At 39.7% G+C, this 58021-nt stretch overlaps 1 protein-coding gene across 1 annotated transcript; it reads right to left on the reverse strand.

The window, feature by feature from the left end:
* Positions 1 to 4581: 4581 nt before the first annotated feature.
* Positions 4582 to 35390, reverse strand: si:ch1073-358c10.1 (mitochondrial peptide methionine sulfoxide reductase). Its single transcript, XM_036593568.1, has 6 exons — positions 35221 to 35390; positions 22761 to 22829; positions 22029 to 22148; positions 19819 to 19923; positions 11250 to 11356; positions 4582 to 4833 (listed from the first exon to the last, which is right to left on the reverse strand). Exons 1-6 carry the CDS (start codon positions 35375 to 35377, stop codon positions 4660 to 4662), a joined length of 732 nt encoding a protein of 243 aa, XP_036449461.1. The 5' UTR covers positions 35378 to 35390; the 3' UTR covers positions 4582 to 4659.
* Positions 35391 to 58021: the final 22631 nt, after the last annotated feature.

The raw sequence follows: 58021 nt of genomic DNA on the forward strand, positions 1-58021 counted from the left end.
CTCTGCCGGTCAGTAGTGTGTCTGTGTAAACAGTGCTGACTGTTTCCCGAATGTGTCCCTCATTCACTCCACTGTGTGTCATAATAACACACAGACTCATCTGACCGTTCAGTTTTACCCTCTAACACACTCTAACAGTGTCTACTGACACCTAGTGGTGTGCACACACACACACACACACAATCACACACACAAAAACACACAAGACACAACGAAGAATACCTTTAGAAATAAGCATTCCTTAAAATGAATTCCATAAAATGAACACCCATATTTGTAAACACATACAAAAACACATACACACTTATGTACACACCCTTATATACATGCATATACACACAACCACATGCACATACATATACAGCCATATACACACACACACTTAAATACACATACACACACATACTTACATAAACACACATACTTATATACACACACTTTTATATAAACATACCTATATGCATGCACACACACTTAAATACACAGTCATACACACAATCTTATATATACACACACATTTATATACACATCCATACATAGTCTTCTATACACACTTTTTTACATACACACACTTTAATGCACACACACATTCACAGTGTGCACAGGGAGTATAAAGTAGGTGTTGGTGATAAAGTGAAGTGTATGTTGAAAATGGACACAAAATCAAAGGCATTCTGATGTTACTGAAAGAAATAATTTATTGACTGTATTCTTAAAGACACACATATAAAAATCATATAGAACGTTTCTGTTCAGAAGCTTCTTTTCCATTAAAAGATGAGGGTCCATTTAAACAGTTGAGGTTAACATACGTGGTTGATCAAGTTAACAACAGATCACCTATCAATCACCAACATAACCAAGCCATCAGCCAAATCAATGTAGTCATACCAAATCATCAACCTGAATCTTCACTATTAAGGCTTATTAAAGACTAAATACCAAGAACGTACTCTGATGAACATGCAGCTCTGCATATTAACACACAGTAGTGCCTAAAAGTTTGTGAACCCTGCAGCACTATGTGAATTTCTATATTAATGTGGCCAGAAATATGATCAGTTCTTCATTTAATTCATAAACATAGATAAAGAGAACCCAATAAAACAAATAACACAAGCAATCATAAAGTTTTTCATTCATTTATTGAATAAACTGGTCCAAAATGAAACGTCTTTGTTGGCAAAAGTGTGTGAACCTCAGCTTTCATGAACTGGTGTGACCCTTTGAGCAGCAACGACTTCAACCAAAAGGTTCCTGTAACTGTTGGTCAGCCCTACAGATGGAGAACTCTGGGATCTGGACTTTGATTCCAAAATGCAACCTTTCTTCTGCTTCAGTGATTCTTTGTTGACTAACGTGTTTTTAGGGTTGTTGTTTTTCTGAAGCACCCACCTTCTGCTGAGGTTCAGTTCAAGGATGGATGCTCTAACGTTCTCCTGTAGGATTTCTTGAAACAATCCAGAATTCATAGCTCCATCAAATGATGGCAAACTGTCCTGGTTCAATAGCAGCAAAACAGCTCCAAACTGTGATACTGCCACCACCATGTTTTACAGCTGGGAAGTTTCTCATGCTGGAATGCAGCGTTTGATTTTTCTCATTACTTGTATAAGGCAATTTTTTTTTGGCCTTATTCATCCACATAACATTAATTTAGTAGCCTTCAGCATCATCCAGGTGGTCTCTAGAAAACTTTAAACAGAGGCAGCAGCGTTCCTCCTGGAGAGTAGTGGCTTTTCTCCATGCTATCATTCCATATGCACTATTCTTGTTCAGTGTTTGCCTAATGGTGGACTCATGACCACTGATATTAGCCAGTGTAGGAGAGGCCAGGAGATCTTTAGACGTTACCCTGGGGTTCTTTGTGATCTCCCAGAATATTATATCCTTACTCTTGGGCTCAATCCTATTTTGTAATGTTTACTCCTATCCCTTGTTTTTGAGTGTCCCCTTGGATCTGAGTTACAGGGTAGTGGCTGAAATCTTACCCTCTACGAAATGGGACCCTCAAATAAAAAGAGCATCACTTCATTAACAGGCTATTAGCGCTGCTCTGTAGGCGACCCTGCCAGTCTGCAGTGATAGCAGAGGAGGGTAAAGTTCAGCTCCTCACTGCTGGGACTTTAGTTACATTTAGAGCATCACATGCCTTCAAAGAGGGGCAATTATTCATTATCACCCACCCCTAATTCTTCAGTGATATGAAGCTGAAGTAGCATATTCGCCAGCTTCTCATTCAAATTTCCCGTTCCACCTTAAACGGTGCAGCAGTTCTGGTGCCTGAGGTGCCAGAATGTAAGGTGGAGTAGGAAGTGTAGCTAGCTAGCTACCAAGACATTCGTGTTCTACTAGTTATTTTAATGCTTGTTATGAAGAAAAGGACCATAATACATTGCAATGACATTAAACTAAGATAATAAAATGGATATCATATTTTTTAACAGAGAAAATTCTCACATTTGTGGGTTTCTTTGGTCGCTTGTTCAGCCATCTTGCCAGTTTTTTTTTCTTATATCACTCTGTTTGGAGTGAGTCTCTGAAAAACCTCTGTTTGGAGGGCCATGTAGCCCAACACTTCGCACTACCCCTCTATCTCAACAAGAACTTGGATACCCTACCCCTAGACGTGAACGTGCAAAACAGAATGGTAGGGCTAGATTGCAGGGGCAAGGGTGAAATGGGATTGGGCCATTAAGTTGTTTTTGTTGGATGGTTGGTTGGAACACTTTTGGGAAGGGACACAATAAGAATAATAATAATAATAATTTTATTTCTAGACCACTTACATGCCAGTAGCAGCTCAAAGTGCTTTACAGAGAGGCAATAAAGCTTAACAGTGAAAGAAGAAACTACGAATATTAATTTAAAATCATATAAGACAACAATACAGATCAAATTAAAAAGACAAATACCAAGAGATGTGGTAAAGTCCACATTTTTCCAGGCTAATGAGCATCGGCAACTGCTTTTCTGAGGTCCTCAGAATGTCATTTGAATGAGACACGGCACACACTAACAAATATTACTGCATTAACAATATCAGACTTTGATACTGAAGACTCAGATTGATGTTTTTAAACAGTGTAGGGTCAACCACTCTTACATCTGACTGTCATTTCATTGACTGAACCTCCTGACCCTCATTATCTCCAATACCGAAACTGATCATTCTAGAGGTTTACATACTTTTGCCAACCAAATGACATGATGTTGGATCACTCTGTTCAATAAATGAATTAAAAACTATGCAACCGTTCATGTTATTTGTTTTATGGGGTTCTCTTTATCTGTTGTAATGACCTGAAAGAAGATCTGATCTCATTTTGAGTCCCACTATGCAGAAACTCACATAATGCTAAGGGGGTCCCAAACTTTCAAGCAGCACCGTATGTGAGCATATGCACATTTATGAAGATACATATACATAAAAAAATTACATTTCACCAAAAGTGTTCCAAAACTTTTGACAGGCAGAGTATTACATATGAAAAATACAAATGATATGAGGAATGAGCAGAAGTGTCTTCATTCATGTCCAACAGCTAAATTTATATTATAAGGAATATAAATGCCACAGATCTTATTCTGAGTGGATCTAAAGTGATGTACTGTTGTGTAGTTATGCATGTATTATGAATTCAGCTCTTCATACAGGCTTTCACTTACAAGAGTTTACATAATTTCCATAGAAAAGCACCGACCAATAGAATGTGACACTGTGGAGCAGCCGCACATGGAGCCTAAGGTCACCATGCTCAATGCCAAGCGTGGGCTAGAGGGGTATAAAGTGCCCCAGCATTGGGCTGTGGAGCAGTGGAACTGGGTTCTCTGGAATGATGGAGCTCCATCCAGCACCTTTGGGATGAGCTGGAGTGATCCAGAACTGATCATCCAACATCAGTACCTGACCTCACTAATGCTCAATAAAATCCTCACAGCAATGTTCAACATCTAGTGTAAAGCCTTCCCAGAAGAGTAGAGGCTTTTACTACAGCAAAGGAGGACAAACTCACTAAAAAATGATGTTTTTCAAAATTATTATCTGCATAATTCAGTGGTCAAGAGTGATTCAGAGTGGTTTGGTGTGAAATGGTTCAGATGTCTTTACAGTGGTGGTGATAGGAACCAGGGGTCACCATGACTACAACACAAATATAGACATTTTATCTACTATCCAAAACCACCAGTGAACCTACACGTGTCTTCTGAGTTTATATGGAAAGTTGATGATGGGAAAAAAGTGGAAAATCTGAAAGTTTTCTTTGAGGACTATTTTACCTCACAGCACCCTGCATATTATGTATCCCTCCACCATGAATGGATTTTAAGGCCAAAATCTTCTCAAAACTATCATAACACAGTGTCTCAGACATCAAGCAGTGAATTCATAACCATTTCATGTTATAACTTTCTGTGAGGGAGCTTTTAGAGGTGGACGTCTGGTTCCTATCACCACCACCACCTATCAAGTCAGAACAATTCTGACTCAGCAGGTTTATTAGAATGTGTTTGCCACTATGAATGACTCTGTTTACATCTTTAACCAGTTAATTAAGCTGAATATCCCCTTTAATACTCTTGATTTCAAAAGAAAAGCTTTATTCACAATCAAATTAATGTCCTGTATTATTAAACACTTATCTGTTAACCCCGGGGTCAAAGTTCATCCCTGTCTGAGCCGAGAGGGCAGGTGACCCCGGTGCCCTTTAACCCGCAGTAACCTTTTGGCACCTTGTGCAGGTACTGCTGATGATAATCCTCCGCATAATAGAACACGGAGTGCTCACGGATCTCTGTAGTGATCTCACCCAGACCCTTCAGCTTCAGAGCCTACAGAGAGAGAGAGAGAGAGAGAGAGAGAGAGAATAGAGATAAAGAGAGATGAGGATAGGAAGAGCAGAGAGAGGAGAGAGAGAGAGAGAAGAGAGAGAGAGAGAGAGAGAGAGAGAGAGAGAGAGAGAGGGAGAGAGAGATACAGAGAGAGATAAAAAGAAAAGAGAGATACAGAGAGAGACATATAGTAAGAGAGACAGAAGAGAGAAAAACATTATGATTTATTTCTTAATTACATTATTATTATATTATATATATTATATTATTATATATTATAATATATATTATTATTATCTTCTTTGTTTTTCTATTTGCAGTGTTTAATGTATACTTAACAGTTCTTACCTAAACACTTTTTAACAGATTCTAAATTATCACTGTTCAGTTATTATTATTATTCTTACACATTAATGTAAAACCAGCTCTTTTATCTTAACAAATGAAGCAAATCTAAAATGTTATTATACTGTACAAACATAACTGACAACACTAAACAATACATATAAAAACTGATATGCACGTGTAAGCACAAAAATGGCCTAACGCTAACTGCTAACAGTCACAGTTATTGTTTTAATTTGCAAACAATAAAAAAATTGCAAACGTACACATCAGCTGATCAACTTACAGTGTAGGACTCGTCATCACTCACTATTCCCTTAACTTAAATGTTGCACTCGTTCGTGTAAGTCAGGGGTCACAACCTAAATCAAAATGAACAGTGCCAAGCGTCGGCTGGTAAAGCACTCTGGAAGAGTGGAAATGTATTCTGTGGAGGGATGAATCAGCTTCTCTACCTGTCAGTCTGATGGATGAGTCTGCGTTTGGTGAATGCCAGGAGAACGTTACCTGCCTGACTGCACTGTGCCAGCTGTAAAGTTTGGTGGAGGAGGGATAAAGCTGTGGGGTCATTTTTCAGTGGTTGGCCTAGAACCCTTAGTTTGAATAAGGGAAATCTTAATGCTTCAGCAGACCAAGACATTTGGACAATTCTACGCTTCCAACTTTGTGGGAACAGCCCTGAACAGACATCGCAAGCCAGGCCCTCTTGGCCAACATCAGTGTCTGACTTCACAAATTCTCTTCTGGATAAATACACAAATTCTCACAGACTCACTCCAAAATCTTGTAGAACGCTTCCCAGAAGACTGGAAGCTGTTATAGCTGCAAAGGGGGAGCAACTCCATATTAATGTCTATGGATTTAGAAAGGGATTCATAAAAGCTCCTGTAGGTGTAATGTGTAGGCGTCCAAATACTTTTGTCCATATATTGTATCTACCCATGCCTTTTTGAGGTTCCACCCAAAGTTCTTGACTGACAGTTGTGAAATGCATTATCCATCCAATGCCACTGCAAAAACCATGGCTGGAAACCAAGGGGAGTGAAATCAGGAAGGGGTGTGAGACTGGGCACCACACCGGTGTATCACCCACTACTAGCTGGGCTCAAAGTGCCACTCTGCACTCTGAACCCTAAAAGCTGAAAGCGTGTTGGCTCCCTCTAGAGGCCACATCAAACACTGTCCAGTGGGAGCGCTTAGTATGCAACTTCAAACACTCCGCACAGCTTTGAAAACCAGCATTCACACTTTACACACACTTTACAGAGTGTTTCAGCTTATAAGCACAGCAGGCCCAGAGGAGAGCACACAGACAGAGAAACAGGAGGAAAAGGGATCAGATTAAAGTAAGAGCCACATAAAATTGAACACACCTGAGTGAATGTAATTCCATAACAGACTACAATAAAGAGAACATAGTGTTTATATATCAGTTAAAGCATCATGTCTTCGTTATTTTCTGCGCTTAGTTGTGGCATGCCAGTTAAGACAAAACCTGGAAGGTAAACCTGAAACAGTACGTAATATATTTACTGTCCTAAATCATAAATTACCATGATATGTCATCAGAGATTAAGGAAACAAGTTGAAATTCTTTACAGCAAAAAATAAAGACAGGGACTGTATAACACAGAGAGGTGTAGTTCTGGGATTTGGCCACTGGATGGCAGTGTGGTATACACAGAGTTACTACACATGAACTGTATCTCATATGGCTCCCTACTCCCTATATAGTGCACTATGTAGCAGTTCAAATTCTGGCTCCTGCATCAAAACTGTGCGTAATTTATCGAATAAATATTCACTTGGGATATAGCCTGAGTCTGTATAGCATCCATACTGGACAAACAGTGCACCAGGATCCTTTCTCTCCTTCTTTGTCTTTCTCTCTGCCATCTCTCCGTTTCTCACTCTCTTGTTTTTCAGTTTTTCAGTTTTTGACATTTGACGTCGCCTGTTGTCCTTTACATTGTGTGTAAATTTCAAGAAGAATTGACCAAAATGACTTGGAAAAAGTCTGGTTCCAATGACTTACATTAAAAGTAAAGTTTGCTTTTTCCTTCTCCTGTAAAATTCTTATTTTGGAGACACAAGGTTTTGTTCCAACAGCAGTTATATATATATATATAAAACCATACGTTTATATGGGTGTGTCTGTGTACTTGTCTTGCTACCATTGTGAAGATCATCTCCTTGCAATGATAAGACAACACAAGATTTTGTATGATTGAGGACCTTTTTGCTGGTCCTCACTTGAGCATGTGCTGTAAAAAATAAATAAATAGGAAAAAATTAAAGAGCAAAGTGAAGAGCAATATGGTGATGTTTTATTATCATAATTTATTTCCCAATTTCTGAGCATATCGTGGATATCGTCAGTGCTTGAAGAACTAACTGTCCTGTAACTTACTGTAATCAACTATTCTGTTTCATTAAAAAGTGAGCATAATTGGGCCTGTTAAATTGGATCCATAAAACATTGAATAAAAATCATAAACATATGAGTGTTTGTGTGTGTGTGTGCATGGGTGCATGTGTGTCCATAGGTATAAATCTGTAAATGTGCGTGTGTATATTTGTACGTGTGTGTTTAGATGTATGTAAGTGTGTGTGTGTTTTTGTATGTATATATATATATATATATATATATATATATATATATATATATATATGGGTGTGTGCGTCTACATGTATATGTATATGAGTGTGATCTGATTGCCTCTAAAACACAGCTGCTTCCCCGAGAGCACAACCTCTGACCTTTGCTCCGCCCAAGGCCAAGGCCATGAGGCACATCCGTCACTACAGCAACCTAAACCCCGCCCCCCCATTACCTTCTGACACATTTGAGCCCCACAGAGTGTAACCTATGACCTTGGGATCTTGAGTTACTATAGCGATCGGAGAATCGTTTTGTCGCCACACCTCTGAACACAAAGGAGGAGAGAGCGTTAGCTAGCACTGGTTAGCGCATCGGTTAAAGACGTTACGGGCGAGAGTTCATTTATGATTTTAAGAGGGGGCACAAAAGGGACAGTGCTGTACCCCAGAAAACTGATTACAGTCTTTACAGAACATCTGTTTGGGGGTCTGGGGTCCCCATCCTCTCTTATTATCATGTGGATGAGGTGAAATCCATCCGTGTGATCTAACCAAAACAGACACTCGCACATTACGCACATTACTGTCTTAAGCCGTACTGGAGCTGGATTAGTTTAACCAGAGGAGGTGCGATAATGTAATTTGTGTGATTTGACTGGATGATTTGTATGGAATAAAGGATCTGTGTAATTTCCCCAAATTAGTCCAAATAGCCCAGATCCAAACATTATCACGCAGACGTTTACATCAGCAATATGTGACAGGCGCCACTCTTCTGACCAATAACAACACGTTGTGGGGCTAAGTGGCAAATAGGCCAACATTAGGCTAGTAAAGTGAGCTCATTCAACTTAGCAAATGCCCAACAAGACGGAAAACAAACTGCCTTGCAAGAGGTGTTTTCAAGTTCATTTTCCTTCTCCTTAGAATTTGGCCATCGCCAAAAGTGAGACAAACTGTGCTCCATTTTAGCCGTTAGCCTCGCCTCCACGTCACAAAAAAGAAAACAAAGGGAGATGCTGTTTTCTATCAAGCTGAAGTTAGTTTCCTATTCGCCAGCTTCTTGTTAGAATTTTCCCTGTTCTACCTTAAATGGTGCAGCAGTTACTGCTGCATCATTTAAGGTGGAACAGCAAAATCTGAACGAGAAGCTGGCGAATCGGAAGTCGACTTCAGGCTCATGCGTTTTTTACTACCCAGTTGTGTTAATACATTACTGAGATGTTTATTCATTCTGGAATTTTTACTTTGCAGACTAAAATATAAAGATATTGCAAATTCATACTGGATTAAAATCATCATCAATATTCACTCAAATTACAGCACGTCCCCATGTAATACTAAACCAGCTGCAACAGGGCTTTACAGACATCTAATGTTGTGTCGTCATTCTGTAGCCATATAAGCAAATCCAGGCCTACAGAAGTATATCAGTCTCAAAATTAAAATGAAAACGTACTATGCAAAATGGCAATGTATTTGTATATTTGCATTTGAATTTCCGCAGCACTGGAAAAATGTCATTACATTACCAACACAAGCCGTTACAAGCCTAATTAGACCTTCACTGCGCTGGGATTGATTGCTGCATGCTGGAGACGAGTAACTTAACCATTAGGCTAAACAACCAATTACAAAACACAGAAAGAAGCTAAAACTCTCGAACCATCCAGAACTACACATCTGTAAAACCACATCAAAACCACATCTGTTCTCACACCAAGTACTGTGTTTTAAGTGTGCAAGGCATTAAAAGCTACTATCACATCAAATATGTTTATAATAATAATTATAATGTTTAATAACTAAGCAAACATAAAAAAACCCATTAAAGCCGTTGAGGTAATTCTGACTGTTTCTCAGCCTTTCAGTGCACAAAAAATGTGCTCTCAGTACTGATGTAAGCAGCTGTTAGTACTTCATTTCATTTTATTTTGCATGTTGCTTTTATAATTTTGTATTTTGCAGTTTGAATAAGGAGAGGTAAGAGTTTTATTTACACATCCAAAATGAAAATGTCTGCACTTGTGTCACATCCAGTCAGAGGCATGTTATTTTAATAATAATTTATTGCTTCCCATATCATTACTGAGATATCCAACAGCTTATCCAACATCACATTTTATGTTGATATCATATAGTCCTAATAATCACCTCCCATCGCTGTATTGAGGACTAACGATACCTTTCGGATTGTTTATGTAAATAATGGACGTTGTGTTCGCCGGACTAAATAAGAACAAGAAAGGCCAGATTGTTACCAGTAAGTTCTACAGCCAGGGTGTGTCTTGGTATTTAGAGGTATATTAGTGAGTAACTACATCTGTGAAGGCACTGTTACTGCTGCAAGACATATACACATATTGCTGCCGTCTAGACACCTTTTTTTACTGACATCCATGCTTATTTTAGCTTATGTTCATTCTTCAGGCCAAAGAAAAAAGCACCTTCCAGATTGTTACCAGCATAAAGTTCAAAATCCAGGGTCTGTCATGGCATGGGGGGGTATTAGTGGGTAACCGTAAGGGCACCATTAATGCTGAAAGATATATACACATTATGCTGCCTTCTAGACAACGTCTTTTTCGGCAAAGGTCCCACGCAGCTGAAAACAGCTTTCGAAACCAGAATGGATTGTGGTTTAGTCCCTAAATGATTATTATGTAAAGGAAAAGTGATGGTGAACATGCGCCTGTCCCAACTTGCTTTGGAACTTGTTGCTGGCAGAAAATTTGGAATGAGTGCCATTTCCAAACAAAGCAAAAAAGTTCAAATACTGTGGTGTTGTTCTCAATGTAATAGATGACAAACCGTATTTACTAATCACAGCTTTCTGTTTTATTAACATTTTACCAGAGGTGGGTAGAGCAGCCTAAATACATACTCAAGTAAAAGTATTTCTACTTGGGTAAACCGATGACACACGTCAAAGTACCTTAAAAATCTACTTAAGCAGTAGTACAAAAGTATCAGGTCAGAAAGTACTGAGTAACTCACAGAACTGCAGTGTAACTGAGTACATCTAGCATCTATCAGGGTATAGGAAGTTTTATTCTTCTGCTTTTTTGGATTCTTTTTGTCAAATGGCAAATATGTAGCTGTGTAAAAAGTAGATTTTTATACTTATACACTTACGTAGACGTAAAAGTGTTATGATTTGAAAATTCTCTGAAAATGCTCTGAAAATAGGAGAATAGAAGTCCATCAATATTTTGATTAACCCTTAAAATCACAGGCTTATCACATACTAAGCGTGTTATTCAGTTACTATAGGGGCTTCATTGCAAACTGGCTGAGCCATTTTTAGGTCATTGACGTGTGTAATAAAGTTTTGGGTCTGCTGATGGTCTCTGGACATTTAAAGGGTTAAACCTCTGTGCTGTAATAAATGTAACTACTTACTCCCCACCTCAGCATTTCACATTCTGTTCTAACGTTTTGGAATGGAGGTCCGTAGGTGGTATGTGTACCTGCTGGTAGGTCTCTTTGCTCCTCATGGCGAGCTCCTGCTGCTCTGGAGAGTATGTGTAGATAACAGAGCGGTACTGCGTCCCTTTATCGTTCCCCTGAGACATTCCTGTACACATTACAGAGAGACAACACACATCATCAGACAGGCAGAACTCAAAAACTACACCATCTCACAGACAGGTCACTTTTTTTCTGACTGATATACGTGTTTTTATTTTGTCTTTCGTCTTCTCTTGTTCCTTTTACTCTCTTATCTCTCGTTTTTATTTTTCATTATTGCTCATTTTTGTTCTTATCTGTCCTTTTTGTTTCTCTCTTTCACTCACTCCTTTTTATTCTTTTCTCTCTTGTATTTTTCTCTCTCCCTATTCTATATCTCCGTTTTGGTCTTTTCTCTCCTCCTCTCCTATCTCTCTCTCTCTCTCTGCAGTCTTGGACAGTGTCCATCTTGCCTCCAGCTCCTTCTGTAACTCCGTTTATCAAAGGCCACTATGCTGCGCTCTGATTGGCTGATTCCCAGAGCGATGGCCTCTGACCTTCCTCATCTGACCCTGAGGCCATCGCGGTCGGCACGGTGACCGAATGCATCATACTGACCAACAAACACAGCACAAACACAGTCTTCTGACACTGAAAATAACCAGCAGAGCTCTTCAGGTAACACAGACACACACCGACTCACAGAGAGAGGGAGAGAGGGAGAGAGAGAGATAGAGAAAGAGATGATCATGATTATGGTGATGGTAGTAATGGTGATAGTGATGACGGTTAGAGTGCATATGTAGTTATAGTGATATAATGATGGTGATGACTAGGATGGGAATCTCTAGGCACCTCACGATTCGATTACGATTCAGAGGCTGCGATGCGATTATAAATCGATTATCGATGCATCTTTTTTTTCTATATAGCATTTATATTTTCTCACTGTGTGAGCTCAAGTTTCAAGTTCAAGTTTCAAGTTTATTTGTCATTTGCACAACATGTCAGGACATTTCTGCATTGAATTGCTTGTGGTGAGGCTCAGCTAATCACTCTACAGAAAGTAAATAAGTGAAAATAAAAATACAAGAAAAACCAACTGAAATGTATTAAATATACACAGAATATACACAGAATATAGAGACAATATACATTTTAAAGTGACTAAGTGACTCGGTGTTGTTATTTAAAGTGACTTGGTACTTTTAAAGCAAAGTATTTGTAATGATCCATAATGAATTTACTTCCAATATCTTTTATTAATAAAACAGATGGAAATGAACTAGAAGGCTCTCATTCAGTGCTCTTGTTTGGAGCACGAGAAGCTGCTGCCACTCATCTGTGATAAAATGCGCAGTTACGGTGAAATAAGATCCAGTGTCAGTGGATCTCCACGCAGCACATGTTACAGCTATTCTACCCGTTTTCTTTAGTGATTTTATAACTTCGGTTTTGGTCTCGCTGTAGAGACGGGGCGGATCGCTGTGTCAGTAAAGTATCTTTGAGACGGGGCGTGAGCAACATAGCGCGAAAGCCCTGTTTCGCAACGACTGAGAACCGCCGTGCAGACTGCAGGTCACATAGCAACGATGCGTTATTCACATTTATAAGCAGCGCAGTTGGTTTCCTGGTACGTTAAATCTGCAACGAGAGACTGTCACACACTAAAAAGTGGCGAAGCTGAAGTCGCTTCTCTTTCGAATTCTCCCGTTCCACCTTAAATAGTGCCGCATTTACATTCGGCGCCTCAGTTAGAAGCGTTATAGTGATGGTAATGATGGTGATGATTATGGTGATCGTAGTGATGGTCATGATGTTTAGGGTAATTATGTGGTTATGCTGATGGTAATGATTGCAATAGTGATGATGATTATGGTGACTGTAATTATGGTGATTATTATGGTGATGGTAGCAATGGTGATAGTCATGATGGTTAGGGTGATTATTTGGTTATAGTGATGGTAATGATGGTGATGATTATGGTGACAGTGATGGTGATGATTATGGTGATGGTAGTGATGGTCATGATGGTTATGACGGTAATGATTGTGATAGTGATGATGATTATGGTGATAGTAATGATGATAATGATAATGGTGATAGTAATGATGGTAAAAAGATGGTGATTATGGTCTTGCTCAATGTTTGCACGGGATTTTTCAGCCTCCATCAAAGATCTGTTATTATTTATGAGAAGCAGCCTGTACAGACTGAATAATTCACACACTTTCTTTCTTCTGGAAACACACACACCCTCCCAAACAGGCTGAGAGAGGATACTACCGTGTTCACTCCTCACATAGAAACACTCCCTTTTCACTATGTGCACAGAAATACTCTGACTCTGTCCTAGTATTCACTCTGTGCACATAAACACTCCGGTTGTGTCCTAATATTCACGTTGTACACATAAACACTCTGACTCTGTCCTTGTATTCACTCTGTGCACATGAACACTCCGGTTGTGTCCTAATATTCACGTTGTACACATAAACACTCTGGCTGTGGCCCAGTATTCACTCTGTGCACATGAACACTTTGGCTGTGTCCCAATATTCACTTTGTGCACACAAACACTCTGGCTGTGTCCCAATATTCACTTTGTGCATATAAACACTCTGGCTGTGTCTCAATATTCACTCTATGCATATAAAACTCTGGTTGTGTCCCAGTAATCACTCTTTGCACATAAACACTCCAGCTGTGTCCCAATATTCACTCTTCACTCAGTTCTTGCTATGTTTGGTATTTGTTGGTGAAGGTTTAATAACTGTATGTGTGCAGCCTATAAATTGCTTCTAGTTAAAATACACAGTGAAATTATATGAAAAAAGCACTGCAAGCACTGCGACTCTCAGAGTCACTGGCCAAGAGTCGACCTCGATTTCCAGACGGGTTTGACTCTTGTTGGATCGACTCCACATCGCAACTCTAAAACCCAAACACACCTATACCAGCTGTACAAGAGAAACCCAACAGTCCTGTAATTTATTCAGAAAGAAACAGCCAATCACAGTGAACATCATTTAAAAAGCCTGTAATGACCCCTAACAGGTCAGTTCTAGTGAGCAAAATTAGGAACTGATGCTGTTTGAGTACAAACAGCTCAAAATCAGCGGAAATAAACTCTTTGTGAATAAACTGTAAATGTATTTAATTAACTGTAAATGATGTAATTAATTATGTAATTAATTTTACAAGGCAATTTCACATTCTCTCTTTATCCCTTAGAAGTAAACAGGCAGTTTTTGTTACTGTGCCTTTAAGACTGCTGTACGTAAATGAGCTGTGCTCTTGGCTCCCCATTCAAAAAGCAGTCTGTGCTGAAACACTCCTTATAACTTCAACGTGAGTGGGTGGAGCTAAACTGCTGTAGGCTGAAGAGGCGGATATATGTAAATGTGTCAGATTTTGTAACATCACGAAAACAATGAATTCAGAAAGGGGCCGTTTTGGAAGCTCGATATCTGGACTCTAATGGACTGAGGAGCGAATGGCAGCTGAGGAGACACTTTAAATGTAAGTATTGGGTTTAAACTGAGTCGAATAGCTAATGACACAAATGTTAAAAAAGCCAACGGGGTCTGAAGCAAAACTTACGCTAATGTTTTATTTTGTTTAAGGGAGCAAAAAGCCAACAGATTGAAGCATCTCCAGCTCTAATAAATGAAAAAATAAAAAGTAAAATCAAAGTTTCTGGCTCTGTCTTTAAAGAACTTCAAAAGAACTTGACAGGAGCAGTGTTTCGTGATGCAATGGTAAGGGGAGCAACAGTTCAGCCTTCGTGGGTCTATGCAGCCTTTGAAAGATGCGGCCCCTGAATTGGGACACACTAAAAATGTCTTATTTCAAGAAATTGAGAAAAAATTGATTTCATGACGCATGAGCCCTTTAAAGCTGCAGACAGCGCATTTTCTGACATTTAAATCGTCGAACTTTCTTGGCAATTGCAACAGAAATTAATGACAATTTACGATACTATCATCACTTGGTTCAAACCGAGTGTGTGTATCCACTGCTGGGAGTGTGTGTCCTGCGGGTGCAACGATGCAGTGTGCGTGTGAGAGCAGGAAGCTAAGAGGGAGCGCTGCAGAGCGCAGTCTATTTATATTACTGTTACATAACACACACACACACTCACTCACACACACACACACACACACACACACACACACTCACACACACACTCACTCACTCACACACACACACACACACACACACACACACACACACACACACACACACACACTTCAAGAAATGGACAAAAGTGCTGATGGCACCACACACACACACACACACACACTCATACACACACTTCACTACCTTCACTGAGAGACAGAGAGAGACCCGAATTCTTGTTTTTCGCACTTTGTAGGGACCGAATGTCCTCATGATGATATAACAACATGACAATTCTGTTGTCCTCACAAAAAACCTGTTCCGACCACAAAAACACCTTTTGTTTTAAAATAATTGAAAGAGCAGAAAAATTGCCTCTTGGCTACTGAGGTTGAGGTTAGAGTGACCAGTATGTGTAAGTGTAGTATTTCTCAGCTAGAGCAACACAGAAGTCAACAGAAGTCCTCACAGGTATAGCAAAACCATGTGTAACTACTCCAGTCAAATGAATGAGAGCGACATCACTTTAACACACTGTATCTCTAACTATTTCTCTGGCTTTTGTTTTTCTCTCCATCATTTTCTCTCTTCCCTCCTCTTCCACCTTATCTTACCTCTGTTTTCTGTCTTTCTTCTTCTTTGTCTTCCTCTTTTTCCCCTCATTCTGCTTCCTTCTTCCCGTCTCTCCTTCTTTCTCTATTTTCTCCTTCTATCTTCTCTCTTTTTCCACATTCATATCTCTCTTATTTCCCTCTTTCTGTTTATTTTACTCTCTCTCCTTTTTCATTCTCCAAATTTCTGTTTCCCTTCTCTCTCTCGTTTTCAATCATTCTTTCTCTCTTTATCTCACTTTTTTTCCCGTACATTATTCTGCCTCTCTGCTTCTTTCTCTCTCTCTCTTAACTCTATTTGAGGTTGTGATGATTTAGGCATGAAGCTAATTGGTGGGGTATATGCTTCCATTACTTGTTAACTACATTAGCCTCATAGCTCCGACACTAAAACTAAACAAGCAAACTTCAGACACTGAACACGTCTTGTCTGATCGGCTACAACTGGGGTAACTGAGAAAATCAGATTTTTGCCTGAACTGTCGCTTTAAACTCTCTCTTTCTCCATATCCAATCTCCATACATTAGCTCCAGTGACTGATGCCTTTTAATGACTCTGCGTTTTCCCGCCCCGCTGGGGGGATGGGGGGTCAGAGGTCGCCACGTGCCGGCTATAACCCCACCCTCCTCCCCGTCCCCCCCAAAAGATAGAGGGGGGATTTATTTTAGAAATGGGCCATTTCTTTTATTTTGTCGCCTCCACAGCGAGGTGCAGCTGAACCCAATGACCCCAACAACCCCACTAACAAACCTTTCTGTAACCCCACCAACACTCCCAACAACCCCAGTAACCCCACCAACACTCCCAACAACCCCAGTAACCCCACCAACAAAAATTCCTAATCACCCCACCAACACTCCCAACAAACCTACCAACAACCCCACCAACACTCCCAACAACCCCAATAATCCCACCAACAAACCTTCCTATAACCCCACCAACACTCCCAACAAACCCACCTATAACCCATGAATAACCCCACCAACAAACTTACCAACAAGCCCACTAATAACCCCACCAACACTCCAAACAAACCCATCAATAACTCCACCAACAACTCTACCAGTAACCCCGTCAATTACCGCACCAACAATCCCACCAATAACCGCACCAACAGACTTACCAACAACTCCATCAACAACCCCAACAATAACCCCACCACCCAGACTGACTTACTGAAAAACCAATGGTGCTCGGCTTAAGGACTGTAATCATGAAAATACATTTGAGAAACTGCTAAACTGTCACAAAAACACAACAGACCTCATCTTTAAAAGGACAAATAAATACATTACACATACATTAAACTGTAAAAGTTATGTGGTTTAATAATCATAAAAAAAATCAGCAGACAAAAGCATGACAGAGCCAGTCACTGCCTTCTTTCTTTATCCTTTCCTTCCAGAGAGGCTGAAGAAAAGCAAGGGAGTGGGGGAGGAGAGGGATGGAGGGATAGGAAGAGTGAGTAAGAGATAAAAGAGGAGAGCAGGGATGAACGGGATGCCTCAGGGGCCGGACGACTCTGGAACTGCGGAAATGCGGAAGAGGGGAGAGGCAGGAGAGAAAAAAAAGAAAGAGAACAAAAGAGAGGAAAATTGAAGAGAAGAGAAAATAAGAGAACAGAATACAAACAAGAAGACAAGAAAAAACAGGAGAAGAGAAGAGAAGAAAAAACAAGACAAGAAGAGAAGAGAAGAGAAGAGAAGAGAAGCTGGGAGAAGAGAAGAGAAGAGAAGAGAAGAGAAGAGAAGCTGGGAGAAGAGAAGAGAAGAGAAGAGAAGAGAAGAGAAGAAAACATAACAGGAGAAGAGAAGAGAAGAGAAGAAAAAACAAGACAAGAAGAGAAGAGAATAGAAGAGAAGAGAAGCTGGGAGAAGAGAAGAGAAGAGAAGAGAATTAAATAGCACTGCATAAACATCATGTTAACTTCCATTTACTGTTAGCCACTCAGTTAGCATAGACTCATTTGTACGATGCTATTTCGTTGCTATTCATTTTCATTAAATTCAGTAAATAGCACTCGGATTAAAAAAGTTCACGCTCCCTACAGCTTTAGCATGAGTGGGAGGAGCTAAAGTGCTGCAGGCTAGATAGCTGGACATGCGTAAATGCTCGGTTTTTGTGACATCACAAAAACAATGAGTTTCAAACATGCTCTGTTTCCATATATGAACAGCATGGACTGGATTATACATATCGAAAATGTGTTTATAAGCTACGTCTAGCAGTTTTTGCCAGAAAAATAAGGAATGTTGAGTTTTCCCTGATACGGGCCCTTTAATCCGAGGCTGTCTGTGAGTGCTGAGGGTAGTTCCCTATTAAATGAATAAGTAATAGAGTGCTGAAGCGTGTGCGCGTGTGCCATGGCCTAGAGACAGTGCCAGAGTAATTGTTGCTGGGTATGAGATCGGGGTTACGGAGCAGACAGCACTGGGTGCGCCTGATTGGTTGGAAATGCTGCTGTCTGTGCTGCGATTGGTCGGTTTGCGAATCACGCCGCTGAAAGCAGAACCCTTTGAACTGTGAGACGGCGGCGGAATACTCAGGCCTCGGAACGCAACGGGAACACGCTGTGTGTGCGTGTGCGTTAGGCATGCATGGAGGAACAGCCTACAGAGACGTTTCCGCCTCCCTGCACTAACATCGACCAATCAGAGCACGGCACAAAAACACACACACCAACACTCCTGTCACGCAACACGGGCACACACACGCTCGTACGCTTGGGACGGCTCTCTTTTGGGTCACACACTCGCAGATCTCTCTCAGACCTGGTTCCACACCTGGTGTCTCTGTATTTCAGCCCATAAGAACACAGTGGTGTTGATATTAAAGAGCCAATACCCCACACTTTTACTGGATTTTTCCCCTTGAGGTCCACTGTGGCTTTACATACCAAAAACAGTCAAACTTAAATTTTTTACATGGAAAACACTTATCATTCTGCATTAAACTGGCTGTTTTGTTAATCTGCCTTTAAGTATGACATACAGTCGTGTGCAAAAGTTTTGGCGCCCTTGTCAGATTGTCGTATTTTGCTGATTTTCTAGGTGAAAATAAGTTCCTACACGTACTTTTTTTTAAACATCTGCTGAATTGAACAGTTTTTCCTCACAATGTGTTACATTTTTGCAAATAATCAGTAACTGTGCATTAAAATGTGCATTAAAAAGTGTGTTCTCTGTAGAGCAGCGGTGTCCAAAGTCCGGCCCGAGAGAGGGCAACTTTTAATCAGCCCATGGCTTCTGTTTTCGAGTGTGTCATAAATAGCTTGCAAGCTAATACGGTGAAGTTCTTCCTTTTACCTGATGGTGGCAGCAGTGCTGTGAAGTTAAAGTAATGCGCTGCACTGCGGTAACGAAGTTAGCTAAAGTTTGAGTCTTTTCTCTGACTAGACCTGCAGCTTCATATACTGACATATTGAATCATACTGTAACATAATGTATCATGTTGCACGGCGCTGATCGACTAATCTGACACAGTGACCATCGCGAAAGACAAAAATATTATGTAGTCTGATCCCGAAAAACGATGGAAAACAAAAAAGGCCAGCAGAGTCATGTCGAGTCAGTACCATGCGGTGGAAAAGTGGCTTATTTGAACCTCGAACCTCGAGTTTAGAAGCAGCAGCTGATTCGGTATTCACTCTCAGAGCATGTAAGAATGAACACACACACACACACACTCTGTCACACGGCTGACTTGATCTCCAACACATGAACATGATCTGTAGCTGCTTCTCCCTCCTGAGGCCGCCTCTACCTTCAGGAGACCTCAGGAGGCGGTTCATCTGCGCCGCTGCACCCCGAGCCCAGAGGGATGCCGTCTGAGTTCGTACGTGTGTGTGTGCGTTACCTTGGGTCGGGTCATGACTCTCCCAAAACACCTTCAGCAGCTTCTCCAGGCTCACGTCTTTACTGGAGTATACGACCCTCACCACCTCCGCGTGGCCCGTCAGACCTGCACACACAAACACACACACACACCCCTTCAGACCTGCACACACACAACTTCGGACCTGCACACACACACCTTCAGATCTGCACACACACACACACACACCTTCAGACCTGCACACACAAACACACACACACCCCTTCAGACCTGCACACACACACCTTCGGACCTGCACACACACACCTTCAGACCTGCACACACAAACACACACACACACACCCTTCAGACCTGCACACAAAAACGCACACACACCCCTTCAGACCTGCACACACAAACATACACACACACACCTTCAGATCTGCACACACAAACACACACACACACACCTTCAGACCTGCACACACAAACACACACACACACACCTTCAGACCTGCACACACAAACACACACACACATACCTTCGGACCTGCACACACACACCTTCAGACCTGCACACAAAAACGCACACACACACCTTCAGACCTGCACTGTGCACTGTGCAGTGAAAAGTGATCAGGTCAATGTACAAAATACGTTTCTTCAAGAGTTCTTTAGTAAAGACAGTGGTTCTGTATAGAACCATGAACACCATGAACACCATGAATCATTTGAATGCTGAATAGTGAACTGGTTCTTAGAAGAAGAATGTGTTGCATAGGGTTCTATATAGCACCAAAAGGGTTCTGCTACTGTTATGATGCCAAGCTTGTAACAGAAGAAATCTTTTTGGTGCTATATAGAACCATTTTCAGAAAGGTTCTGTATAGAACCATAAACAACACTTTTTACATCAGCGTGGCATGTTTTTTGAGTGTTCATGGTTCTATATACAACCACTGTCTTTACTAAAGAACCCTTGAAGTACCATCTTTTTGTAAACGTGGAGTCAGTCAACTCAGCTGAGTTGGCATGCACCAGTATAAAAGAATGGTTCTATATCATTTTTCAATAAAATAATTATTAAAAATGAAAAACCTTTCACAAGCTCCAACATTAAACACAGCACAGAACAAACTACTAGGACATGAACTTTACCAACAAATAAATAATTTAGTCCTGATGAAGACGCTCAGCCAGACACCGTGTAACAGAGCTCAACGTGGAAGCCTTTACTGTATTAGCAGAGACAGTGACGCTAAGAATATGAGAATTCCCATTATAAGTTAGCATTGAGCTAACAGTGGTCTACGTTTATAGGTAACAGTGAGTGACACAGAGTCAGACAATATATAATCAACTCTGTTAGAGATACTAAACAGCTCCACACAGTCTGAGACGAGCGTGTGAAGATTCAGGCCTGCAGTTAGCACCACGCTAATCGTTAGCTATGTTAGCCTAAGCAGCTAAAGGAGTAAACTTCAGACTCTGAGCGCGTCTGTCTCACCGTCATCCGGGTAAAAACTGACGCACGTTTATTTTTTCATCAAACTATGGCTTTAAACAGAGTCACTCGGAGTGATGATGAAACAGCAGATGTGAGTGTGTGATGATCTGAACCTGCACTGCCACACACACACACACACACACACACACACACACCCTCTGCAGCTGTGCCTGCCTACAACTAGGTCACGGGGGGGGGGTTCACTGCAGAAGGATGTTATGAGACGAGAGAGAAAAGGGGAAAGAGAGAGAGAGAGACAGAAAGAGAGAGAGAGAGACACACAGAGGGAGAGAGAAAGGGAGATAACGAAAGAGTGAAAAAGAGAGGGATGAAGAGAGAGAGGAAGAGGAGAGAAACAGAGAATGAGACACAGGAGAAGGGGGGGAAAGATGGAAAGAGAGAGAGAGGGAGAGAGAGAGAAAGAACAAGACAGAGAAGGGAAGAAAAAGAGAGAGAAGGAGAGGAAAATAGAGAGAGAGAAAAGGAAAGACAGCAAGAAAAAGAGAGAGATGGAGAGCAAAATAAAGAGAGAGTGCATGGGGAAAGAGAGACAGAGAAACGGGGAAAGAGAGACAGAGAAAGAGAGACAGAGAGAGAGACAATGAGTGGGAGAGAGAGAGGGAGAGAGAGAGAGACAGACAAAGAGTAGGAGAGAGAGAGAGCACTAAAGAAAGAGAGAGTGAAACACACAGAGAGAGAAAGAGAGTGAGAGAGAGAAACAGACACAGAAAGAAAGATCCCTTACCTGAACACACCTCCTGGTAGGTGGGGTTTGGTGTGAATCCCCCCGCGTATCCCACCTGAGTGGAAAACACTCCAGGAATCTTCCAGAAGCGCCGCTCTGCACCCCAAAAACAGCCCATACCTGCATGCGCACACACACACACACACACACACACACACACACACACTCAGTGTTTAAACTGATGTGCTGTATACACAGGAATGTGTAAAAGTTTGTGCGCCCCTGATAAATTCCATGTTTGTGTTGATTTTCTGAAAGTAAATAAGTTACAGATCCTCTGCAGAGACTCGCTACTGCACACTTTAATACACAATCACTGTTTATTTACTGAATCTAACACACTGAGGAAAAAATGAAACATAAAACATGGCTTGTACAAAAGTTACGGCCTATTTAATATCATACGCTTTTTGTTCCCAATAAGTTAAACTCAGCATATTAATATAGATTGTGCTCTAGAATTTGCAGAATGTGTTAACATACCTTCATTTAGAAAATCAACCAGGGGTGTTTAAAGCATTGCACACGACTGTAGATTATATACATATACATATCGTCCCCTTGGAATTATAAGGTTCTACCTATATAAACGGTTCCTGAGGTTACATTCATGTATTCAGCGTGTTTTTGAATGAAAGTAGGTGAAACTGTTAAGATTAAATTATAATTCACTGAATCAGTTCAGATTTCATAATGAAATAGCTGATCAGTCATTTTTTATGCGTTACACACCGAACATGATCATCTCCGTGCCGTCTGGAAAAGGCTCCACTGTGGACCGGCCTGTGACTGCATGCTTCCCTTCAGAGAGAAAAACAGAAATAGCAAGATCTACAATGAAATAACAAAAATAATAACAAATTTGCAACAGGTTTGAAAATACTAAAGTTTGGGACTGAAGCTACTCCTGCTAAATTTCAAACCCAGGCCATTTATAAGGGTCTACTATCATTATTGCTAATTTGATACATGGCCATATTGTAGTTATTTTTATTATTAAAATAAACTATTAACTAATATCCTTTTTTTTCCTTGCTCCACTACTGGTTAATTGTTGTTCTGTATATGCATTGCTATTTGGAATAATGCGTGCTGTGTAGCTTTATTATTATTATTAATAGTACTAATAATACTGCATTACTGATCATTCTGAGACTGATGTGTTTTTTCTCCTGTTTGTTTTTTAGTCCTTTGTTTTATATGTTTTGTACTGTTTGTGTGTAAGTTTTGATGTTTACTTGCTGGTCAAGCCACCATACTGACGCAAAGAGTAGCCGAGAGTGATTTTCCCCTGTAGCTCAGAATCTGGGCCTCCAGCTTGAGCGATGCTAAACTGCAGCTACGAGGCTATGCTAAACCGCAGCTATGAGGCTGCCTGGGCCTGCCTCTTGAGCAATGCTACACCGCAGCTACAAGGCTCACTGGGCCTCCAGCTTTAGCGATGCTACATTGCAGCTACAGGGCTCACTAGACCTCCAGCTTGAGCAATGCTACACCGCAGCTATAAGGCTGCCTGGGCCTCCACCTTGAGCAATGCTACACCGCAGCTACAAGGCTGACTGGGCCTCCAGCCTGAGTGACTCTACACCGCAGCTACGAGGCTCACTGGGCCGCCAACTGAGCGACACTACACCACAGTTGCGAGGCTGGCTGGGCCGGCCACTTGAGCGACATTAAACCACAACTATGATGCTGCATGGGCACCGTGGCTATGAGACTGCTTCAGCAGTGCTGAGCGTGTCTGTGTGTGTGTGTGCGTGGTTGTGCTGGTGGATTACTGCAGATTTACCCAGCCTGCCCGAGTTAATCAGGATCAGAGCTGAGTCTCCACACTGAGAGACACTTAACAGATTATAATACACACACAGGCCTATGCTGGTGATGGCTAACTGAGTTACCGTGGTAACAGCCTCCAGAGATGGTAAAAACTCATTTACAACCAGTTCAAAAACCCATTATTCATTTAATTATTCATTTATTTATTGCAAACCTCAGCAGGACACTAGTATTCCCACATGTGACCATAACTGAACTTTTAAATACGTCGGCTGATGTAGGATCTGCCATTAATATCACATTTATTGTAAAATAGATTCGATTGTTCTGTTAAGATGAGCTGGTTGAACATGCTCGGTGTTGCAGGCTGATATTATACCTACAAAAAGCCGCCTGTATTATACGGTGTATGTTTTAGAATCTTTAGACCACATTGTCAGGTTTCAGGCACCCGACAAAACAGTTTTGGGTTTCAGGGACCAGACAAAACAGCCTCGGTTTTCAGACATCAGAAAAAACAGCTTTGGGTTTCAGGCATCAAACAAAGCTGCTTCAGATCTCAGCAAAGGCACAAAAGTATAATCATGTCTCAGTTCTTGTTCATCAGGTAAAACAGGTTCAGAGAAAAAGCATCAGCCTTGGACAGCAAAGTTTGCACAGCATTCACAATTCTGCTCTTTCTTATTAGATTAGCCAAAGTTTTGTGACCAAATTAAGGATGATAATACATTACACACACAATTTTTTACTGAACCTTTATTATGTTCTTTTATTTCACAAAGACTGAGCTTCAACCCACATGCTATCACTATGCTTGCTCATATGGCCACTTCTGAGTTGGGAACTGTCTCATAATTACTGGACAAAAAGGTAAAACAAATGAAAAAGTACCACCCAATTTGGTTTATTTTACACAAGTTTGAGAGCACTGGGTCAAACTACACGTTTTTTGTTGATGGAAAATGAGTTCACATCCTCTACAGAACACACATGTACACATTTCAATGCACAATTACTGTTTATTTGCTGAATTTATCATATGGGGTAAAAATAAAACATAAAATGTGGCCTGTACAAATGTTTTAGGCACACTTTATGTTTTATGTCTAATTTTTTATCCAATGTTAAGCTTAGCAAATAAACAGTTCCCTGTAGAAGGAAGTGTTAACTTATTTTCAATCAACAAAACATGTCATTTGCCCAGAGCGCAGGCGGCTGTAGGCAGAAATAAAGGAAAGGTTTTCATGCCCGCTGTGCCCGGCTGGCATTAGAGAAACCGAACAGGGCACAGATGTGGAGCAGATTAGAGAGAAGGAGACTGAAGTGATTTACAGCCTAAAGCTCCACATACACACACAGCCCTAATATTAGCGTATGGATAAAGACACACACACACAGAGCATATAGAGGTCAGTAATAAACCCTCTGATCTCCCGTTTAGATTACATACCACACTGACCTGTACACTGACCTCAGCACACATCTCAGTACATCAGCTACAGACCACATCGCAACACACAGACTAGGGCTGCATGATATATCGCATTTTTATTGTTATCACGGGCTGCGATGACAGATGGAGTTACCTCACGTGCACCAAAATGACATAATTAGACTGGCAGAATTGCTTCCGAGGGCTGGACTGGAACCCTGCTCTCCTATGTGGTGAGTGCACACTGCAAAAAATGGTATCTTGTCAAGTAAAATTATCTTAACTTTAGTCAATAAATCTAATATTTCTCCTGTTGATATTGTTGTAACCTTAATTTAAGATTTTTTACCTCATTTCTAGACATTTTTTACAACCCCATTTCCAAAAAAGTTGGGACGCTGTGCAAAATGCAAGGTTGTGCAAATCATTTAAACCCTATATTTAATTGAAAATAGTACAAAGACTACATATCCAATATCAAAAGCAAGACATTTTTATTGTTTTTTGAAAAATATATGCCCATTTAGAATTTGATGCCAACAACACATTCCAAAAAAGTTGGGACGGCGGGCAACAAAAGGTTGGTAAAGTTTGTAATGGTAAAGTACAATGGTAAAAAAAACACCTGGTGGTTGATGGACAACAGGTCAGTAACATGACTGGGTATAAAAAGAGCATCTCAGAAAGGCTGAGTCTTTCAGAAGTAAAGATGGGGAGGAGTTCACCACTCTGTGAAAGACTGCCTGACCAAACAGTGCAACAATTCAAGAATAACATTTCATGTAAAATTTCAACATAAAGTAGCAAAGAACATTTGCTTTTCATCATCTATGGTACAAAATAACATTAAAAGATTCAGAGAATCTGAAGAAATCTCTGAATGCAAGGGACAAGGCCAAAAACCAGTACTGGTTGGCCATGATTTTTGCGCCCTCAGGCAGCACTGCATTAAAAACAGACATGATTCTGCAGTGGAAATCACTGCATGGGCTCAGGAACACTTCTGAAAACCACTCTCTGTGAAAACAGTTTGTCACTGCATCCACAAATGCAAGTTAAAACTCTAATACACAAAGAATAAATCATATATAAACAGGATCCAGAAATGCTGCCACTTTCTCTGGGCCTGAGCTCATTTAAAATGGACTGAGGGGAAGTGGAAAAGTGTCCTGTTGTCCAACAAATCAACATTTGAAATTCTTTTTGGAAATCATGGACACTGTGTCCTTCGGGCTAAAGACCACTCAACTTGTTATCAGCACACAGTTCAAAAGCCAGTATTCTTGATGGTATAGGGGGGCATTAGTGCACATGGCATGGGTGAAGGGGCACATCTGTGAAGGCACCATTAATGCTGAATGATATAAACATGTTTTGGCAACATATGCTGCCATCCAGACAACGTCTTTTTCAGGGAAGGCCTTGCTTATTTTAGCAAGACAATGTCAAACCACATTCTGCATGTATTACAACAGCATTGCTCCATATTAAAAGAGTCCGGGTGCTAAACTGGCCAGCCTGCAATCCAGAACTGTCACCCACTGATAAAATTTGGTGAATTATGAAATGAAAAGTACAACAAAAGAGATCCAGAAGTGTTGCGAAGCTGAAATTCTATATCAAACAAAAATAGGAAAACATTTCACTTTCAAAACTACAGCAATCGGTCTCCTCAATACCCAAACACTTACAGAGTGTTGTTAAAAGAAGAGGTGATGAAACACAGTGGTAAACATGTCCCCGTCCCAACTTTTTTGGAACATGTTCTTGGCATCAAATTCAAACTGGGCATATATTTTTCAAAGAACAATAAAATTTTTCAGTTTCAACATCTGATACTTTGTCTTTGTAGTATTTTCCTTTAAAAATATGGTTCACATGATTTGCATAACATTGCATTCTATTTTTATTTACATTCTGCACAATGGAAATGGGGTTGTACCTGTTTTTAGAGATTAAGTAAATTTTTCTCACTATGTTGGCAGAAAATTTTGCTTGTTTTTAAAAAAAATGTGCTTGAAACCAGCAAAATTATCTGCCAGTATAGTAACATCATTTTATTCAATAAAATTACCTAAAACAAGTAAATAATATCTAGAAATAAGTTAAATAATCATATAAGTGCACAACCATCACAAAATGGGAAATATTAGATATATTGACTAGATTTAAATTCATTTTACTTGACAAGATACTGTTCGGCTAAACAGCCAAATGTGAACCACCCATATGTATTAAACAACAGGAACCAGATTTGCTAAAACAAGCACTAATTACTGCCAGTCTACAAATACTTACATGGCTAATTTAACAAGTTATCTACTAAGAACGTCCATGCAAATGAACACAGATGTATTAGTTAACATATGAGCAGTGCAATTTGACTCGTGTGCTTTTTGTATGGAAGCCTGGTACACTACAGCACTGAACAGTGTTTAAAAACAGTGCACCACCACTGGATGTAACTAATGTAGTATGTAAAGTACAGAAGTGCCTGGTGTGGGACGTAGCTAAAACGTTTCTTTTCCTCTGGTTTAGATTGTGAATCAGGTGACTCAAATAATGCCTTATTATCAAGATTTTGATTTAGTAGGTCAAAATAATGACTATATATATCTCAAGAACAAGATTCTACTCTTAGAGAAATTGTGTGATCATTTATAACATGTTATAATGTTATACATTAAAGCAATAGGCCACGAGAGGCTATGGGTTACTGCGAATGTATCACGGGGAAGGGTGTTCTTAGGCACAATATGAAGCTGAGTAAAACCCCCTTCCCCATGATAAAATCAAATATTATAAATATTATAATATGTCGGCCAACATGAAATATGATAAAATACAAATTTTTTCAGAAAGTAACTTATTATTAATAATAATCGACTTAAACAAGGATTCCGCCAAGAAATGTAGTTCCTTTAGAGTATGGTATTGTTGCCAAGCAACCCATGGACTACTGAATGAAGAAAACAATCGGTCACCCATTGCTTTTTACCTTTTTGTCACGTATAAATAAACACCAAATTACCACTAAGTTTTATTAGCACCAAGCTAACGGCGCCCTTCTTCTCACGCTGGGGTTTAATCTTAAACGGCTCTCTGCTCCCTACATAGTGCACTACGTAGGAGTTTAAATACTGGATCCTGCAGCCCAACGGTGCAAAATACAGCTAAGAAATAGTCATTTGAGATTCAGCCACATCCACACGATAAATGATGCACTGTTTGGCTGTAGAGGCTAGAATTTATTAGTTGGCACACTATTTAGGGAGTACAGAGCCATTTGGGATATTAATGATAGAGTTGTTTAGGCTGTTGGCTCTTTTAGCCTGTTAGCTAGCTGACCAGCCTAGTTCTAGTTAAGACCATAAGTTGTCAGCCACTCAGTTTAAACAAAAAACGGGTTCTTACTTCATCAGTACACTCGGTGCTCCATGAGAGCAGCACATGAATCAAAGATTATTTCATTAACAGCACAAGGGTTTTTTGTGCCATGGCGCAGTAATATGCCATTCAGTTGCTGTGAAGTGGTCATAGGTGTGTGTATATTGCGGATTTTACAACGGCTTCGGACATGGCTAATCAGCCATCTATTTTATAAAACATACTACACCATTTTGAGAAGTAAGATTGTTATGGGCGCCCCTCTTTAGGAAATTGCGACAGTCACGTTTTAACCCCAAAATGATGTTTTGCCGAATTCTGATTGCAGATACAAACAACAGAAATCATAAACGAGCCGGATTTTAGCAAAACACCTGTTGTTTGAGGGGGTTGCCCGTTTATAGTTCACAGTAAATCATACTGTGCCAAATTTACTGTCTGCTCCACTTTAGTGAAGACCTGGATGTGGATTAACCAGGTTGAGAGACATTTTGGGGAAGTTTTTAGACAAAACAAATTTGGGTGACTATTGACTTCTAGTGTTTGTCAGCATAATTAGCCTCGCAGCTCCAGTGCTAAGCTAAAGAAGTACGATTTGGACACCAAACATGTGTTAGTTGGTTGACCACACCTGGGGTAAGTGGGGAAACTGTGCCAATTCAATTTTTCACTGAATCATTGTTTTAATGAAACATGACGAAAGATCCTTTAGAACTAAGACTTAGGATAGGCTGCGATTTTTGGCTATTTCGCCCACCCTGCACACTAAACCTCCTCCTCCCGTTGTGTTCCCACAATGCCTTTCTCTCACTCTCTCAACACATATTGTCTTTTGTAGTGGGCTTTTTTTTCCTCCCATGGAGCTCTGGCGGCGGTCCAGGCGATGCCAGTCTGTCTCCTTTCACCGTGAGCCGACAGCCAGTGCCAGCCAAACGCCTTCAAACATACCAAACACGACCAACGAGAGAGAGAGAGAGAGAGGGAGAGGGAAACAAGGCGGGTGAGCCTGACAAAAGAATCAAGCAGGAGGGGAGCGGTGCCATCTGAAAGAGGGACTTTTTCCTTTTTTCGGACAAAACTTCAGAAAAGAGCGCACAAAAACTGCCCCACGTTTGTGTTTTAAAACGCTGGAGGGGGGACAAAAAAATCCGCTGGACAAACCCACTGGGCAGCAGAAATCAATCGGGATTTTAGTGCTTTTTTGCCCGACAACGGCTAGGCTACTGCTCTGCTGGACTCGAGTGGACTCTTATTTATCACCTGGTGAGGATTGACGCACACGGACTGGTCCGAATCTTCTCTAGGATGCTAACAAACAGGGCATAATCACAAAGGAAACTACACTATTGGACAACCACGAGGCTAGCTTCTTTGTTTTCGCCCAGCTTCCGCCATCTTGCTTTCGCCACATTGTGGATCTACAGACATGGACGTTCGCCAGCACTCTGCTGAGTGGTGGTGCTATAAGGTGAGCATATGGCCGCGTTCTGATTGGCTGGATTGTTCGAATTCACAGGTGGAACTGCTGGCCACGTTCCGCAATGTCCAAATCCTGCGGAGCACCATGCGTCCCTTTGGAATCTTCTGGAACATTCTGGCACTGCTGGGTTTGAAGTTAGCTGAGGCTGGAGGTATTACTGCTGGGAATTTCTAAATTTGGCCAAATGAGACCAAAATATCTCGGTGAGGAACAGTGCTGGCAATCATGGAACTGAAAGAACCAACGTTAACTCATCGGCAACAACCCAATAATGTCAAATAACACACAAAGAACACAAACAATCAATCAAAATTATGTAAAAACAATTGGAAAATGGTTAGTATCCTCTAAACACAAAGCTCAAGTAACAGTATCACAAAAACATCACAAAGGGATTTTACTGATTCCAGATAGTCACATCAAATAAACGGTCACTTCTCCAGTTTAGCACTTGAGCTATGATGCTAATGTAGCTAACAAGTAATGATTTACTTATTGGGTCTTAATTTAGGCCTCAAAATGGCTGCTACTGTTTTAGCTAGGCTAACGTACTGTAGTCCATGTTTATAGATAACAGTGAGTCATACAGTGTCAGAAACCACATAATCAAGTCTACTGGAGATACTGAACAAGCGAATGATATTTTAAGCAGGCAGTTAGCACTGTGTTAACTGGTGTTTCCTTCCTTGTTAGCTCCATTAGCCTTGTAGCTCCAGTGCTAAACTAAAGAACCTTTCATGGCTGATTTATAACACGTGTTAAGTGAAAAAATGAAATACATTTACTTTTTGGCTGGACTATCGCTTTAAATACACACTGGCTATGGCTACCATAGCAAAACAACATCAGGCTACATCTCTGAAGGTTGTTCCAATCGTCTTCTGCCTAACTGGCTGCTGCGCTCCCTTTGATTCGTGGATTACAAGCAGGGTGGTGTTTTGCTGACCCACAGCTAACAGCAATGACCTTAAAGGGTCGTCTGAAATGAGCCCAGGGCCCATCACCCTGGAAGAGAAATGACAGAGCGAAGCCTGCACCACATGTTCAGCTCACAGCAGTATCCAGGCAACCGTTTCCGGTTGCCATGGAGAGAAGTCACCCCCCACCCTTGGAGAGCTGGCAAGATGGAGGCAAGAACGTCTGGAGGAACTGCACGAGCGTAGTCCAGGCTGTGGGCCTGAAAGTGATTGGACCTCATTTATGGAAAGTACTGAGAGAGGGGAACTCAAGCACTCTACATTCTAGGGCTGGGCAATATGACAACATATATCTTTATCGTGATAAATTATGTCACAATACAGCACAATATGCTTTTCTGTACATATCTTGTACATCGTTGGTACAGTAGAACACTGTACCAATTGCATGTTACATTATAAAGAGAGCAAAATTTGTCCCATTTAACTGGATTTAGTGCCAAACATTGAATAAAAAAATCACTGTATTCAGTTTTTGGTAGTATTTTTTTAAAATGTAGCGCTACTCGTTCTTTTCTCTGTTCCAAATGAACAAATAAATTTCGTGACATACTGTGCATCGTGAGAATTTCCCGAAGTATCGCAATTATATATTTTTGCCATATTGCCCACCTCTAGAAAATTCATGCATAAAAGGGGAACTCCCTTTTCTCCTTACAGTGGTGGTGATAGGAACCAGGGATGACCATGACTACAACACAAATATAGCCATTTTATGTACCATCCAAAACCACCAGTGAACCTACACGTCTTCTGAGTTTTATATGGAATGTTGATGATGGGGAAAACAGTGATAAATCTGAAATAAGTTTTCTTTTGGGGACTATTTTGCCTCACAACACCCTGCATATTATGTATCCCTCCACCATGAATGGAATTTAAGGCCAAAATCCTCTCACAACTATCAAAAATCTATGTCTCAGTCATCAGGCAGTGAATTCATAACCATTTCATGTAATAACTTTCTGTGAGGGAGCTTTTAGAGGTGGACGTCTGGTTCCTATCACCACCACTGTGAACAGTTCTGAATTTCTCTAAAACAAGGCATTTCACACCAAACCACTCTGAATGACTTTGTTTACATCTTAACTATTTAATTATCCAGACATTTTGGAAAATTTGGTGGAATTTCCCCTTTTAGTAGCCCTGCAGAGGTAGACTAAAACGGCCTAAAAACAGGCCGCTAACAGCTTAAAGCGAATTTAAGCCATCACCCCTGAATCCCAAAGGCGCCTCGAGTTATTTTAACGATAATAATGTGGCTAACAATGAACAGAAGCTTATACCCTTTCCATTAGCATGGTGCCTCAAACCATGTGGAGGTGTTCAGTATCTCTAATAGACTCAATTATGTGGTTTATGACTCACTGTTATCTATAAACACAGACTGCTGAGGATCTGAGGTCTAGAACTCAAACTAAATGGAGATCTCTAGAATCTGACTGTAAAAGGCAGCCAGAACCTGAACAGCAGGTTCTGCCTCCGTCGGACCCCGAAGGCCCGGAAACTTCCGCCGTGCCGCGAGCTGCTCCGACAGACGGAGCTGGAATTTACGACGTGGGCGGAGCTTTCAAGCGCAAAATGCACAGATGGTCCCACTGACGGTGCCATGGCACCAAATCTCCCATAATGCAGTGCTCCGCCCTGGGCACAGTGGAAGGGCAGAAAGAAGAATGATGTGGTTGGAATTTTGGAGGCTCGTGTCACAGAATATTAATTACACACTGTAATGTTTTGTTTACTTGTATTTGCATATTGTGATTACATGCAGTGTTGATATCATTTCCAAATAAAAGGGTCTGCATAGCAGCTGAGACTCAAACCTTGTAAACTCATAAAGCTTTTTATATCTCTATAAACTCACATCCCCCTCAATGCTAAATGTGAATCGGACTGATGTTGCGCTCTGTAATGATTTTCCACTGTATCTGTATGTATGAGAAAATACATATAATTATGGAAATATTATTTTGTGTATAATATCCAGTGTTTTGGTACACTTACAAACAAATTTGCCCTCAGGATCAACATCTGTCTGTCTGTGAAGGCTAAAGAGAGGCTTGTCCAATCAGAATGCCTCCGACTAACTGCTTTGTATAAGACTTCTGACTTAAGTTATCTTAATTTTTCCCCACAAAAATTAAGATTTCTCAGTAAGCTGGACGATTTCAATGATAAGTCAGGGCTGCCCATAGTGAGGGACATCTCTGACCTCTTCACCTGCTGGACAGGCCTGATTTTGGGCTTATCTGGAGAGAAATTCTGCTGTGTAAAATACATTTTGCTGTTTTTTTTCTTCACAAAGTAAGACTCCTCAGTGAGCTGGATCACTTTAGTCCACTGTGAGGACTGTTCAAAGTGAAGAAGAACACCCCTGACCAGGTCTGCCACCATCATGGAATTTTAGCAGACGATTAACTGTCATATAAATTATTACAATTATGGATTGTCTTTTCTTGTTTGTTATATGCAGCTATTAATGTACAAGCCTAAAGTGGCCATATTGGCTTATAAGCCACTCTCACGCAAGTGTCTCAGTTACACAGAATCACGTGTTTTCAGGCAAAGCTTGTCTTTTTACTCGAGAGTGACAAATATAAGCAAAAAAAACTCCCATTCTGCCAGCATGTCTGCTATAAACATTAGAATTTGCTACACAGCTAACAAATAAACTAACATTACTCAGTGCTGCTCTTTAAACATGAACGTTTCTCATGTGCAGTCTTACAGTCTCACTGCGTTTACATGCAAAGATTTTTGCCAATCCAATTCAATACATTCCAATTATAGATTAAGATTGAGGTCAGAATGTCCTTAAACCTTTCGACTGGAAATGTAATCAGATACCGACGTTTACACGGTTATTATTCTCCTATTTAACAGATTATTCACAGGATTACCCACCTTGCTCAATCAGATAGAAACTGTATTCCAAACGGCCTCAATCGGACTAGTCTATTCTAGTATTCTATTCCAAGGCTTAGGTTATCTGGCTAACTAAGGTATCCTGCTTTGTGAAAGACCTTTAAGTCATACAGGTTTTTTGCACCCTACAAAATAAGATTTTTTAAGTAAACTGCATAATATAAATTCAATGAGTTCTGAGTTCTTTTCCTATTGGACAGGCTTGACTTTTAGCTTACTTTAGCGGGCTAACTGTGAAATCTTGGTTTGTCTAAAAAAAAACAACAAAAAAAAACATGATTTGATTTCAGTTATCCAGTGCCACCCCTCCATATCAGTAAGATGGTCTTTTTAAGCCCAAAATAAGGAAAACCCCTGACCTCTTATCCTATCTGACAGGCCTGCATTAGACTCATGTTATGCGGCTAAGTAAGGTATCCTGCTTTGTTAAATACTTCTGACTGGAAGTGGAATCCCACCGATTTTCAACATTTCTGTAAAATTCAGTGTGTGAGATGTAAACAGGGTGATTCAGAGTGGTTTGGTGTGAAATGGTTCAGAGGTCTTTACAGTGGTGGTGATAGGAACCAGGGGTCACCATGACTACAACACAAATATAGCCATTTTATTTACTATCCAAAACCACCAGTGAACCTACACGTCTTCTGAGTTTATATGGAATGTTGATCATGGGAAAATAATGGTGAAATAATAGTTTTCTTTGGGGACTATATTTTGCCTTATAACACCCTGCATATTGTGTATCCCTCCACCATGAATAGAGTTTATCAGGCAGTGAATTCATAACCATTTCATGTAATAACTTTCTGTGAGGAAGCTTTTAGAGGTGGACGTCTGGTTCCTATCACCACCACTGTGAACAACTCTGGCTGTTAAGTTCCTCTAGAACGGGGGTGGGTGGTTTCACACCAAACCACTCTTGAGTGTCTCTGTTTACATCTCAACCACTTAATTAGGCAGAAATTTAGAAAAACTGGTGGAATTCCACTTTAAGTTATCCGTTTTGCCCCCACGCCCAAAAACAAAGTAACATCTCTCAGTGACCTGGACAAAACTATAGTCCAAAGTGAGGAACATGTCTAAGTTCATCTGCTTGACTTCATCTGTCTCTAACTGTGAACTGTGTGGACGGGGGGCGCGGGTGCGCATTAAAGCTGAAGGTGCAGTTTATCTCAAGGTTAACTTTCTGTCGGTACACCAGCAGGACAGTTTTACCTGTTACCTCCATCCCGGTGTCTCTGCCTCTGAGAGCCTGCTCTTTAGTGGGCAGCACGGAACTCCTGCTGGCCATGCTGAGCGCGAGGAACCACACGAGCACGAGTGTGAGTGTGAACGTGAGCACGGGCGTCCCGCCACGGATGTCAACAAACATGGCGTCCGGGAGATCGTAGGAGGAAGTGCGTGGGGGCGGAGCCTACAGTGAAGCGCATGAATATTCATAGGTGCGTCCATGTGGAGAAGCAGCGTCATGAATATTAAGCAGGCGGAGCTTTAAGCCTTTAATGTGCAAGGAATTGAAATTAATAGCCTCGCGCAGAATCCACATTAACTCAAAAACACAGCAGACTGCAGACATTAAAGTTATACACCTGGAAACAATTAATCACTATTTATCTACACTCTTAAAAAGACGGTTCTCCAGGAGTTCTACATAGAACCATTGCATGCTTTAATGGTTCTTTGCATTGTGGAATGCTTCGGATTGATGTAGAATGTGTTGTATATGGTTCTATATAGCACCAAAAAGGGTTCTGCTGTGGTATACATGCTTGAAATCATCACAATAGCAAGAACGTAGACGCTACGTAGAACCATTTTTGAAAAGGTTCCATATAGAACCATAAACAACACATTCTCTATCAATCTGAAGAACCATTTCACCATGCAAAGAGCAATTTAAGCATGCAAATGGTTCTTTGAGTGTTCATGGTTCTACATAGTCCACTGTCGTTACTAAAGAACCCCTCAAGAACCATTTTTTTTAAAGAATGTAAATATAAATGTTTGCATTATTAATTTTTTGCTTTACTCTCATAAAAGCACATCTTATGCATGTATACTCTACTCAGTCGATGCTCTCAGACAGCACAGTGATTATATTTCACAGAATTTGCTGCAGCGCTTAATATACATGCATAAGTGCGTGAATTAATGCTAATTTGATTCCACAGCAGCTAATTAGAATATTCATCAATTTCTGAATGGGCTGAAGGAGCTCTCAGTAAGCGTTGAACTGTGCTTTACATTATCATAAGCAAATGCTGTAGTTAAATACTGTGAAATAAATTATCATCAGAGAGCACTTTATGAAGTGTAAAGTTTTTATTATTATTGTTTTACAAAAGCTTAACAAGAATTCATTCAAATTCATTTATTCTGCATTGAGATGTAAACAGAGTGATTCAGAGTGGTTTGGTGTGAAATGGTTCAGATGTCTTTACAGTGGTGGTGATAGGAACCAGGGGTCACCATGATTACAACACAAATATAGACATTTTATTTACTATCCAGAACCACCAGTGAACCTACACGTGTCTTCTGAGTTTTATATGGAAAGTTGATGATGGAAAATCCGAAATAATAAGTTTTCTTTGGGGACTATTTTGCCTCACAGCACCCTGCATATCACATATCCCTCCACGATGAATGGATTTTAAGGCCCAAAATCTTCTCAAAACCATCACAAAACAGTGTCTCAGTTATCAGGCGGTGAATTCATAACCATTTCATGTAATGACTTCCTGTGAGGGAGCTTTTAGAGGTGGACATCTGGTTCCTATCACCACCAATGTGAACAATTCTGGCTCAGTAAGTTTCTCTAGAACGGAACGTTTCACACCAAACCACTCTGAATGACTCTGTTTACATCATAACCACTTAATCATGTTGAATTTTTGAAAAATGGGTGGAATTCCCTTTTAATGCTGCTAGAAGTGGTTTTTAAAATGTACCATTATTAAAATACTCAGCATTTAAAGACAGACAAACAGACTGGGAGAGAAAGAGAGAGGCTGTTTTGATGTATATAAATAATGCTTTCTTAAATGCACTGATTGTGGCGTGGTGAAGGAGAGAGGTGTGATTACAGCTTTTGTTTTTTGATTTTCATTTTTTAATTTTATTCCGGCTTTATTGTGCTTTTACAGTCGCAGTCACAGACTGGCTGGCGTGAACGCTCTCACGTCCCTGATTAACATGAGAAAAAAGGCGCAGTGGACTGTTTGGTGTTTTAGTGTAATTGTCACTTCGGTGGTTTCACTTGAGTGAGAGCCTTAATTAAAATTATAAATCATGCGTCATTCCTCAAGAACGTTACTCCCCCCCCCACCAAATGATCTGTTTTAATCCAGACCATCAGTAAAATTGCAGAGAGCTCCTACAGCATCTATCAATAACCAAATCCATCTTTTTTCCCCCTCATTTTGTGAAATTTGGTCTCCCAAATCTGACCAGCAGTCAGCCACGTGGGAAAATAAACAAAAAAAACATCAGTGAATGTTAAAGGCATCTGTTTTTTAAAGATGAATTTGGGTAGATATGAATGTCATTCCATACCATACAGGAATCTGACATATGTCAATATATGGATTTCAAATACATGACATATATTAGCATATATGTGTTTCTTTTTCATCCGATATCTATATCTCGATATATAAATGTGACATATTTGCCAACTTTTTTTTTAAATTGGCTGTTTTAAAATATGGGACATGTATTTCAGCCATATATCAACATATTCAAACATATATGTGTAACACATATATTAATTTATTGAACTGTATATGATAGAAAACAGTATTCATATATGGATAGTATTATTATTCATATATGCTGGCTTCATGCTGTAGAATTTAAGGTTGTTATTCATCTTTGCTTCTTCCACATATGTCCTAATGAAGTGAAAATCATCTACAACTAAACTCTAAATACATGCACAATGTAATAACAATAAAAGCATTAAAACATGGGATAAATGAAAACGTTGTCTGACACATTTAAGTAACTTAATATTTCATAGCAAACAGAGTAATAATTATGACTGTACTGGGATGTATTTCACCACATGTCTGACATATGTACAGTTACATATGTGTGTCCAATAATATATATACACTTACACGTATTTTGAAATAAATGACTGATCCTTTATGATATATATCATATATCAGATTTTCGTATGAGATGGAGCTTACACTGAACACCCTCATAAGCAGATCCAGTCCAATCTATGAGAACCCACTATAGTTTTTCCATAACTCACACAAGGATCATCCAACATCCTCCAGAATCCACTCTACATCCCCCAGGACCTACACTGGGACCTTCAGAATCCACTCTATATCCTCCAGAACCTACACTGGGATCTCCAGAATCCACCCTAGATCCTCCAGAACTTACACTGCATCCTCCAGAATCCACTCTATATCCCCAGAACCTATACTGGGTCTCCAAAATCCACTCCAGATCCTCCAGAACCTACACTGGGTCTTCCAGAATACACTCTAGATCCTCCAGAACCTGCATTGGGTCTCTAGAATCCACTCCAGATCCTCCAAATCTTACACTGGGCTCTCCAGAATTCACTCTATATCCCCAAAACCTACACTGGGTCTCCAAAATCCATTCCAGATCCTCCAGAACCTACACTGGGTCTCCAGAATCCCTCTTTAGATCCTCCAGAACCTACACTGGGTCCTCCAGAATCCACTCTAGATCCTCCAGAACTTGGACACTGGGTCCATTGTGGATTAAAAAAAGCAAAAATCCCACAAAAGAGAATGTAAAGTGGTTTCTTGAGGACTTAAAATGGGTTTTCCAAGATCCACACTGGGTCCTCCAGAATCCACTCTGGATCCTGCAGAACTTACAGTTCTTAGAAAATCCATTCTACGGGGAAGCAATACGTCAACTTGATGGTGTACAAAACTATCACTTTAATTTAAGGTTAGACTCTGTAGAACGTTTCTACTTTGTGTGGAACTGGAGTGTGTTCTACTTTTATCCTTTTCAGACGTTCTCCTCACTGACGAGAATGTTCAGTGGGTCGAGGTTTTGGTGAATGTTTCATTCAGGATTTATTTCCCATGTTTGGCAAAAAAGGAGTGAACTATACAGCACCACAAGCTTGACACTGTAACAATAGCAGAACCCTTTTTGGTGCTATGTAGAACTCTTTTGAAAAAGGTTCAATACAAAGCCATATACAGCACATTCTCCATCAAAGTGAAGAACCTTTTTCACCACGAAGAGAACCATTTTAGTACCACCTTTCTTTACTAAAGAAGCCTTAAAGATCCATCTTTTTTTAAGAGTAGTAAAAAGAGAAATATAATGCATTCAAGTAATAATTAAAATTACACCTATGTAAAAAAAAACAGTGTTTGTGTTCCTTTTATGAAATAAAAACAGTTTGTGTTGGTGGGCAGAGAGCTTTAGGCCCTGCTGTAGAACACATTAGCACGCTAGCAGAGCAAACCTCGAATCTACCTCATATCTCAGATAAAGATAAAGATTTCTTTGCGCTTGTTTTGCGCTGAGGCTGTTCTTGGTCTCAGATGATGGAGATAAAAGCCTGTGCAGGTTCAGAAGAGGACCATACGGCTCTGAGTAACGGCCCAAATCCTGCACTGGGATTAGCGTGTTAGCTTGTTAGCTCGTTAGCTTGTTAGCAGGTAGCTCGTTAGGCTGAAAGGCTGAGGCCTTTAAAGGCCTTTCTAACCCCCCCTCAAACCCCCACCCCGTTACCCCCATTTGCTCCTGTGGCCTGAAAGCCCTCGGCCTGTGGAGGCCTGGGTAAGCCACGCTTAGCCTACATACAGCAACAGATTAGCATTACCCATAATCCCTCACAGCCTGGACGACCATGTGCTGCTTCTACATCTCTCTCTTTCTCTCTTCTTCTGTCTCATCCTGGAATAATTCCTGGACGTCGTTTGACCTTCTGTAATGAATTGGTTGTGAGGGTTACAGTCTACTGAAGCTAAAGCAACTGCCCATTGACTTCCATTATGAGTTTAGAGTCAGTGGGATTTCTGCTCTTTTCTAAGTTCAGGGAAATGTATTGAAACTACTGTCTGTAGTGATTGACGGCATGCAACAGATAGAGATGAGGTTGAAAAATTCTGGAGTAGTCCTTTAATAACAACCGTACAACTCAATCGTTAAATTTAATTAAATTGATTTTGTAGAACATTAATTGTAAATCACATTTTACAGCCTTATGTAAAAGTTTGGGCACTTTGTTGATTTTCTAACTGCAAGTAAGTTAGCACATAACATATCGTTACTGTACAAAGAAAAATAGGAGAGGGCAAAAACATTTTTAACCTTTACTGTAAATTAATGCAAAAAGGGTTTTATTCCAGGTGATTTTGGAGCATTTCTCCTGACCCAATAATCATGACATTTTCTCACTTATTTGGACAGTCACAATATTTTTGCGCAGTTTCTATTAAATTGCTGGCTTTAATATATTAGAAGAAAATAAAACATAAAATGTGCCCAAACTTTTGCACATGCTACACTTCATGTTTATTTCTTTTGTTAAATTTAACAAATAAGTAGTAATTGTGCATTTGTTGAGCATTTAAACTGCAGAAGCGTGTTCCCTGTTCATTTATTTTAGTAATTAAAATTAACAAATCATGTTATTTGACAGGGTGCTCAAACTTTTCAAACAGATTATTGCTTTTAGAAAATAAAATATGCCAAAATAGACACATTTACAGTGCATAATTTAAGTTATAGTTTATAATCATTGCAATAAAACACCAAAACACTTCCACCAACCACTGAAGGTGAACAACAACGTTCAGTTGCTCATCACTTTGTACTGCAGTCATTGCATGAAATTTTGAACTTTTTATCACACAAAAATGACAATATCATTTATGCTAATGGTAATTTCTGCTAGCATCCATTTGTGTTTTTCTGTGTTGTGTTAGCATCAAGCTAACACTGCCACACACTTGTTTTCGCTGGGTTTGATGCTATTCCATGAGATCTACCAAAAATACAGGCATTTTAAGCATTTAAGACATTCAATTCATATACTATTTGCTTTTGGTATTGCAGTTCAACAGTGAATCAATCAGAAAATATTTAAGTAACACTCAATATTAATAGAGAAGTGCTTTGGCCTGTTAGCTGGTGTCTTAGCCTGTTTAGCCTGCTATATTTTAGCCTAGTGACTAAGAAAATAAGTTATCAGCTCATCGGTTTAAACAGAACTGGGTTCCTTCTTCATCTGTCAGTACGTTAGGTGGTCACCATGAGTAGGATTACTGTCCATTCACAGCACAGTGGATTTTAGGGACTTAGAGTCCCTGTTAGAGTCAGTTGCACCAGCTCAAACAGCTACGCTCTTAAAAAGGATGGTTCTTTAGTAAGGGGAATGGTTCTATTTAGCACATATGTGTATATCGAGCATTTTTTGGCTTTGAATGTGAATCAGATTTTAGGACCCAAACTATTTTTTCTAACCTTGTAATGTGAAACATTGTCAATACATTATGCTTTTTCGCATGGGTAGCCATGCATATACACACTCACCCTTCTCTCTCTCTCTCTCTCTCTCTCTCTCTCTCTCTCTCTCTCTCTCTCTGTTCCTGTCCTGAATGATTCTCCTCTCCTCTGCAGATCCAGTTTGTGGTGGGATTACAGTAAATCTGCACTGGCTCTTCCTCCACACACTCATCCTCATCCTCCGCACTGCAAAGAGGCTTTAACTAAAACCCATTTAGGGCCGGCCCGAAAGAGAAAGAGAAGGAGAGAGAGAGTGAGAGAGAGAGAAAAGGACAGATGCGCCGAACTTCAGCTGCGGCAAAATGACTACAGTGAAAGACAATCAATAAAGAGGGACTGTGTGAGAATAATGAAATAAAACGAGGCCCTGTAATTGGCGGGTTTTTCTTTTGATGAATGCTACATGCTTCTGCTGACTTCACTCAGAGCCGTGAGAGAATTAAATCGCAGTGGTGCATCTGCAGGCAGAACATGCACTAAAAGCTTTCAGAGAAAATGTTACAGTTTCATTCCGTCACCCTAATCAATCAGTGAATCAATCAACCGATCTTACATCGCCTCACCCAATCAATAGAATGAAATGTAGATGTACGGAAGTTGCATTGTGTAAAGGTCAGCAGGGACAAGCATGAGCTACTGGGTCAAAGTCCACACAAGAAGCAGCATGTTCATGTTGCTGCATGGATATTACACTGTACTGCACTGCACTACATTGTACCGTACCATACTGTACTGCTTGGTACTACATGTTAGTGTACCATACTGTACTGCACTACACTGTGCTGCACTGTACTATATTGTACTATGCCATACTGTGCTGCACTGTACTAAATTGTACTGCATGGATATTGTACTGTACTGCAATGTACTACATTGTACTGTACCATACTGTACTGCACTATATTGTACTGCAATACACTGTGCTGCACTATATTGTACTACATGGATAGTACAGTGTACTGCAATGAACTACATTATACTGTACCATACTATACTGCATGATACTACACTGTAATGTACCATACTGTACTGCACTACACTGTGCTGTACTGTACTATATTGTACTGCATGGATATTATACTGGTGGATAATGGATAATAATACATTGTAGTGCATGGACTGTCCTACATTGTGTTTTACTGCACTGCACTACACTGTGCTGTACTGTACTATATTGTACTGCATGGATATTTTACTGTACTGCACTGTACTACATTGCACTGTACCACACTGTACTGCACTACATTGTGCTGCACTGTAATATATTATATTGCAGAATATTGCATTGTACTACCTTGCACTGTACCACACTGTGCCACACTACACTGTACTATATTGTAGTGCATGGATATTATACTGCACTGCACTGTACTACATTATATTGTACCAAACTATACTGCACTATGTTGTGCTGCTCTGTAGAATATTGTACTACACTGTTTGTACCGTGCCATACTGTACCAACCAATATTATAATGTGCTACATTGTACTGTATGGTACATTGGTGTAGCATATTATACTAAACAGCTTTGTACTTCATTGTATTGTACTGTACTTTACTAAACTGTACTACACTGCACTTGTGTAATACTACTGTATTGTACTTCATTGTGTTTTATTTTACAGTACTGTAGTGTACTTTAGTACATTGTACTTTATTATATTTAACTTTACTGTACTGCACTTCACTTTACAGTACTATATTTCTTTGTTTTTTATTTTACTGCACTGTTTTACTGTACCGTGCTGTATTTTGCTGTACTGTACTGTATTTTCCTCCAATAGTACTTTAATGTACTGTATTTTACTATATTGTATTTTATTTTACTACACTATATTTTATTGTACCCTATTTTATTTGGCTGTACTGATTCTATTTTATTTCAATAGTACTTTATTATGTTTTATTTTACTGCACTGTATTTTACTGCACTGTACTGTATTTTATTGTACTGCACTGTACTGACTATTTTATTGCAATAGTACTTTATTGTGTTTTATTTTACTGCACTGTATTTTATTGTACTGCACTGTACTGACTATTTTATTGTAATAGTACTCTACTGTGTTTTATTTTACTGTACTGTGTTTTACTGCACTGTACTGTATTTTACTGCACTGTACTGTTTGGCTCTATTTTATTATAATAGTACTTTATTATGTTTTATTTTACTGTACTATATTTTACTGCACTATACTTTATTTTATTGTACTTTACTGTACTGACTCTATTTTATTATAATAGTACTTTATTGTATTTTACTTTACTGCACTGTACTGTATTTTACTGTACGCTGTCGGGGACAAAGCTGCTTCACCATCGAACACCAGAGGCCTTTTCATCTCAGCGTTACAGCAGTGATAACGAAGACCGAGACATCATGCTTTGGCCTCAACGAGCTTCACTTCACAGGAGAGAGAGAGAGATGAGATGTGATGGAGAGAGAGAGAGAGAGAGAGAGAGAAAGAGAGCGCTCCAGCGCTCCAGCGCTTCAGGCCAAAAGGAAGCTCCTTCAGCGGGGAGGCAGAGCGCTGTGTTAGAGCTCAGCACTGGATTTCATTAGAAGGCCGAGCTCACATTAACTAATGAATTCCTGACGGGCAGAAAACATTCATCTGTTCACAGACTATGAATAAAGAATGTGCAAAAATATCTAAACATTGCATGATGTGTTACATCTGGATACAGAAACACGCTGAGTATCATCACACAGGCATTTAAACAGACACAGTGACCGTGTTTATCAGTCAAACACACACAGACGCTGCGGTAGGGCAATTAACCAACCCTAATGTTAAACGGGAATTACACTGGAATTTCACATTTTCTACATAATTAACATGATTACATGGTTAAGATGTAAACAGAGTTGTTCAGAGTGGTTTGGTGTGAAACGCTCCATTCTAGAGAAACTTACTGAGTCAGAATTGTTCACAGTGGTGGTGATAGGAACCAGACGTCCACCTCTAAAAGCTCCCTTACAGAAATTTACTACATGAAATGGTTATGAATTCACTGCCTGGTGTCTGAGACACTGTTTTAAGATACTTTTGAGAAGACTTTGGCCTTAAAATCCTTTCATGGTGGAGGGATATGTAATATGCAGGGTGTTGTGAGGCAAAATAGTCCCCAAAGAAAACTTATTATTTCGGATTTTCCACTATTTTCCATCATCAACATTCCATGTAAAACTCAGAAGACTTGTGTAGGTTTATTGTCAGTGTTTAACATGTTAGAACTCAGAACACACGTGTAGGTTCACTGGTGGTTCTGGATAGTAAATAAAATGTCTATATTTGTGTGGTAGTCATGGTGACCCCTGGTTCCTAGCGCCACCACTGTAAAGACCTCTGAGTATGTAAGTTTGTCTATGATAAACCATTTCACATCAAACCATTTCAAGGACTGAATTATTCAGAAATTATTAAAAACTGGTGGAATTCTTCTTTAATTTCTGTTTTGAGTACAACTGTACCCCTCTGTGGACTGAGGTCATTCTCTCAATTTGTTCATATCTTCTTAAACTCTCCTTTAAAGGCTCTTCGTATAACATGATACTCATATGTTTCACATCAAAATGCTCTGTTATCTTCATCACTACTTTCCAAAACCGCTGCAGCAGCTTCAGCAGCTGTAAACTCTCTGCACACCATTTCACACGCGTCTCCGATGTGGACTGAATGAAGAATGAAGGGTTTCCGACGTGATGGGTCAGTCCTTAGTGATTTCCTGAGTGTTTTCACACAGAATGTAGACGGACACACGAATCCACCAGTTCCACACGGTGAGAGGCAGATGATGTGTATCTCAGCCCCTCTTCACAGCCTCATAACTCGTATGATCTCATGATAAGATGGAGTGAAAAGGGCGACTTTACAGATTCAGGAAATGTTTGAACCGTATTTCTGTACTGGATCATCACAAAGATACAGAAACAGATATAAAGACAGAGAATTTGATGTGTGGGCGAGTTTGTGGACCCCAGAGGGTTAAATAAACATAGGAGGGCTCTCTGACTTTTGCACAGTGCTGTATGTTTTTGTGTTTTTGTGTTTGCTGCAGTATAATGTATGCAGCGCTGTCAGGTCTCTGTGACAAAAGCAGCTTGTGATGTGAAGCTCGCTGAGCCACCATGAATAAATAAACAATAAACAAATCATATTTAATTTTTTTGTCATTTTGCAGGAAGAAATACATTAATTAATCTCAAAAAAATTAAAAAATAAACCAGAATGCAGCTACTCCGTTTGAAGGCTTGCGTACCTGAACACAAAGAGAGAGAGAGAGAGAGAGAAAGAGAGAAAGACAGAGAGAGAAACGAGAGAAAGCAGAAATGGGTCAGAGAGAGATTTGTTTCAGGATGAGGAAAATGGGTCACTGCAGAGAGAGGGAGAGAGAGAGAGAGAGAGAGAGAGAGAGAGAGAGAGAGAGAGAGAGGAGAGATTATAATGAGGTGAAAAAATGAAAAAAGAGAATAAGCGAAAGTGTGAGAGAGGAGAGAAACAGAGAGAAAGCAAGGAAACAAGAGAACATGAGGGAAAATGAAAAAGTGAGAGAATGAGTGAGAGAAAGTGTGATAGAGGGGAAAGATTATAATGAAATAAGAGAGAGAGTGAAAAAAGCGAGAGAAAGAGTTAATCTGAGACAGGGAAAGAAAAAGAGAAAGAAACAGAGAGAAAGAGAGAGAGAGAGAGAAACAGAGAGAAAGAGAGAGAGAGAGAGAGAAAGAGAGAGAGAGAGAGAGAGAGAGAAATTGAGTACGAGAGAAATTGGGGGGGGGGAGAAATAAAAAAGACCCCACAAAGTAGGTATTATTTGAGTGGTGGGTGATTCTCAGCACTGCAGTGACACTGACGTAGTGGCGGTGTGTTAGTGTGTGTTGCGCTGGTGCGAGTGGATCAGACTAGGAGTAGGAGTGTCTAATAGAGTGGACAGTGAGTGGACACAGTGTTTAAAAACTCCAGCAGCACTGCTCTTGTCTGATCCACTTGCACCAGCGCAACACACACTAACACACCACCACCATGTCAGTGTCACTGCAGTGCTGAAAATGACCCAGCACCCAAATAATACCTGCTCTGTGGGGGTCCTGACCTTTGAAGAACAGGGTAACAAAGTATGCAGAGAAACAGAGGAACTATGGTCTGTAACTGTAGAACTACAAAGTGAAACTATATGGTCAGTGGAGCTGATAAAACGGACAGTGAGTGCAGAAACAAGGAGGCCGGTCAGTGTATGTTGTATTCTGCAATTATCGTCATGCCCATATTAGGAACTCCATAGAGCTGTTTATCTCTATGGGAAAAATGAATGGAAAATGGATTCTGTGATAACCAAAAACGTTCTAACCCGTGTTCTCTGGCACTCAGTTCACCATCAAATGTTACCGAATCCTCTGAATTACGACATCTTTAAGGAGTCTAAAGCATGCAGCAGTGTTATGGTGCCTGTAGCGAGGCCTGGATCATCCAATGAGCTTTATGGGTGCATATCCAGTGGCCCAAACCACTAGGGGGCCCCTGCAAGCGATTATGAGAAACTCTAAACAGCTCTTTTGACACAGGTAGGGACGTTTACTAGCAGCACAGCGAAAAAAAGATGACGTGTATCTCAGCCCCTCTTCATAGCCTCATAACTCTGGTTGTGATTCACGTATGATCTTGTGATGAGATTAAATTAAAAGGGCGACTCTACAGATTCAGGAAATGTTTGAACTGGATTTCTCTGCTGGATTATCACAGAGATACACAAACACATACAGAAACAGAGAATTTGATGTGTGGGCGAGTTTGTGGACCCCAGAGGGTTAAATTTTAAGATATTCAAAAGATGTGCCTCTGTAAAAGCGAGACCTGATTCAGCAATAATCTGCAAACTGTCAAAGGTAAGATTTGAATGAAAAAACAAAAATATTATCCAAGCCCGCTGTGGCAGTATGCTTTAGCTTAGGATGCTCGACCGTTTGAGTTTTGCTGCTTTCTTCCTTCTTTTGTCATCTGTGTCAGGGTAAACGTGCTTGTGAAAAGTAGACGCATGCTTTAGAAGTAAGTGCGGCATTGGTTGTTGGGTTTATGTCGACCTTTGCTCTCGTTAATGTGTATGCAATCTTGCTTTTGTTTTATCTTGGCTGAAAAAAACGAGCCCAACACTGTGGTCAGTCTGCTGCCATCGTGAAGCTGCACAGGCCTCGGGAAACCTGCTGAGATGTCATAAAAATTCACTGTCCACCCGAAAAAGGTAGCCTGATAGGGGCCCACCAAACATTTGTGCCCAGGGGCCGATAATTTGATGATCAGAGGCTGCTTGTAGCATGTATGTAGAATTATTCACATTTCAACTCCACAATGTTCGCATAATTCAGAGGATTCAGTGAGACGCTGTTTTAGTTATTAATTTACAAAGAACACAAAGCTTATGTAACACACATACACACACCCACACACACACACACACACACACACACAGATTTCAGAAGGAAGAACAATGACATATATTATTACTTTTATTTGTTTAAACCCAGTTACACTGAATCATTGAATTCCAAAAATATATTATTACAGTATATATATATGAAACAATGATAAATAATAAGAACTACAGAAATGTATATTATTTCAACAGTGGCGATAATATATATATATATATATATATATATATACCTCCTTGTTTCTACTCTCATTGTCCATTTTATCAGCTCCACTTACTATATAGGTGCACTTTGTAGTTCTACAATTACAGACTGTAGTCCATCTGTTTCTCTGCATACTTTGTTAGCCTCCTTTTACCCTGTTCTTCAGTGGTCAGGACCCCCATGGACCCTCACAGAGCAGGTGCTATTTGGGTGCTGGATCATTCTCAGCACTGCAGTAACACTGATGTGGTGGTGGTGTGTTAGTGTGTGTTGTGCTGGTCTTAGTGGATCAGACAGTCTGTAATTGTAGAACTACAAAGTGCATCTATATAGTAAATGGACAATAAGCGTAGAAACAAGGAGGTGGTCACAATAATTCCACATTTTCATGGTTCTCCTGAGGTCAGACCACCTGACATGATAAACGGAACCATTCTAACCACGACTCAAACATCACATTTTTACTAAATCTGTGACCTTGGCACTGCACCATGAAGGTCACTTGGGCTCTTCTTTATGATGCAATAGGCTGGCCCCTCTTTCGTAAAAGCATGTCAACATATAAGTCCTTTGTTTTTGTTGTGTCACCTGCCATTTGAGGAAGTAAGAACATGAGGACAAACGTTTTCAGTTATTTAAGGACTTTTAAAGTTGACTTACTTTGCAACATGGTTTATATCTTAAAGTTTTCAAACATAAAATCATGCCAAACTATTTTATTTAGAATTTTATAACTAAAGTACCTTTTTCGATAGTTTACTTAATCAACTTATTTGGTTGGATGGTTGCGCTACCTGACATTTTCAGACTTTTGGAGGCAAAAAGAAACTAAAATGAGTTTTATTTGGAATAACTGAAAATGGTTTTGGGTGGCACGGTGGCGCAGTGGGTAGCGCTGTCGCCTCACAGCAAGAAGGGCCTGAGTCTGATTCCCGGCCGGGCGACCAGGGTCATTTCTGTGTGGAGTTTGCATGTTCTTTCCATGTCTGCGTGGGTTTCCTCCGGCTACTCCGGTCCAAAGACATGCAGTCAGGTCCAATTGGACATGCTAAATTGCCCCTAGGTGTGAATGTGTATGTCTGTCTGTCTGCCCTGCGATGGACTGGCGACCTGTCCAGGGTGTATCCTGCCTTCCGCCCAATGACAGCTGGGATAGGCTCCAGCACCCCACTGCGACCCAGAAGGATAAGTGGTTTAGATGATGGATGGATGGATGGATGAAAATGGTTTCACATAAAAGAGGTAGCATTGAATAATCTAATATATGTCATGTATTCATTCAATTGTTGTTCGGGAAGACTTGAGCACAAAAAAGTCATGTCATGTTATTGACCCATTTATATATATATAAGCTGCTATTTTCTCCCTTTTGTCATCTTCATTTGGGTAAATGTGCTTGTGAAGGGCAAATGTGAATATAAAATGTTATTGCAATATTTATATTTTGTTTATATATGAAATATATAGAAATATTTGCAATATAATGGATTAAATATGTGGAAATATTGTTAGATGGTGTGTGTAATTCTGCTGTAGTAAGATGGAGCCCATATGTAGTGTGTGTGTGTGTGTGTGTGTGTGTGTGTGTGTGTGTGTGTGTGACCTCTTTAAAATTAAACCAGTGAAGACTCGACATCTGCACCATCATTTAGATTTATATTCAGCTTTTGAGCCGACAGATGCTGACACACACACACACACACACACACACACACACACACACACACACACAAGACACAATGCAAGATACAACCTTTAGAAATTAGCATTCTGTAAAAAGCAAATACAAAAACATACATACACACATACATATGCACGCACTTATATGTGCACACACACTTACATGCACACTCATATATACACACACACTTTTGTATACACACACTTCAATACACATGCTCCTAAATACACACACAATTTTATACACACTTTCTTATACACATGCAAACACACTTAAATACACATGTTCTTAAATACACACATAATTTTATACACACACATACGTATATATATATATATATATATATATATATATATATGCAAACACACAAATACACAGGCACTCATATACACACATAATATATGCATACACTTATACACACATATTTATATACACAGTTATGCTTATATACCTACACACACTGGTATGTACACAAATGTACAATTTAATACATACACACACTTACATGCACACACACTTACATACACACACATATACACATGCACACACACACATTCACACACTTGTATACACATGCACACACACTTACACACACTTGTATACACATGCACACACACACACATTTACACACTTGTATACACATGCACACACACTTACACACAGACACATACACACGGAAACACTTATACACACATGCATACACACAAACACGCATACACAGTAACACTCACAAACACAAAAGCGGACACAACTATGCTTTTATAATTTTACATCGTGGATGCCATTTTAGCACACACACACACACACACACACACACACACAGACATGCACACACAGTTACACACAGATACACACTCTTCAGGGCTAATGAGGTGTTAATCCAGCCTGAGGCTCCTATTCACTAATCTGCACATCAGATTATACACACACACACACACACACACACACACAAGACGCTGTGGAGGAGTAACTGCATGTAAATTCCTGAATGACTGTATTTAAAGTATTTACAATATAATAAATACGTGACGTTGCGTTAATTGATTTTCTTTCTTCCGCACGGCTGATGATCCACTGAGCTCCAAAAACATGAATCTACTGTCAGAACTTCCTCTTAACTAATCAAACGTTTCATTCTGCTACAAAAGATGAAGGTCAGAATGTAAACAACATGTAAACAGTGTTAAGAGTTTTGCATATTTTTGAGTTTATCCAATATGAAGTTCATATTTGACTGAATTAAAAAGACAGTGTAGCAGCGTTCGCGGCTCAGTTCAACATTCTTGCTGTATTTCACTGAGAAAATTCTGGCAGCACTGAGGGCGAGCTGATGGTGTTAAACGTCTCTTCACTTACAGCGCAGTGGAACGTAAAACCTTGAGAAGCACAGAACAGAAACAGTGCACACACTTATATACTTGAAATATATAAATAATATAGACAAATATATATATATATATATATATATATATATATATATATATATATATATATATATATATATGTATTTTTTTTATAAATTACTTTGAGCAAATAAATGCTCAGATAAATAATATAATTCTCTCAGTAAAAGAGATAAATATTAAAAATATATTCTGTATTTTATTGCTTATATTCAATTCTTTCATATATATGTGAATATATATGAAATATATACACATATTTTTTGTTATATATATTGTGTGTGTGTGTGTGTGTGTGTGTTAAGGGGGGAGGGCAGGTGCACGCTGAGATGGCAGACAGGGGCCCTCAACCCCCACCAATCAGCTGATCGCTTCAAAATGATCGAGTGATATGGGGTCAAAGGTCACCTCCAGCATTGTGCGCCCCACAGCGTGTAGACACACACACACACATGCCGCAGTTTGAATCAGCGCATATTAACATACATTTAGTGTCACCGTCTGGATACAACACACACACACACACACACACACACAGGCCCGTATCTAGTAGGTGCAGCCATAGCATATATACTTTATATACTTATATTTTGTATTCTAAGTACATATATTATACACATAGTATATACATAAAAATCTCAAAACATTTACCCATGTTTACATATACATACATAAAGCTGATTTTACATTCTCTGCAAGCATATATTCATATATTGCGTGGAATGAACTTACATTAAAAGGGAAGAGGGTTTTGCCTTCTCCTGTTAAGTTACTATTTTGGAGATGCTTGTTTATCTTTGGACAGTGACAATATGTTTGTGTGTGTAAACATGGGAAAATGGTTTGTGATTCTCTCTTGAAAGAGTCTGAATCGATTCACAAATGGTCACATTCGGACGTTTAGACAGCCAGAGCCTTTTCAGGTGGATAATTTAGCGCAGCTTAGAGGAGGATAAAATGCAGAATATCACTAATGCACACATGACTGCGGTCACACAATGGTCACAGTGTCGGTGTATATAAAATCAAAGGCCCGAAATCATAGTAAACAGTATTTCATCACGACAAATATCGTTATTTAGGCTATGGAAAGCAAAAATGGAGGTGTGTTGAGAATATTTTAAAATCAGGTTTTGGCCTGAACTGAAACTGAACTGAATTTGAGATTCACATTACTAACATATACTGTACTTATTTAAGAGAGAGAGACAGAGAGACATAGACAACATAATAATGACAGATACACAGATACAATCAAGTGACGTATATGAGTGTGTGTCCCGGTTGGTGAGGGTCTCTCCACTCCGCTCCTCGTCCGGCCCCCTGTGTGTGTAATCCCTGCCAGCTGTCCCTGCAGTCTAATCCGTCCACCGCGATCAGCTGGGACATGCGTGTGTGTGCGCGTGTGTGTGTGTGTGTGTGGGGGTGGTGTCAAACAGAGAGCATAAATTGCAGTCGAAGCGTGCGCGCCGCGCAGTGTGTGTATGTGTCTGAGCGTGTGTGTGCATGTGTGTCTCCTCTATGGATCTGAATACATATATACACCTCTGCCTATATATGTATATCTCGTTTAAAAAATAGCACTATTTTAATTTTTTTTTCGAGCTCTGCTGAAGGACTTTTTCAGACTCTTGTAGTATTTGATAGTATTTATTTTAACTGAATTTATTACATTTTATTTTATTTTTTTGTGCATTTCTGTTGGATCTTTTCATGTACTTATAGTCGTTTTAGCAGTATTTTTAGCAGTAATTTTTTCCTCACTCTGCTGAAGGTTTTGTAGTATAAAACTCTTTATTTTAACTTCATTTATTCATTTTTTTGCACTCTGTTGGTGGATTTTTGGATTGTGGTTTTAAGGTATTGTAATGGATGCAGCATCCTATATAACCCCTCACTTTTTTTTATCCGTTCTTGTCTTTTTCTCCTTTTTTGCATGCGTGACCTTTCTGTCGTCCTACCTCTCTGCCTCCTGTCCCATCCATCCGAACCCCCCGACTCCTTTTCTCCTCTCCCCCCAGCCAGGAGAGCCGGACGGCAGGACGGAGAACGTCAAGAACAGAAGAAATGCGAAGCTACCCAGGATCTATATGCTCTCCTCTTTCCTTATCTCTTCTATTTTTGCAGGAAAAAGACGGAGCAAGGAAGGAAAAAAGAGATGTCGGTCAAGCCGAGTGAATTTGGTGTGAGACTATGGTGCAGAGAGACTGTGTTTTTTAAATTTTTTAATTTATTTGAATTTTATTTACATTTTTCACAGCGTGCAGCCTTCAGTGCTATGGATATATAACAGCAATCTTGTACAGTTTAATATTTCTTTGATTTAAATAGACGAATACACTGAATTTTGCATTATTAAAATAGAAATATGCATGTAATATAGATTTAATATAATCCTATTTTAAAAAAAAGCATGCAAATTTAGCATCAGGTTCAAACAGCCATCAAATAGGGTCATAATATTAAACCTGCAGGTTTTGCGACAGCCGTATGTTACCCATGCATCCGTGTGTACAGGGAACGCAGTGAGAGTGAGAGAGAGAGAGAGCGAGAGAGATATAGAGAGAGAGAGAGAGAGGGAGGCAAAAGGTGGGGGTAGGGAAGGATGGAGAGAGAGACAGAGAGACAGAAGAGAAAGAGAGAGAGAGCGAGAGAGCAAGAGAGAGAGGGCAGTGGTAGCTTTACGTTGCGATGCTTCTGTGAGCTTTATTATGGATGGCAGATACTGGGGCGAATCCTGGGAGGATGCTGGATTATTTTTCTTTTTTCCCAGCATTCCCTCGTTCTTTGTGTGGCTTCTGGAGGATAGGGCTTCTATTAGCTTGATACAACAAAGGTACAGCCTCTTCATCCCTCCATCTCTCTCTCTCCCTCTCCCTCTCTCTCTCTCTCTGTTGTGTATTAGCATGCATAGGAACGTGGTGAGTGCTCTGGATTCCTGCAGGTTTGCCTTGTAAGGTGTATGTGTGTATGTGTGCGTGTGCCTTCGTATGTGATGCGAAGATGAAATGGAAAAAAAAACACTGTATTCGGCTCCTCTGGCTGCGAAGGATGCTTGGATTTCGCCTGGAAAAGCGGATCCACATGCTATAGGAATGCGCACACGCATCATCGTTAGTGAAGGACAGAAAAGAAGAAGACGGCATCATGGTGAATGTATGGAATGCGTATGAATGTGTGGCAAATGTGCATATATTTGTAGCTAGAAATGCACATATATGTGTTTGTATATCTATTTATATATACATAAATATATAAATATATACACACATACATATATGTGTATGCACGTTTGTATTAGGCAGAGATTATGGGCTTGTTCATGGACTGCAATTACAGGACAGGTGAGGAAGGAGGGATTATGAAAGGGTGCAGGAACGAGGGATTATACAGTCCAGCTGGAGGATGAGAAGACTAGAGAGAGGGAAAGAGAGCGAGAGAGCCTTTTGGAAACACTGGTTTGCGCTCTTTGTGTTCACAGTGGACCTTGATTTAATTTCAATACAATTAAGGCACGCGGTGAATGCCAAGAGAAAAGCCAACACGCACCGCACCAGGCTCACCCGAGAGAAAGAGAGAGAGAGAGAGAGAGAGAGAGCGACAGAGGGCGAGCAAGAGAGAGAGAGATAGAGATATAGATACTCATCAGTGTAACCTCAATCACAATACAGGTTAGAGGGGCCTGGCCTTCAATGCTAAACCGTCTAATAATACATACTGTCTCCCTGCGGCAATCTCGGGGGGTCCAAGCACTAAAATGCAATAAAGCTTAATGTAGCAAATCTATGCATTTATGTTTTCTTTCTTTCTTTTTTCTTTTTTATGAATGATTTTTATTTACAGTAACCTTCACAGACTCCACACTTTCATTCTTCACTACTTTCATTTCATCAGCTTGTATTTTTATTTTCCATGTAGTTATAAATATTCAGCTTTATTAAGCCAATGTGGAGCATGAAGAGTTAATTAGCTATATTAACTGTATTGCTGATTTTTAAATTTTTTTATTTTTGAGCATTTTAAGCATGGAATTGTGCCGAAAACAGAGACAACAACGTGATCAAGCACCTACAAATACACACTGAACTTCTACCACTGTGGACCGGTTTCGGCTGCGTCTCAAATGCCCTCAAACCCCCCAGTTCTCTACTATATGTGTAATGAAAATAAGTGACCTAATTAGGTCATAAAGGGCGACATGCTACACCTAAAACAAACAAACAAACAAACAACAGTTAGCTGCCTACAAACTGGCTGCCTACACATATGTTAGCAAATGTATGGCAGATGTTGCTAGATGTTGACAACATATTACAATCATGCTTTAAAATGTTAAAAACATAAAGATTTAAGATACACCGCTTTGGCAATTCTGATGCCATCTAGCATAATTTGCAATGCATTATGGGATACACTAGGTCAGACAGGACACATACTTGTCCTTTCACATTTTAAGGTGCATTGTGAGATGCCATTAGCAGACGAGCGCTTCAGTGCACGAGGTTAATTTCTACATTGGAACACACTAGAAAATGGCAAAATCCCCAGTTAGTTCACTACGTACAGAGAGTTAAGAAAAGGCGCACTCCAAAAATAGCTTACGGGGAAAGCAGCCGAGGTTTTGTGTTATGACCCACATTTGATAAAAGCCAGCAGCGTCACTGCACTGAACACACGAGTAAAAAAGATTAGAACTGGCAAGCACGCAGTAAAAAAGGCCTAGCATAGCATAGCAACAGCCTACAAATAACCTGGACAACCTTATGGGAGTAGCTTGACCAGACATACTAATGTGACTAACAGTGAGAAGAAGCCAGTTAGCATGATGCCTTTTGCATAACTGATGGCTGGTTAGCAACATTAGCATGCTTGCTTTTTCTTTTTCCAAATTGTTAGCAACATAGCCTAGATGCTAATGATATACAGTTAGCAGTTTGCTTAATGCTACAAAATTTAAACTTGAATTTGCAACTGCAGAATAATTCAGTAAATAAAACCACCGCAAACAGACGCCCATCAGTGAAATAATATATTTTATTTCTAAATTATATTTTTTTTGAAGACTCTTCTCTAAAGTGCTCTACACTACCTACAAAACAAGCTAGATAAAACTCTACAGTCTTGAAGCTGTGGATTTCAGAATTTCCCACATGATAAGTAGAAAAATTGGGCATAAATTTTACTATTAAGTTACTTTCTTCTAGTTCTAATTTTACTAATATGAAAATGTTAGCCAGTTAAATTGATTTTGACACAATTGAAAAAGGAATCTAGTTAAATTTATTTGATTATGTGATTTGTAGATTAACACAGTATTAATACATTTTCTCTTACAGTTTCCTTACATTTGACAATAATTGCACTGATGTAATATTTTTAATTGACATAAAAATGATATACACAATTTCACTGAAATTTGATACTTTGAATTTGTAAAGGTGAAGTCAACCTTGCATCTTTTTATGTAACATTATCACCTTATATTATACACATTATATAACACATTTATAATATACATTTTTATATTCTTTACATATATTATACCCATTTATTTGGGGTGTTTTTGGTGATACAAATGTTTGTCATCATTTTCTACGTTAGAGTTTAGTACGTACATAGTGATTGAGGTTTTAGATTTCGCATTACCTACAACTACACCAGTAAACATAATTACACCTACAACTACATCGATAAACATAATTACACCTACAACTACACCAGTAAACATAATTACACCTACAACTACACCTACATCAATAAACATAATTTCACCTACAACTACACCAGTAAGCATAATTATATGTACAGCTACAACTACACCAATAAACATAATTACACCTACAACTATAACCAAACCACTAAACATAATTACACCTACAAGTACACCAATAAACTCATTACACCTACAACTATACCAATAAACAAAATTACACCTGCAACTATAATTACACCATGAAACTTAATTACAACTACATCAATTAATATAATTACACCTACAACTACAGCTACACCAATACACATAATTATACCTACAACTACACCAGTAAACATAATTACTACACCAACAAACATAATTACACGAACAAGTACACCAATAAACATAATTACACCTACAACTACAACTACACCAATAAACATAATTACTACACCAATAAACTTAATTACACCTACAACCATACCAATAAACAAAATTACACCATGAACGTTAATTACACCTACAATGACAACTACATGAATTGACATAATTATACATATAACTACACCAATAAACATAATTACAACTACAACCACACCAGTAAACTTAATTACACCTGCAACTACACCAATAAACTAAATTATACCTTTAACTACAACTTTACACCAATTAACGTAATTACGCCTATAACTACAACTACACCAATAAATATAATTACACCTATGCAATTTCCGGAACGGTAACTGCAGTAGACTGAATCAAAATGTTTGTAAACATGAACATTGGCTGTACTTCCCGGTGGATATTGCATCCAGTCAGCAATAGAAGCAGCCGGATTTACGTAACGGTCAATACAAACAGAACAGACTGAACCAAAATATGATCCATGTGCCTTTAAGAAGTGTGAAGGTGTCCCATTTTTCCTGCTGCTGCTGAGAAAGAGAGAGAGAGAGAGAGAGAGAGAGAGAGAGTGAATGAAATAAGTATGTTGGGAAAAGGACATTTTCAAAAAGGTTCTATATAGAGTATAGAACCGTGTACAGCACATTCTCCATCATGAAGAACCATTTCACCATT

Source organism: Colossoma macropomum, unplaced genomic scaffold (genome assembly GCF_904425465.1).
Source record: "Colossoma macropomum unplaced genomic scaffold, Colossoma_macropomum, whole genome shotgun sequence".
Classification (NCBI taxonomy): domain Eukaryota; kingdom Metazoa; phylum Chordata; class Actinopteri; order Characiformes; family Serrasalmidae; genus Colossoma; species Colossoma macropomum.

Coding starts and splice junctions, on each gene's coding strand:
- si:ch1073-358c10.1 (XM_036593568.1), bottom strand. CDS start 35,377: ATGTTTGTTGACATCCGTGGCGGGACGCCCGTGCTCACGTTCACACTC. Junction 22,149..22,760: donor CACGGAGATGATCATGTTCG/GTGTGTAACGCA, acceptor GTGCGCATGCAG/GTATGGGCTGTTTTTGGGGT. Junction 19,924..22,028: donor CTACCAGGAGGTGTGTTCAG/GTAAGGGATCTT, acceptor TTGTGTGTGCAG/GTCTGACGGGCCACGCGGAG.